This window comes from Archocentrus centrarchus, chromosome 5 (genome assembly GCF_007364275.1).
Source record: "Archocentrus centrarchus isolate MPI-CPG fArcCen1 chromosome 5, fArcCen1, whole genome shotgun sequence".
Taxonomy (NCBI): Eukaryota; Metazoa; Chordata; class Actinopteri; order Cichliformes; family Cichlidae; genus Archocentrus; species Archocentrus centrarchus.
Window position 1 is genome coordinate 20,962,642 of NC_044350.1, and position 72,089 is coordinate 21,034,730.

Consider the following 72,089-nt stretch of genomic DNA (forward strand, 5'->3'; position numbering starts at 1 on the left):
AGGTGACAAAAGGAGAAACCCTGACCTAGAACTGACCATGGAAATTCATAACATCTCCAACCTACCTGCCCATCCCTCACCCTCAATTTTTGGACTAAGTGTGATGGACTCCACCCTCCTATTTTGGGACCATGTGGACCGTTTCTTCTTTTTGTTCTTCTTCTTCTTTTAATATATATCTTATGGCTGGGCTTTGTATTGTTTTATCTCATGATGCATTTGTACAGAAGACGTGTGTCTGACTTGGCTGCCATTGCCTCGAGCATCATTAATATATATTACAAAACTAAGCTCCATAAGTATTGGTTTCAAAAATAAGCTGGAGCTCAGTTGTGAATTATACATTTTGTATCACTGCAGTTTGACCATCTGTGTTGTGTCCAAATGAAAGATGTATCAAAAGAGAAACATTTGTCTGTGCCAAGTTGAACAATTATTGCATAGTTACACTGATTAAGGGCCTCGTTGTACAGTATTTGGTGATGTTTCAGAATTTAAATACTGTAATAAATTACCTTAAATCACATTGTAGCTGAACTTACTCAACTTTAGTCACCAATTATGTTGCTATGTTGACAGTGAGTCCAGTTATAACTATTCAGAGTAATCAGACCGACAGGCGCACAACGTGTAAGCAAACCAGTGCTGTATACAGCTTATTAAATAGGTCAGAGTGCTGTTGTATGCAGGTTTTGGTACACTTAGTAGAATCCATTGCAGATGGCGTTAATGTTGAACAAATGTTTTATGACTAATAAATCATACTGCATAAAGAGTTGTTTGCATATTTATTTAATTACACAGTGATGGAACATGTAACTGCACAAGCAGCAATGTGGTACAAATAAAAGGTGAGGTACGGCAGTATTTTTTTCTCCAGTAGAAACTAACAGATTTCAGCACACTGCCGTATACCGCTATTACGAAAAGGTACCGAACACAGCCAATGAAATGGCGGAATGTGGCCTGTGTGATATTTTTGCCCAGAGTGTTGCCTGTCAGGCAGCGCTTCATACGCTACAGCATATTCCTCCCGGATTTATCCTTCCATCTATTTTCTTTTTTCTTTTCCAGTTCAGGGTCATTCGGGTGCTGGAGTCTATCCCAGTTTTCGTGACTTGAGAGGTGGGGTACATACTGTGTTGCAAGGCAAACACATAGAGACAGACAATCATTAATGCGTAGTCAATATAGATTCACCAATCACCAATGGGTAGGAGGTGGAGCGGGCCATCTACTAATCAGAATGTCGGTGGTTCCAACCCCGACTGCTCTAGTCTACATGTTTAAGTGTCCTTGGGTCTGTGACTGTTAGGTTTAAAGTCCTTAGGCATAGAAAGAGACATTTGCATGAATGTGTGTGGATGGATACGGTTTTCAGTAAGGAAGCATTTGGAGCATAAAGAGACATATTTACTGTGCCTCAAACTCCACAGAGTAAGGCTCCAGGCTGGATTCAAACCCAGGACCTTCATACTATGTGGCAGCAGTCCTCTGTCTGTAAAGGTTCATCTGTCCATTAACCACCAAACACTTTTTTGTTGTTGTTGTTGTTATGACAAACATAACAGTGACAACAAATACTTACGGACCGACGAGGAAATAAACAGGCTGGGACCGCTCGCTGCCTGTAAGACAAGCTCGGGGTGGACTTTTACACTGACCGTGATGCATCCGGGTAACACTGATGCATCTTGGGATAAAGAAGGTGCCATCGCGCATAAGTCCTTGAACGTGAGATGAATTTTCGTGGTCACAATTTTTTCAGTTATCGTTTTGAAAAGTAATAGTGCGGGGGAAAACATTATCAACAAAGTTACACTGGTGAGTTCCTTCGCATTGGAGTGCAAACTAAAGCTTCCCGCGGTCTCTTAGTACCGTTGATTTTGGCGTAAGCGACGTTAAATAAGTGTGGGTGCATGTTATGGTAAACAACAAGCATTTTGAGAATATTCGACTTTTAGAGGAATTGTAGTGTGTTTGTAAACAAGTAAAACCACAACATGTATTTTATAGCTCATTTTTCTGCTTTCTAGAGGCGTGTGAGTGCGGACGCTGTGAGAAAAATGGGGGCTGACAACAGGTGAGTAGCGCCATGGTAGGTGTGGCTTATAATGGCAGCATTGTGTTAATTTAAGCTCCGATATTTCGACTTCGGGAAATTGATAAGCCAAAGTGTATTGAAAAGTCGTGGTGAAACTAAAACAGCAACCGGGTCGTTTCTAGCAACGCCCCTAAAGGTGTAAAACCCGACAAGGAATTCCCTCTTAAACCAAAAAGTAATTGTAGTGATTCGTTGTTAATCATACTACAGGTAACAGTTTTTCTGGCAATCATATTCTCTCTTAATGAGTATAAACTATGATCGGCATCAGATGTTATGAACTTGACCTGATGAACAGGATGGGCATTTTAGATTAAGTTATATAAAAAAATAAATAATTGCACTGATAGACGCTATGCAGAATACAAACCATACACGCTTAGTATGCTCATAGCTAAACCCTACATTACCACTAATAAAACTAAAATGGAAAGAAACGGTTTGAAATTTTATACATGTTAAAGCCTTTCTGGTGTGCTTTTTTTTTTTTTTTTCTAAATCAGTTTTATTTGAATTATGTTTTAAAGGGATATCGGTTGTGCTGCAGTTTACTTTTCTCTTCACTGGCCTTCTAGGATTAGTCGAACAGAGCGTAGCGGTAGATATGGTTCCGACCAGTCCCGGATGAATCTGAGTGGCGTGACAGACGTGAGCGAGACCAAGATCGTGGTGATCACAACATGCGTCGCTGGGGTGAAGAGAGACGTGGTGATCGTTATGAAGGAGATCGTCGAGGATCGCGAGATAGCCCAGAGGTACTTATCTTAATATCCATAGACATCGAACTCTTTTGCAATAGTTTATTTTATAAAAAAAATACCTTGTGTGCTGACACGTTGTTGATTATTTTCTTTTAAAGCAAAGAGAGAGGAAGCGACGGAACAGTGATAGATCAGAAGATGGCTATCACTCAGATGGTGACTACCAAGAGCAGGACTACCGAAGGGAGCCAGGGGACGAGAAGAAGAGCAAGACCATCATGCTCGGGGGTCTATCTCCCCATGTTACTGAGGATGATGTAAGTATTCATTAATCCTGCTCATGCGCAGCCTTTTGTGCTTTTGCTTGGTTGTATTATAGAAGAGTACCTGATTAAAGGTGTTAACTTTTAAATCATGACATTAAAGTACACCTTTGTATGTCGCTGTTTAGATTCGTTTTGCCATAGACCAACTTGAGGGACCGCAGCCAGTGGATGTCAGACTGATGAAAAAGAGAACAGGTGAGAACAAGTCATGTGACGGACCCTGACCTTCCCCAAGTCTTTGACCATAGAGCCAATCTGCTTCCATTCAGACCCATTTTCCCATAGAAGTTAGGAGATAACTGTGTCAGAGTACTTGAAAAGGATGTCAGAATATTGATTCAAGGCTTATCTTGTACATTGTGGAACTCTTTTAAGGTAAGTAAGAGCAGCATTGATTGCTATGAGTAAGTCAGCTGGCAGACCCATTTTGTTGTTGTGTGGTTCAAACAGTGGTATTCTGCAGGATTACTTGCTATGGTAAAACTCCTAAGGAGTGGCCTATTGTGTACCAATCTGGCCCTGGGTCGGGAAGCAGTTTGTGGAAGAGTTTGAATAATATGCCCTTGGACTCTTAACTAACACGCCTCCCGTCTATATTTGAATGCTGTCTCTAGGTATAAGCCGTGGTTTCGCCTTCGTGGACTTTTATCACTTGCAAGATGCTACCCGATGGATGGAGACCAATCAGGTTGCTTCACAATCGCCAAGTCTAGTTTTAATCTTGGGGATCTGGAAAAATAACCCAAAAGGCAACCAGAATGTATTGAATACGTAGTGTGGAAACTGTATAGAAAAACTTATGGATTGAATGCAACAGAGCAAATATAGAGATGATTATATTGATTTAGAATTTCATGTATTAACAGATTATCTTTAGTTAATTCTATTGGCAAATAGGCTTCAAGCTGCAGATTTGACTGGTTTTGTTAAGTCATCTCCTTAAGGAATCTGCATTTAAAAATATGAACACACTATTTTTGCTTTGCAGATTATGGGTATGTTAGTTCTTTTCAGATTTCAGTGTAAACTCAGACTAGTCTTTTTTTTCTTTTTCTTTTTTTTCTAACCTTACCTCCCCCCCCAATGTATGGGAATTGCTATTTTTGTATTTTTGATTTTTTTAAAATCTTTTTAACAAAATTTCCTTCTTTAACATTTCTTGGGAAGCCCATGCATTTTTTTTTTCTTTTTAAAGCAGTCAGAAAAGTCTGTTAGGGTCACATTGTACACTCTGCTCCAGCTCAGCCTGGGCACGCGGGTCCCAAACACCAAAAGAACCCTCTTTACATCATGCTGACATACACATCATGTGCCTGTCTGTAACTCAAAGGCTATCTGTTGGGGGTCCCTCTCCCCCGTCCCCTCTCCCTTCCAAAAGTGCTTGCTCTTTTGATGAGTTGAATGCTCACCATGAACACTTGAATGATTTTGTTCTCCTCTTACAGAAACGTCTGACGATCCAAGGGAAAACCGTAGACATGCACTACAGTCACCCCAGAAACAAGTATGAAGACTGGCTCTGCAGCACTGTAAGTTGATGTCTCGGTTTTATGGTCTCATTGTCCAACATTTCTTCTAAAGAACACTGCACACACATGTGATAGGCCTGTGAGCTAAAACTTTTGCAGTCCTGTCATCTTATTTTGTTGTACACCTACATTTGGATAAGTGGTAAAGGTTAGGTTGTGTCTTGGGTAAGTATGGTATGCTGTACCAATATAGTTGCCTGTTCTCTGAGGCAGCACTGTTCAGGGCTTTAGTAGGTGTATAATCAAAATGATGTGAACGGTTACTTGCAGTGTGGCCTGTACAATTTCCGGAGGAGGCTGAAGTGCTTCAGGTGTGGAGCAGCCAAAGCTGGTAAGTAGTTAAATCAACAAGAGGCCACTGACTGCAGACATCTGGGCAGCCTGAGTCCACAGGGCTGGGATGCAACACCAAGTTTGTGTTTTTGTAGTTGTTGAGACCTAGGATGATGTGGATTGTCACTCTAATAAGTGTATAAATATTAATTGGCCTGAATAATATAAAACAAATAGTGAAACACACAATACACAGTGTAGTTCATGAAATAGAATCATAGTGTAAACACTTTCTTTAAGGAGAGCTTTTCCATACCACTTTACACCTCTTTTTTTTTCTTTCTTTTTTGCTGCAATCACACACTTCTGGTGGTTGTATTAATGCACTTTTTACTTCTGTCTTTCTCTCAACAGAAAGTGAAGCGAGCAATAACGCTGGAGTTTCTGAAACTCAACCCAGCGGAGATTTCTATGGCGATAGTAAGAGCTTATCCAGTACCGAAGCAATGTCATGCTTAGTTTGGAACAAAAATAACTCGATTCATAGTAGATTGTTCCTAAATATTATTTTGTTTTTTAATTCCTTACAGCAATCATCCTTAGAAATATTGCTCCTCTGACCACTGTGGAAGCCATCATGACTGCCCTTTCACCATATGCCAATTTATCATCCAACAACATTCGTCTCATTAAGGACAAGCAAACAGGCCAGAACAGAGGCTTTGCCTTTGTGCAGCTGTCCTCACCTTTGGTAATTCTTTTAATATATACATATGAAAAATTTCTCTTTGAAAAAATGTCTGTATATCACTTAATATTTATTGATCGTTTTAACAGGAAGCATCTCAGCTTCTAACCATCCTACAAGGACTGCAGCCGCCTTTAAAACTAGATGGAAAAACAATTGGGGTGGATTATGCCAAGAGTGCTAGAAAGTAAGTAGTCCTCGTTTCTTTTCTTTTTTTTTTGACTGCAGGAACTTCTCCAGTTGGACTTTTTCTGACAAAGAAACGTGAGCCATAAAAGTCAACACGGAAAATTGCAACAAAGCACAATCCCTGCTTCCTTAATCGTTGACATCATTTTGGTCTTACAGATTCAAGTTTGCATTCACTTGAGTTGTGTTGGTGCACTCAGAACTGTCGTAAAAAGATTTGACCACATTGCAAGCCTTGTGGTTCTTTACTAGACGGCTTGAAAGTGATGATTAGAGGCCTAGTTTTTGTAAACCTATGTGCCACCACAAGTTCCTGTGGTCAAAAGGCAGCTAGAATGTGTGTTTTAGCTCCATCTGTGACTGTTGCCCATGTTCATTCACAGTGAAAAGAGAGCCTCGCTAAGGTGGAAATCATTTTTTGCCCTTTTCTTTATTAGGGACCTTTTATTACCTGATGGAAATCGAGTCAGTGCCTTCTCTGTGGCCAGCACAGCTATTGCTGCAGCCCAGTGGTCCTCAAGTCAGGTAGGTCTATTTTATATCTGCATCCTCTTAGTTATCACCCTCAGTGTTGGCATCACAGGCTCATAGTCAGTGTTTCCTTTTCAGCCACAGCAGAGCTCAGAGGGAATGTCAGAGTACAGCTACCTGCAGGAAGGCTATACTCCCATGTCCCAGGTTAGTAAGAAGAAAATTATGCAAATATTAACAAGCGCTAGAAGATCATTTCTGATTTCTTTTGAATAGTGTACTTCGATAAAACAGCTCTGTATCATCACCTTATGTCAGCTATGTGAGACCACAGCAGCTTCCTGACCATTGTGTTACTGACAACAGCAATTCAGAGAAAACGTGGTTGTGTAATGACATTATAAAGCTACACATTATAAAAGACCAATCAATTTTGTCAACAGGACTACCAGGCATACTACCAGCAAGGAGCAGCAGTCAGCACCTCTCAGGGAAATGGAATTCTAGGAGGTGAATCACTTTTGAAATAATTAAGTCTTTGCTCAGTAACTGTTAACTGTATAATTTTTAGTATTTTAAAATGTATTTGCTTCTCAGCATTGCTACCAGCAGACAAGACTAGAAGATATTGTGACATTGGTTCACACTGAAGTTATAGTTTTTTGGGGTTCACTTGCTGATATGTTTGAGGGTTTTTCCATTTCTTTTTAAATCTGTGTCCTAATAGACATTTTGACATTAACATCATGTTAAGATTTTGGAGGCGTGCACAGCGCTCTGACCCTTTGTTCACTTTATAAGTGTATGTGCATCTTTAAAGTAGCACAAAAAACACAGCAATAATGAAGTTGCCTCTTTTTAGAAAGATGCTCAAATATATTTCCTCTGCTTTCTGAACAATGTAATAATTGGACTTTGTTTTCACAGTGATCTTGAGGGATTTTTTTTAAATGGTTTGCTTTTGAACTTGTAGCTGCCCCAGGTGTAAAGATTGTTCCAACTGCAGTTGGAGTTGTGATATCACAGAATGCGCAAGTCTACCAACCCCATATAATCGCACAGCCTGCTGTGCAGGTAGTGTACACATCTGTTAATACTGTAATAACGTTATTTTATAATATAAATTTATAATATAAATTACTAATGTAACAATCTCTAAATAATCTGTTTATTGATTGTAGGCATTGCCACTTGCCCAGCAGTTGGAGGCAAAACCCCAGACTGGACACCTTTCAGGAATTGAAGCTGCATCTGTGCCGGCTGCTACTGTAGCAGCTGCTACTGTCACTGCTGCGGGGACATTAACTGCCTCTGGACAGACGGCGGACACCGGTGTTGGTATGAGCACATAAGATCCCTTAAAACTGGCACAGCTGAACTGTGACATGCATAGAAACATCTCCCAAGGTCACTGTCATGTGTGTTGAAGTGTTTCTATGGATAGAGCTTGGCTAGAACTACAGTCTGCAGTCTCTAGTTTAAAAGGGAAGTTTCTTTTTTTTTTTCCTTTGATGTGCCTAAACAAATATGTAGGGCATAAGGTGACCTGATATTGTATTATTTCTTTAAAACCCATCATACAAGAGATGTCTGCCTGTTAACTTGCATCAGTAAACAAGCTTGGTAGAAATAAGGAATCAAAAACTAAAATACTCTTTTATTTATGTCTTTTTCTCATTTGCAGAGAAACATTTTTACTGCCATTGTTAATGCTGTTGTGTTCTATAATTGACAGCTGTTCCTGATACATCCACCTATCAATATGATGAATCTTCTGGCTATTATTATGATCCTCAGACTGGCCTCTACTATGACCCAAATACACATGTAAGTAGCACATATCCACCTCGTGTGAGTTGTGTGTTTTTGTGTCTGGTCTGTGAGTTGATCTTTATTTTTTTAATGTAAATTGGTGTTTCTCCTTTTCAGTATTACTACAATTCTCAGACTCAGCAGTTTCTTTACTGGGACAGTGAGAAGCAGACATACGTACCAGCCAACCCAACAAACACTGGACCAAATGATAGTAAAACAAGTGGTTCTGCAGCGACAGGCACTAAAGAACCGAAAGAGGGCAAGGAGAAAAAGGAGAAGCCCAAAAGCAAGACAGCTCAGCAGGTGTGTTTATAAATCCTGCATTACCATGTGTATGTTACAGGGTTTGTATGGGTGCTGGAAATCATTGAAAATGCTTAGATTTTAATATTGTGTTTTCAAGGTTTGAAAAGTGTTTGAATTTTGGATGTAGTGCTTGAAACGGCTTGAAATTGTAAATTTTATTTTTTCTTTAATGGAAAAAGAAGAAAACTGTCTGAATAGTTTGCTTATGAGATGGAGAAAAAGTGAAAGTCTAAAATGAAAATTTCTTCACCTGGCCTGCATGTGACCTGTCAGTCTGTTAATGACCTTTTGCCCCTATGGCAAGCCAAACACCTATGTTGCCTCAGGTTCACGCTCTCGTAAGGAAGCTTTACCTGTGCAGAGCTGAATTTTATGCACGTGAAGAAACTGACTTTTGACCGTTTAGGCGCAGCGTGGAGATGTTGGGTCGTAATTTTAGGGCTCCCTGTGTTTCAATTCCTGTATAAAATTTGATTAAAACCAAAGTTTTCAAAGAATCACTGGGATGAGCAGGTTCCAGTGCAGGCTGTTTATTAGACATACTGGTTACACAAAACGCAGACAAAAACCAAAACATAGATAGTAACAGAACTAAGACGAGAATACACACACACACACACACACACACACACACACACACAAAGACGGAGAAGAAGAGAGAAACAGAGACAGAGAAAGATGCAGAAACAGGAAGAGAAGAAGAAGACAGGAAAGGGAAGAGCAAAAGTAAGGGTGCGAGACAAAGAACAAGCACCTTATTTTATATCTTTAAAGATGGTAACTGCCCACTTGCCTGTGACCCCTCCTAATTTACATAAAGTGTTGTCCCCTAAAACCTGAACCAGACCAATCACCTTTGGGCTCCACTAATTCCACGTGAAACTACCACCCCAGAAATACTCCCACTGACAGCTGTTAAAACTCCCACTATAAAACACAAATGTAGGTGGGTCTTCAAACCCAAATTTCAAGGGCCCACTGTCCTAAGCAACTTGAACTTTATTAAAAAGGTGATACAGTGTTAACAAAAGGTTGTGCATTAGATAAAAGTGAAGCTTCTAAATATCGATGAGTGGTTTTAGCAGGAGCTAAAAGTGAGGCCCTGAGCATCTAAGGGACTGAATATAGCAGGCTTCAGTTTTATGCTACTGATCTAAAGCATGCAGTGTTCATTAATCCAGTGTGTGTGACTAATATAGGTACTAATAAATTATATAAATTTGTAGCAATAAAATACCAATATCAAAGTGATTAAAAATTCCCAACAGAGCCTAATGTGATTGGTCCCTTTGATGGATGGTTCAGGTTAAACCGGATTTGCTCACAATCTGGAGAATGAAGTTTCCCAAATTAACTATGAGTAGTTGTTTTCTGTCAAGTGACTTATTGCATAATACCATCTTTTTAATGTGATTAACCAATGTGAAATAATTTTGAGTATGCGTGTATGTACGTGTGTATGTATTTCTATAAATATGTATCCCAGTGTTAATGTGCTGGAAAATCTTGAAAATGGACCTTGAAAGTGCTTAAAAAATGCTTGAATTTGACCGTAGAAAAGGTGTATGAATCCCGATATTAATCCTGAAGCAGCTTTTTCAAATTTTCTGTTCAGTTTTCTTCATTTCTTCATATATTTTCAGCTATATATTTAAATCTGTTTTCCTGCAGATTGCTAAGGACATGGAACGGTGGGCTAAAAGTCTCAACAAGCAGAAGGAAAACTTTAAAAGTAGCTTTCAGCCTATTAGTCAAGAAGAAAGGAAGGAGGCAGCAGCTGCTGACGCTGGATACACTTTGTTTGAAAAGAAGGTATCTCATTAGCCTTCAATGTTAAAACTGCGTGTGTAATGCTTCTTTGTCCTCAGTGGATCTACTTTTCTTTTCCAGCAGGCAAGTCTGGACAGACTCATCCCAGAGATGCTGAGGGCCCCCGAAGAGGAGGCACCAACCACCTCAGTCACTTCATCAAAGGTGAGTATTTTCTACACCTCTCATTTTGGTTGGCTACATTCCTAGCAGTATGATGATGATTATTGGGAGATTTAAAATATATCCAAAAGTGTTAATCTTAGTAATACTCTGGTCTTACACATGCAAATAATTCTTATGCTTGTTTATCCATGGTGTGGTTAGTGTGGCCTTGTGGCAGCCTACAGTGGAGACAGTGATCCTGAGGAGGGAGGAGTCGAACCTGATGGTGGGGAGGGAGGCCAGGATAAGCTGACAGACTGGAAAAAGTTGGCTTGTTTGCTGTGTAGGAGACAGTTTCCCAATAAAGAGAGTCTAATCCGGCATCAGCAACTCTCTGACCTCCACAAGGTAACATTAAATGTATTGTCTTCAGACCTAACAATGAATATAGTAAAAAGAAACACGCTCATTATTCCATTGGTCTCTCCAAAGAAAAACCTGGAAGTTCTCCGGAGATCCAAAATGAGTGAAGCAGAGCTGGAAGAGTTGGAGAGAAAAGAGACCGAGGTACAGCTTAGTATAGAATTACTCACCTACTTCTGAGTCATTGTCTCTGCCTTTTTTAATATGGATGAATTTAAAATTCAATGTTTTTATTTTTCTGGTCTATAGATGAAATATAGAGACAGAGCAGCTGAGAGAAGAGAAAAATATGGCATCCCTGAACCCCCGGCACCTAAAAAGAAAAAATTTAGTCAACCAGCACCAGTTATGTAAGCAACTTTGTTTAATTTACTGATTTGTGTGAAATGTTGTTCCTCTAGTTTTGTTTGATTTTTGTCATTTAAAAAAAAAATGTTTCTCTTTCATGTACAGTAACTATGAACAGCCCACTAAAGATGGCCTTAACAGTGACAATATTGGGAACAAGATGCTGCAGGCCATGGGCTGGAAGGAGGGGAAAGGTCTTGGCCGCAACCAGCAGGGCATCACAGCACCAATTGAGGTATTTGCAACAATTATGGTGTCATAGTTAATCAGTAACAGCTCTACAAAGTACTCAACTCTGTATTTCCTCCTCAGGCACAGTTGAGAACGAAGGGAGCTGGACTCGGCACTAAAGGAACCAACTACACACTCTCTCCTTCAGACACATACAAAGACGCAGTCCGCAAAGCCATGTTTGCTCGCTTCACTGAGCTGGAATGAGTCATTAGTCTGAAGCTAAAATGATTTCTTGAAATAGTCTGCCAATGAGCTGTTGCTTTTTGATGTGGACCACCACTGTGTCTGCATCAAGGGACGCAAAAAGACGTTCCTAACAGTATGTCCATCTGTGATCCATAAGTTATACCTCTTTCTGTAAACCAGTAAGTGTAGAAAACAAACATGGTGTAGGCATACTGAAATAGTGAATAATATAATTTATAAATTGTACATTTGCACAGTGAATTTCCTGGTTTTCTGATTTCTTTTATATTTGTTCAGTGGTTTGATTTCTTTAGTCTGAGCATGTTTAAATAATTGTACAGTTTATACAAAATGTGGTTTATTTGTACAGAAATAAACTTGTAATGTTATTTGGTATGGTCTTTATTTGAGCAGCTTTTCTATCTATATCTCTATCTAGATAGAGATATATATATATATAATATTTTGCATGCTTTTATTTTGAAGGCGCAACATAGTCATGTTCACTGGTAACATTTGTGTATACACTGGTAACAATTATCTATGCATTTGTAACATTTGTCTGTGCATTGGTAACATAATATGGATAAGAAAATTACTCAAATAGGGCTATTAACTGCATACCAACTCTACTCCTCACAACACAACTGATGGTAAGAAATCCAAGAAATTAACCCTTAACATGGCACGAGTCTTTTATTTATTTATTTTTTTATTTAACAGTTACATAATGTGTGACATACCTTGGAAACATTTTATTCTTATCTCTTTCCAAGAATTGTTCCTGAAGACATTTGATTGAGACGGTGCTGTGGTTAGCACTGTTGCCTCACAGCAAGGAGGTCCTTGCTCTTTCTGTGTAGAGTTGGCATGTTCTTGTTAATGGGGTTAGGTTAACTGATGATCCTAAATTGCACATAGGTGTGAATGTAAGTGCGGATGGTTGTCTGTCTCTTTGTAGGCCCTGCAACAGATTGGCGACCTGTCTAGGGTGTACCCTGCCTCTTGGCCAATGGCAGCTAGGATAGCCCCCCCACCCCCATCTCCCTGCTGGGAGATCTTATGAAACACAATATATCTCTTGGATTGTTTCATGAATCTTATGGTGCCCCATCATTAGATATTTTCACTTCTTGCAGAGAAATGTCCTGAGCCTCAAACCCACCTTTGTTAGATTGCATATCTTACTCAGTGCTGTGTTCTTTGTGAAGTGTCTCACTACAGCCTAAAGCCACACCTAAAAAACCAGCTGGGCAATGGTAGAAATCAAGCATAAAATGTACACCAGCAAATATGTAGTGCTGTGCTGTCTTTAGCTCCCCTTGCATAATACCACTGCGCTAAAGTCATAGAGCTAAGCATTTGTTTTTACATTTCTGTAAAAAAAAAAAGAGAGGAAGGGAAAGAAAGAAAAGAAAGTTGTTTAATAAAACTGAACCGATTGAATGAAAAATTTAACATAGCTCAAACACATAGCACAAGTGCAACGAAAGAGTGATCTGTTAGCCAGCTTGTGTTAAAAAAAAATCAGTAGGTATTGTCTAATTCACTCATATGTGAAAAGGGTTAACGATGAACTCAAAGAGAATCATCACCCAAATCTGCAGCAGGGATCCGAGCTATCGCTCTGTCAGTGTGACAGAAGAAGGCAGCTGTGTTCAGGAAAAGGCTCTAAAAGTTCACCAAGCACCAAACTGCAATGTTAGCACCTACCTGATGAACAAATGTGAAGCATTTTGCAGCTGAACAGCTACAGGCATATAACAAATAAATGGAAAAATCAACATAAAATCTCGTAGTAATGTGTGGAGCCTTCATGTGCCACCAGAACAGCTTTCGTGCTCTTTGGCAATGAAACACTATTCTTCCAAGAGTTATTACTTTGTTTGTAGTAATGATTTAAGTGATGTTTCTGGGACATGGTTTGTTTGATTGACCAATAAGTCATGTGATCCCACATTTTCATCTAATTTATGTATTTCTCATCCTTTTTTTTTTTTTTTTTTATATACCTCATTCTGATACTGCTACAAATACTCATTAATTAGCAACAGCTCTAGTATCAAAAATATTTTCATGCATCAATCATGTCCATGGTCTTGTTTTACAAATTAAAACTCTTGAGTATCCATTTAATAACACAAGCAAGTCTACAGACTCAAAAATGTGCATCTTACACCTTAGAGTGCTAGATATTGGTGATCTGTGTTATTGTTTCAATCACTCCATTACATATTCAGTCATCTTGAAAAGTCAGGGGAACAGTGTGTATAAATATTGAGCTCTTTTAGTGTTGAAGGCTCATGGGGGAAGCCCCAGACAGTGAAATAGTAAAACAGCATAGGAGTTATAATACAGTATATGGTGCATATGAGGAAAAGAGGTCATACAGAGGTCAGAGGGTGTGTTGACACAGACATGAAACCTGAATTAGGGTAACACAGTGATGTAGTGTTTCACCTCACAGCATGAAGGTTCTTGGTTCAAATTCTGAGCTGGTGCCCTTTATGTAAGCACCTGCAATGTAATAAAATAATCTAAAAATAGACAAGTTAGAAAGAAATTATGTGAGAGGTTATAAAGGCACCCGAGATGTCATGTCAGTGAGTGTTGGAAACACATGCCACACTGCTGCTTTGAATACACAGAATAGTTTGCAAAAAAACAATTTATGTATTCTAATGCTGAATTAATATTGATTATTATCTATGGCAGTACCAGAATGTTCTTGCCATATTCACTTTCTATAAAACATATTTAAATCACTGTAGCTGTTGTGTCTTCAGGTCTTAGATATAAGAGGACATGATATTGTGTAATTATAGATTTTTTTCTTCAAAAAGAAGTGCTATAAAACCTAAAAAAAAAAAAAAAAGTTTTCCTGTTCTCTGAAACATTAATTAAGGATTAATCATCCATTTATTAGGCTGTTCATAATTCTAAATGGATCTGTAGTCCAAAATTTGGTATAGACAGTTATTATGAAGGAATTATTCACCTGTGTCAAAACTGACCAGGACCAGACTGTGACGGTATGAAATATGAACAGTATGTATGATTATGAATGTGTTTATGAAGGTGTAAATGAGCATTAAACACGCAATTATCATTATCAAACCTTCCTTCAGTCAGCATGACCTCTAGAGGACGCTCAAGTGTGTGTAGTCACACATTTACTTTAGGTTGTCTTTTGCTTAACAGCATTTTGATGTAGTGGCAACAGTGTAAACCTACATTTCATTTCTGCAGTGTAAGTAAGCCCTTATGATGTACTTATTATACGCTATGGTTCAGATAAATATTTTATCTAATCTTACAATTCTTGCTGCACACTTGGCTTGTTTAAATTTTTAACATTTTACCAACAAGTATACTAACTTTGTATTTCATTGTTTTACGGTTTTATTCTCCTCAGTTCTGATCTTTGTCTACATATGTGCAGTTATTTGCTGGTAATATTACAGCTGAACATATCCTAAACTTAAATAACTCATACTGTACCTGCAACATAGCCATCATCTGAAATGAATTCATAGATTTAGATTAAAGAAAGAAAGAAAGAAAGAAAGAAAGAAAGAAAGAAAGAAAGAAAACAACAAATGACCTTTTCACCTTTGCTTTAAGTACCCAGCAATTTTTTCTGCATGACCGAGCAGAGGAAACTCTACATTCCACGGAGCCGCTGGATCATACACAACATGCACACAATTTAAGAAAAAATAATGTAGCCAAATAATACAATTAATTCAGTGTGCTGACTCAAGCGTGCAAGTGAGTCGGAGGTGGACGCGTGTACTTCACACTTTGGGATTCTTAAATGCGCTCAGCCAAGTAAGCGAAACTTTAACTCATACCAATGTTTGTTATCAGACAGATCTAAAGAGCCGTGTGGTGAATTCCTTCTTTCCAAAAACACGAATAATCAATGCCTGTTAAAAGTCTGAGCTCGTTCTTGTATCCCATCATCCGCTCCAAGACTAAAGTGGTGAAAACTACACCAGAGCAGCGCACATATAGGCGGCGCGGGCGGCGGGGGTGTAAAGGAGGCGGACCTACTGCGACCCCCACAGTTGGAGCTTCAAATGGTTTTACAATACAGACCATTTCCCAAAGAGCATTTTGCAGCCGCTACCTTGGAGAGAGACATTCTGAATGTGCGTAAAAATTCACGAATATAGATAGATAGATAGATGAGCATCTCTCATCTCCACTGAGGAAAAGGAAGCTACACGCGAAACGCACGAAAGGAGACCGAGGTCATCAAATTATTCTCACTCACCAGCGGAATTAAACTGAAAGCTTCGTGACAAGAGCTTTTGGTAAGACTGCACAAATCTGGTGTCTTGTATGTGTAGCCTGTTTTAAGGGGAATGGATATGGAACTTGTATTGACTGACATATTTGCAGATTTATTTGGTTTCACTGAGAGGTGGAAGCTTGTAAAGTAGTACTTTAAACCTTTACAGCAGCCTCTAGATTTTAATCAACCGCACAGAAATATAGTAGCCAAAGGAGAAACGCAGTGAAAACAGGCAGCGGACATAAGAGGAATTGTAGCTTCACTACATGATCAAATGGCATACTCTTTGGGAACACAGCCCATAGCTTTGTTTCCTATAGGGGGGTGATCGATAAAGAAAGAATAGCATGCTTGGTCCCCGTGGAGTGTGCGCCAAGTCCTGATGTCACGACCATGTGTTTCATGAGGATCGGCAAGCTGCTGTCCATCTTTTCTTTGTATCACTTCTATTTCTGAACCTTAAAAATAAACTAGTGCTCCTGAAAGTTCTCGTTGAGCAGTCGCAACAGGTAAATCCAGTCTGGATGAATGCGTACGTGACCAGTATGTGACACACGGACAAAGAAACGTTTTGTATCGCTTACATGTTTCGTTTCCGAATTTAAGCTGTTTTTACAAGCAGATGTAAAAGTTTGGCACATTATGACGCCAGTGTCGTGGCATTCTTAAAGGTTGTGGAATACTTTTCAGCAGTTGAGGAATACTCAACCGACACGGTACCCGCCACATGGCATGGAGTAAGCGTTTTCCTTTTCCTGCTGTCGGAAACTAACATTTTTTTTTTTTTTTGGTGACGTAGTGCACCACAAGGTGATAACATCTAACTAGACGCGAGCAGCAACACCAGAAACACCCAAAAGCAGCCCTTTAAAGCCCTTTAAAAGTCTGCCTTTGTTAGTGTGGGCTAAAGATAGGCTTCTCCTGTGAAGGAAGACCAACCCGAGAGGGAAATTACTGATTATCACGCCTTACTAACTGGATCTGTTGGATAATGTGTTATTATTGTGTGCCTTATAATAATGGCTTTGGGTTACACGATTAACTTTTACATCATCTCAATGAAGTTTCTGGTATTTAAATTTTTTGTTTTTTGTTTTTTCGTTAGTCACTGGTTTCTATGCTTTTTTGACATAATTACTCTTTTTTCAAAAAAAAGAAAAAGAAAGCAGGCCTGTGTGTTGACCAATAAACATGTGATACCTCAGTAAAAAGGGAAAAAAGTAATCATATTTTTAATTAAAGATGCCCAGCATAGACTGGTTTCAGCTACTTGCCTGTGAGCATTTCCTAATTTTCTAAGGAACTAAAAACCAAATGATAGTAAAAAGTGAACAAAAAGAAGGGTTAAAGATTAGTTAAAGCCCTTTTTTGTCTTTCAATACAACATTCATTATAGGACTAAGCATATAATTAATGGTTTACAGGGTGCTATCTGTTTATGATAGAAAGTTGCTTTACTGTAAAGTGCTTTGCAGTAATAATAACAGTACTTACAGTTAAGGCATGTTTAACTTGTGGCCTTACAGAATTTGGGCATCATGAAGCTGCAGTTTTGCTTTGTTTTGCATTAGCATAACAGCTTGTGTTGACAGGGTGAAACTTAAATGCATTGCAGGCTGCTGGTTTAGATTTTTCTCTTGCTGGAAAAGTGGTGGGTGTGGAAATGCGAATATTTCTCTGGAACGGCTGTTAAGATCATTTGACCCCCAGCTGCTTAAATGCATGTGTTGACTGAATGTGTAGAACTGTGAACTATCGGGGGAGAAATATGTCAAGCTACTAAACACACTGAGGCTGAAAAATTTTAAAACGTTCACATATTGACCCAGAGAACATGTCTGTGTATTCCAGGTAGTGTGAGAGCGGGCATACGCTTTTGACTTTGGCCCCTATCTAAACCCATGTATGGGGTTTCATGCTGGGTTCATCATAGTGGAGAATGAGTAGCTAAGACTGACTGCGGTCAGTGACCTGAGCTAGTGCAGTGAACAAAGTGGCTGAGAGTTTGAGCAGGAGCCGGACAGGTGCACAGTGTGTGGAAGCCAATGTTTTATCCATGTGGGATGGAGCCAACTGTGCTCATGTGTCACATTAAAGAGGCCTGTGAATTTTTGTTTGAGTCAGCCTAACTGTCAAGTGTCAACCTCTCAATAGGTTATTATTATCTTTGTCATGGGGCTCATAATCTTTGTGGGATAAACCTCACTTCATCATGCTCTGTTGTCTATTTATATTGAAGTCATTAGAAAGTCATAGCTCTTTGCTGATATTGTTATATTGTATAGCAGAAAATACATTTTGTTCAACATTTTATGAGAAAGTTAAGACTAAAATGTTTTTATCTTAGATCTCTTTTTTTGTTCAAAGTCCTTTTTTTTCTTTTTACACTTGTATCCCACAAGTTTGTTTCCTGTGGATGAATCTGTGCCAAATATCTGCTCACAAGTTAATATATGATACCTGGAATATTCCACAATGAGCCATATATTTTGTATTTATATTTATTCCTAAAGAATTGCCTTGACCTTGTAATCTGAAGTTTTGTCCTGGGAAAACCATAGAACAAAATGTAATAATAATACAATTTTAGAGAGCAACCATTCAAATTTCAGTTTGTCATTTAGTTTTCAAATGCACAGCCTTAATGTTTTGGTTCAACACCCTCACGCCTCTCACAGCATCATTTTTGGCTGCAGCAGATATGTTTTCCAAGGGACGCTGAGTACAATCTCCTCAGCACCAAACATCAAACAAAGTTAGCGACTGCATGGAGAACATAAAAGAGTCAGATATTTCCCTCAGGAGAGGTCAAAGCAGGACTCTAAATAAGCAATAATGATAAATTCTGTGTCTGATGTACCAAAATAATACTCTGTGTGTACTGACCCATATGGGAAGGAAAATAGAGAATAACAAGGCATTCCCATTCCCTCCATTAGTAAATGTTTAGGTTTGAAGTCTATGTTTGAAAAGCCTCACACTATGATTTACTCATGAGTGGTCACTGCATTTTTCCTCATAAGACATAATATTACTGGATTCATACTTCCTTCTTATAATTTTTAGTGGAAAAACTTGAAAAGGGAAACTTTATTGTCTAAACCATAATATGGGCCATAAAGGCCTTTTGAGACACTGCATTAAAACAGACAATATAAAACATCTACTACATGTTCCTCTGTTTTTTCCATGTGGTGACAGTGAACCAAAACACTGTAACAAAACACAGTGAAAGTCAGGGTACATGATACAGTACTTCATCACTGTTGATTCTTTCATTAACTTCATAAGTATTTCTTTCATAGTTTTTAACAGTACAAACAAAATAACTTCTGTACTGTCAATATTTCATTTTCAACAGATGAAATATATATATATATATATATATATATATATATATATATATATATATATATATATATATATATATATATATATATATATATATATATATATATATATATATATATATATATATATATATATATATAATATGAAAGAAAATATAGACACTTTATTATTATTATTAATTGTTTTCTTATGCTGTGGCTAAATTTACCATGAGCTGGAATGATGCGCAGATGTTTCCCACAAAACAGGTGCACAGTTAACCAAATGTTATATTGTAACAACGAGTCAAAAATACAGTTTTGAAATGGCAAGATGCTTCACATTATACGTTTGAATGACTTGAAATTGGACCAACAAGTCCTTTATATCCTACCCCAAAATGCTTCTTGATGGATTTTTTTTAGGCAATATGCATAAAGAGAAAACAGTAAAATTACATCTACATTTTATATAATTCGAAAAAAGCATCCTGAGCTACCATAACGGATTTTGTGCTAATTTGCATAATATAAAACAAAGCCATCTATTTGCCAGGTTTTGGCCCAAAATTTCATATCAAGTCTTTCAGGTCTAAGTGACATAATTTTTACTACAAATGGTCAAGATCAGTTTGAAAAAACAACAACAAAAAGAAAAAAAAAAACATGGCTGCAACAAATAAAAACAATCTTCCCAAAGGACCGTGCTTAGCAAGACATCAGCAATAACTGAATCCTGATTAAATTCATTTGAGGCATCTTTCTTTAACTTCTTTACATGGTGACTTTATTCTGCTTTATCAAACCTGAAACCTGGTTATTGCTGCTTCTAGGGAGGTTGAGCAGATTGAAACCAAGGATTTTAACCCTGCACTTGTTGCTATTATTATTTTTTACATCTAACATTGATTATAAAGACCGTACAGAGCCCAAACTGGGAAAAAATTGCCTCAAGTATGTACTAACTCAAAAACCACTACTGTAATTACAAGGGTCTATACAGGTGTTTGTGCTCACTTCCTGTATTCCATCCGGTTAAGGATGTATTCAGTTAGCCTCATATTTTACAGCCTCATATTTTATGGTTGCCATATCTTAAAATATTAGATGATGGGAAATGCAACCTGCAACTTCACCTGATACCAGGGTGCACATTATCTGGACTGATGAAACTTGGGAAGACTGTTGAGCTGTTTGATATTGCTCTGCAAATCATCATTGATTTGACAACTGAGCCTAATGTTTTCAACTAAATCTTTGTGCAAACACAGGCTGTATTGTCTGCTTCCAATGTTGAATTATGTCCTTGTCTGCTTTCTAGTGGTGCTGCTTCATTTTACGACCCTTTAAATGATTTACCCAGCTTGTAAAGACTTAGATAAATAAAATGAGGATGTTTTATTGAATTTAATGACGACTCAACCTTACAGATAGAAAACAGTTACAAAACAGCAAGTTGCTCAAATAAATGTGTATCATGTTTGTTTATTTTTTATTTATACAGTTCAGTAAAATATGTATGGAAGCTTGTCTCCGCCACTGAAATTTTTTTTTTTTGCTATCCATAACTCAAAATTTCGACTTAATGAGTCAAAATTTTGAGTTAGCTCTGTGAATCATGAAGCTCTGTGAAAGAGGTCATTTCCTTGCTACTCAGAAGCAGATAACACCAATGGATGCACACTCAAAATCAGGTAGGGACAGTATCAGTTAGCTAGAAGTGTATAGCAAACATGAACAAACTGCCATCAAGTTTTTGACCTTTTGAACCTCTAGCGCATAAGAGCTGCATAAAAAGTATGGAATCAGTGCTTTTATGTTGGACAGCTGAGGCCTTCAGTCTCCTGCTTCCAGGTAACAAGGAAATGATGTACTTTCATGGTGCTTCCTGATTGCTTGAGCCAAATCAAAATTTCGAGTTAATAAGTCGAAAAAAGGTATTAACTTGAGATTTTGAGATGCTTAACTCAAAATTTCAAGAAAATTACTTGAAATTCCAAATTATTAACTTGAAATTCTGAGATTTCAAGTTATGGTTGGCAATTTTTTTTTTTTAGTGGTGGAAACAAACTTCTATAGTAAAAAGACATCAGAACTACTTGGGAAAAGTTAAAGCTAAAACCAGAAATGCTTTATATTTTATAACACTCCCTTTCTTTGTTCCTGCTGCTATTGTCTTTTTATATAGTCTTTAATGTCTCTCTTTAATTTAACATGCATTTGACTCAAGTTTCTGATAAATGCCTGTGTTAAAAAATCAGCTGAAACTTGAAAAACGTACAAATAAATATACATAACTTTAGTACATGTAAATACACATCTTCTACTTGGTGGGCATAAATAGCATTGCTTCTGTTATACATTTTGGTCCTATTTCTTAATGAAATTTTACACTTGCATTGCAACTATAGCGAAAAACTGTTGAATGTTGATAACCTTCGTAGAAAGCTGGAACTGTTCATTTATTATACTTTAACTGAATAATCATGGCATGCTTGGTGGGAACATAAAATATGGCTGATCAGTCTTGAGCTTTTTAATGGATTATGGATTGCATTTATAGCATTTTTTTTTTTAATGAAGTACCTCAATTTTCCTTCAGAATAAATAGTCAGTAAATAGAAATAAAAAATAAAGATAAATCATCTGTTCATTTTGACTATTAAAAGCTTTCATTTTAATATAAAGGTGTTAGTTCTTGAGAAACTTACCATAATAAATGGTACATTTAGAAAATATGTGATTCAGGTGCTGCCATGCAAGCCACGTGTTCCTCTGTCCCCTATAAGCACGTGGACTAGGATGAGCTGGTGCTGCCAGGCACTCTTGGCTGAACCTCGTGCCACATGGGCCTTTTCTCATCTACATGTGCTTGCCTGCCCCCCACTGTCCCCCACTTGTCCCGTGCATGCCATGATTTATGTCCATCTCTCACAGAATAGATGCTCTGAGTATTTTGATAAAAAAAAAAACAAAATAAAAAGCTGCTCTTACTTTAACCTTGAAAAAAAAATCAGCTAATCGTTCACCCTCCCACTTGTCTAAACATTTTAAATGTCAGATAAATTTAGCAGCTCAAAATGGAACCTTTCTGTTTTTTGTCACTTTATTGCCGAACTGTTACAAAACAGAACTCACTTCTACTAAAGCACACCTGGCCCGATACCTGTTGAGAACCAGCCCACATTTCAACAGGTTTCAGAGCCCAAAATCTTTGTAGGTGGGGTATTTTCTCTGGAAAGAAAATTACCTTTCATTACAACAATCTCTGGTTAAGTTTAAATTATGCATTCAGTTTTCTAGAAAATCTCAAATAGTTATAGTAGTGAATATCCCTAATTTTGATAGGACACAATGGGTATCCACTAATAAACACCTGGGTTTCTGGACTGATGACAAGCTAAGCTTTTAAAATCTAGTTATTGAACAAATCCATTAAAAGCAAAATTGGCATTTTCTATAGAAATCGTTTTGCTTCATTATGTGTCCTTGTGTTCTGTAGAAAAAATAAAATGGAAATCACTAGCAAATATTTTCTATATTTATAAAACTTCTCTTTTACAAGCTGCCTTGGTATGTTAAATGTATTTTTTACTGTTGATGACCTTTATACTAAGATATGTCTCAAGGCCTTATGATGTTAATGAAATAGCAGCTGTGGCTTTTATTATTATGCTCTGCAATTTTCAGAAACTTTAACATGCGTATTTCCATTTTTTAAAATAACTATTATCATCAGGGCATCCTTGTAATGTGTTCTTCCCTGTTTAAAGAAGAGCATTCCTAGACTGCATTACCTCCACTATAAATAAGTTCCTCCACAACATGCTTGAACTCTCTGGATATAGAAAGATATGTGGAGCTGGATTACTTTGTGATATTTCCTTGAGAACAACTTTCTTTAATTTTAATCTGACATGTATTTGTGTAGATAGGATGCAAAATGAATGATTTTGGCATGTCACACAATGATAAAATGCTCTCTGGATCTAGATCAGCTTCAAAAGTTGGACAGAGCCACATTTATGGTAAAATTTACATGCATGTGTCTAACATTTTGAGCAAAAGCTACAAAAAGCAGACAGATAAACTGAACCAGCCACATAACTTTAAAGGTTATATATGTAATCCACATATATTTCCATCTACAAATATGCATTTTGTTGCCAAAAGTATTCACTCACCCATCCAAATCAGAATTCAGGTGTTCCCATCCACAAAGTGGTAGGCCATGTAAAAGGACAAGAATGAGGTCAGTGGCGTATGGCACCAACTTTCTTGCTACAGACCTCCAAACTTCATGTGACCTTCGGATTAGCTGTGCGTAGAGAGCTTCATGGAATAGGTTTCCATGGCCTAGCTGCTGCATCCAAGCGTCACATCACCAAGTGCAATGCAAAGCATTAGATGCAGTGGTGTAAAGCACGCTGCCACTGGTCTCTGTAACAGTGGAGACGTGTTCTCTGGAGTGACGAATCACACCTCTCCATCTGGCAATCTGATGGATGATTCTGGGTTTGGCCTTGCCCAGAGAGCGGTACTTGTTTGACTGCATTGTGCCAAATGTAAAGTTTGATGGTGGGGGATTGTGGTGTGGGGTTGTTCTTCAGTAGTTGGGCTCGGCCTCTTTGTTCCAGTGAAAGGAACTCTTAATGCGTCACCATACTCAGACATTTTGGACAATTTTATGGTCCCAACTTTGTGGGAGCAGTTTGGGGACTGTGAGCCAGGGCTTCTCATCCAACATCAGTGTCTGAACTTCTTGTACTTCTTGAAGAATGGTCACAAATTCCCATAAACACATTCCTAAACTTTGCGGAAAAGCCTTCCCAGAAGAGCTGAAGCTGTTATAGCTACAAAGGGTGGACTGACATCATATTAAACTAACTGTCACTCGAGTTCATATGTGTGTGAAGACAGACAAGTGAATACTTTTGGCAATATAGTGTATGCGTACTTCTTGGTGATAGAATAGAATAGAATAGAGAATAGAATGCCTTTATTGTCATTATACAGGATGTACAATGAGATTGGAGGGCCACTCCTGTTCAGTGCCATGTAACAGAAAATCAAACTCTCTAAAATAAAAATATTATAATCTAGTATAATCAATATAATCAAGAGATATACAGAAATAAACAATGTGTAAAATATACAAAAAATAGAATGTATAAAAATATATACATACATTGGTGCATCTGTACATTGTAAGAATGTGATGTCAGTGGTTCCACCTCTGTGACCAGTAATTATATGGTGTCGCACCAGTGCCACTGTCAAAAAAACAGATAAAACATAACCAAAAAGTACCAGCCTTTTTTTTGGGTGGAAATACAGAATTTAAAGATAACATGCACATTCCATCTACAGTGTTATGCAAAAGTTTGGGCACCCTTGATAGTTTTCATGATTTTCCTTTATAAATCATTGGTTGTTCGGATCAGCAATTTCAGTTAAATATAGTAATATAGCAGACGAACACAGTGATATTTGAGAAGTGAAATGAAGTTTATAGGATTTACAGAAAGTATGCAATAATTATTTTTTAAAAATTAGTCAGGTGCCTAAATTTGGGCACCTTTGTCATTTTATTGATTTGAATACCTTTAGAACTAATTATTGGAACACAAAATTTATTTTGAAAGCTCATTGACCCTTGACCTACATACACAGGTGAATCCAATTATGAGAATGGGTTAAGGTGGCCAATTGCAAGTCTTTCCCCTCTTTGCATCTTCTCTGAAGAGTGGCAACATGGGAGCCTCAAAACAAACTATTGCATACCACTGTATTAACGTTGCAACTATTGTATTTAAACTTGCAGGATTATTTGCAAATGTAACAATTGTAGCTATTTATCTAAAAGAATAATATTTAGATCTTTACATCCAACCATAACTAACACTTTATACATTGCACCAGTTAAGTGTTTAACAAGGTATCTTGGATAATTTGGAAGGGCATGTTTATAGATACACATTACTATGATAAAATTACATGGCTGGATTAGTCGCAAGTGATGCATGTATTTAAAGTTCTAGCTCATCTCAGACACGGTGTACATATCATATATTTCTTCTTTATTTCTACTGAGTCGTTCTTGTTAGTGCTGTAGATTTATCTCAAAAATAGTTGCAAACTATAGACTGCAAAAGTTGGATGTAATCACTATGACTACCACCACTGGTTTGTTTTGAAGCCTTAAGTTTAGCATTTTAACCATCACTGTCACGGCTTTTTGGAGCCAGAAGTGGCATATTTGAACAAGAGTGCTAAGGTTTGAACTAACGCTGTCAAGTTTGGTTAGTGAGGTACATCATCATGCTCTTTGCACCTCTGGATGGTCTATTACCACAATTATGTGCACAACAAGCAGTACTTTTACTCATATACATCCATTAAAAATGCTCCAAATGTACCAGCAACACAAACACAGTCAATAGGATCCACTTCACCGACTCAGATTAGCTGAGATGAAGTCTAGCACAAAGCTAGAGCCCAGTTTCCACATCCAGCTGGCATTCAGAGTGGCCATGCAGCAACACAATTTAAATGGTAAAAACAAAATGCACACAACCTCTGCATGTCTTTGTTAGGATTGTTGAAATTAGCTGAAGACACAAAACCATTTTGACATTAAGCTTATAACAAGTTTATTTTTTCAGTGAAGTATTTTAACATGAATTAATTTTTCATCCCTGGATTAATTTAATCTAATTTTCTAATAGTTTATTGTCTCTTGAAAATAATCATGAAATGTGGTACAATTGTGAGTGGATACAATTAGGTATATCGTGGTCAGAACAACTCAATTTGAGCTCAGTAAAATATTTGCTTAATACATATATGTATTTTTTATGGAGACTTCATAGTCCCACATACAAGTACACTCCTATTAAATGTCACTTAAATGTAGAAAATTCTATCCCCTCTTAAAAACTGCACCGTTTCTGAGCTGAAGAGTAGTGTATGCATGCTGATGTAAAAATAAGTTCACTTTATATTCACTGTTATGAAATGACAGTACTCCTATTAGAAACCTAAAGCAACACATAGCAAGCATTACATATTTAAATACTGAAATTATAGATTGCACAAATTTCTAAAGACGTTTGTGGCTGATTTTCAGCTGCTCTTTAACAGAGGGGTTTTGTGGCTCAAAATTTCCCTTTTAAATATCCCATATATATTCTTTGGGATTCAAGTCATGACATATACAGATCAGAGCTTTCACTTTTTGATCTTTCATATAATCTTTCAGAGTGCTTGTTTTTTGCTGTTTTCATGCTGGAACATTTGTCTTCTGCCAAACATCTGAACAATGCAGGAATCATCTTTTCAGTCAATAGTTTGGTTAATCAGCTGGGATTTACGGTGCCATCTATAAATTATAAATGTCATGTCCCCACCCTCCCACCTTGTGCTCCAGTATCGAGACTCAGTGTGGTATTCCTGGCGAAGATCACATTAAACATGCTGATGCCAAATATATTTCTTGATGATATTTAGCAAAGTTTATTCTATCAGTTTTATACTGAAGAGCAAGCAAGTTAGTTTGGATGCCATCCACTGAGGTTGACATTATGATTGTCCTTCACATTGTCTAAGCTTTTGCAGAAACACTGATTTACATTGGTAATACACCCCCCCCACCCCGTGCCAAGTCCGAAGTGCTTGCCCTTTCTTTTCTTCACAGGTTTGTTATCTATGGTATCATGTTTGTATTACTGCCATTACGGCTCTGCTTAGTTGTATTTTGTCTCAATTTATACCCCCTAATTTCTGCTACAACTGCAGCCATGTTTTTACAGATTTTTAGTTGGTATCATTTTATAAAGTTTCATCAGACTTTTAATTCCCTCTGGCAGTTTTTTTTCCCATACTTTCAGATAGACAAAGCTCAGATCTATAACTGAGAACGTTACGGTGTTCACAGGTTGTTTTATTACAATGTTCACTCAAACTGGATTACAGAGGTGTGCTCAGTTTTGTTTCAGTAATTAATGTTACACACTTTGTTGCATTGAGTTTCTACATTGCAGCTCAGTCTCTGTAAATTATGATTTTAAGTGTTTGTAAGAGCAAATGTTACACCTGTAAAATTAGGAAAGAAGCAATCAGAGTATGTATGTATGTATATGTATGTATATTTGCGCTTACAAACACTTAAAATCATAATTTTAAGTGTTTGTAATTTTATTGTTAGTTCATGTGCAATATTGCTTTTGGTTTATTGTTACCTGTACATGACAGTAATAAACTAAACTAAACAGCCCTGCCTTCAGTCTCTGAAATATATGAGAATTATCAGGTTATCAATATTTACAGCACCACAAAAGAACAGTGGCTGCTGTATTTAGGTGTAAATGTGGCAAAGTCACGAGACTCAATAATGAGCCCCTTCTTGTATTTACTGTAACTTCAGTGATCTGGTGCTTTATGGTTGTTCATGAGCAAACACAACAACTGAATTGTAACTAAGAGGCACACACATTTGCATTTTTAAATTTGAATTGTTTTTTTCCTGTTTGTCATTGTTTTTTCATGCTCTCAATCTCCCTGTCAACCAATAATCATCAATTTTATCAGACAGTGTATTTCAACTTGAAACTGCCATTGATGTGACATTTTCTCCTCAGAATTACCCTAACTAGAAACTCTCACTCTCAAAGGCCAATGTTGCAACAGGAAGTGTTGACATCAGCAGCAGATAAAATGGTGAAAGCTATCAGTGATGCTAAGCTTTCTGTTTAAGTTTAAACAACAATTTAGATAATTATACTTTTGTATTCATGAAAGTTATTCATAAATTTAAAGGACCCAATACCTGATTATAATGTCAAGTAGCATGCAGTATTGCTTTGTTTTAGTCCCCTCAAGTTTCTTTTCTAGCTACAGTGGCATTGTATCAATGACACTCTTTAATTGTACACTATGAATAGCCACAGCAGTGATCTTCTGGCAGAGAGGACACTGTCAACACAATTGAGCTGCTGTACCCTGGTCACAGCGGAAACTATGAACAACACACCATTGTCTGTCTGAGTTCTCACTGAAATAGAGAAAGAATATTTATTTCTGCCACTAAGGCCATGACAACTTTTTAAGAGCTATTAATTAACGGCTTGCCAGTGATAAATGACAAATATTCAGACTTTCTCTTCTGGCTGTAACTGTGAATACAGCATCCCCCACACTCACCCACAGACATTGCTGTTAAAGTGTATAATTATAGTATCCCTGTAATAACTGTTTTGTAAACTGCTTTCTCTGTAATTACGGGCATGTTGTTGTGAGTGATTTGGCATCTTGTTTAATCATACTTATGTTTATATTCATCATAAAGGCCACAGTGTCATTGTGTGGGATATCAGCAGAAGCACTGAAAATCTGTGGATTTGCAATATAAAAGACAAGAGCAAATAAGAGTATAAAAAAGATACTCAAACAGACTGTGACCTTTGGCTATGTGATCCTGGCTTGTTTGCTTTGCTCCATTCTGAAGTTCTATAAAGCAGAAGCACATGCATCATCGTATTTCATCCTAACCTTTGATTAAATCCAGCACATTTATGCCAGTTTATATACTGCAGAGGTTTCGGAAAAAGAACGCACGGGTGAGGTCAGGTCTTGCTGTCAGGTGTGTCAACTCCGAGTCATTGCTGCATGTTCACAGTACAGAAATATTCTGGATAGAAGAATTCACAAAATCTGGTAATAGTAGAAATTTTGGAAGTCTGCTATGAAACTGCTAGAATCTATGCTAATACAATGGCAAAACTACACTTTTAAATTCATAGTTAAGACAATTAGCAGAAAAATAATAACTGAACAAGCAATACAACTGCAAGAAACAAGAAAAAAAAAATTACTTATTTTAAACTGGTGGAGCACTGCTGTAATTCACAGCACCTACAATGCCTAAAGCAGTACTGTGCTTTGTCAAGACTTAAAAACTCAAAAGCCAACCATTTGTTTGTGGGTTGATAAAAAAAAAGTTTTCAGTGACCTGGCACACACTAAAGTAACTCCACAGCATATTTCTGGGCCCTGTTTGAAAAGAAGGATTGGATATAAGCCTTTTCAACTCAGGTCCACCCACAAATCTCAAACAAATTGCAAAGATGTACATAAAGATATTTTTTCATATGAACTAGTTAAAATTCTTTAACTAGTTTTCTTTTACAGAAAAATTGTGTTTCAGAAGTGTTAAAATAGTGCATAGCTGCCTACATTAGGTTGTGCTATAATACCATGTTCTGAGGGCTATTAAGTGCATTGCGTTAATGAAATAGTGTATCTAAAACAAATAAACCCTGACTATATTATCTGACTTGTGCTTCCCCTCTCTGCTACAGGTATTCAAGTCAGTCAGAAGAACTGCTATAATTGAGCACATACAGACCAAACAGAACTTGAATTATGGAGCATTCTCAATCAGAGATGAATATATTATCCAATGGGAAAAGTCATGACCTCGGAGATGATGGGGGTGTGCCATTGAAAACAATGCTAGATGAGGATCAGTGAGTATTCTTTCCCTATGAATGGCTGTCTTTGTTTAACACAGCTTGTAGCAAGTATTTTTTACACTTTCCCTTTTGTCTTTCTGGAGTTGTACTTGTGTGAAAGCCACATCCTCGTAAAATCCAATGAACTAATCTTGTGTTAAATTCAAATGTCATTGAAAAGCTAAAAACAGGTCTTTGGAATTTTTGCTTACCTTTATAATTAACACATACAGTATAACTTATGCATAATATTTGCTTTTTTAAATGCATGTTTACCTTGTTTTTGTGCTCGCCTCAACTGGTGGATCGTTATACAGAAATGGCACTCAATCAGTCAGGTATGTTTGCAGAGATTTATGTCAAGGGTTTTCAGCTACTCATTTGCTTATTACATTATCTTCAGATGAATTAGGCACACGATTTACTAGAGTCTGCAGCAGATATTTGCACACTTTCTAAGGGGTGGCTAGAAATACCATCAATAAACAGCCATAAATTTGTCCCCCAGATATGAAGACCCTGATGATGGACTGGAGAATGAGGAATTTTTGCCTAATGCAGATGGAAAGAAACCCATACGTTTCACAGATGTAAGTGAGAAACTCTACAGTTACAGTCATATAAGAGGGGTAACAACAAGTTTTATGTTTTTTGGTATTTAAATTGGTATTTGAGATATGCTCTTGTTTCCTTATTTAAACTGTATTCACAGTTTGAAGGAAAGACTTCTTTTGGCATGTCTGTCTTCAACCTGGGCAATGCTATTATGGGCAGTGGAATCCTGGGATTGGCTTATGCCATGGCCAACACTGGGATACTTCTTTTTTGGTGAGTAAATTACAGAAAAAAGCCAAGTTATATGACAATTTTACAGTAACACGGAATGAAAAAGCTATCTGAATATTTCTTTAAACAGTTTCAGGGGAGGGCGTATTGGTACACCTTCCTGTCAATAGTTAGATTGATTTGGCCTTCATTTCTACCCTCTTAACATAACTTAGACTATATGGGAACAGTCTATTTTGGCTCTGTCAGAAGGAAATAATATCTCCCAATACATAGAAAGCTCTAGAGGAGGTGCATTCGGCTGCATATTTGATTTGGCATAGATTTTACACCGGATGCCCTTCCCGGCAAAAGCCCTCCCATTTATACTCCCACTAGGAGTCCACTAGTTTGTGATCTCCAGATGCTAAGTTTGTGCCTTCTCTTAATCTCAAACCAGAGATATTTTGCATGTTAAGCAAATGTATTAACCACTACACCATGGAGCTAGAATATAGAAAATGATCTGGGGACTAATTCCTGGAGCTATGTTATCATAGCAGTGTTACCAAGAAAGCAGTGAAGACTTCAGGAAGTCCCTTCACCTAGCAAATATATTCTCACACTGATACAAAACCGTTACATTGTAATAAGGGAATTACTCAAATTTAGGTTTTTTTTTCCCACTGCTCACAGTTTTTATACTTAGCTAAGCTAAGCTAACTGGAAAAGCTAACTTTTCCATTACATGTGAACAATTTCCTGACCTCAAGCTTTGCTATTCTACTGATATGCAGTAATTAAACTGAAAGGGGGTAAACTAAGTTGTGTCAGCTAAAGAAGCAAATGAGTCTGTTTTTGTGATGCATTTATAAATAGTACTAATTTATCATGTGTCGTAACAGCTTGTAACATATTATATGCTGTGGTATAGTCACTTCTATTCATACACCCCTCTCAGGCCCTCATCCTCTTTCCCACATAGGCCAGAGAGGCCACAGCTCAGAATAACTGAACCTCCAGACCCTGTGTGAGGCAACTAGTTTGGTCCATACAGACAGCTGCTGTCAGACCATGAGCCCACTTCTCGTGTTCATGCAGTTTATGTTTAAGTAACTGCAAAGTAAAGGGTCTGGAACAGAAAGTGGTCTCAGTGTTAGGAACAACTATGAAACCAGAAAGTCAGTTTAATAGTAGCAGAGTAGCTCTTATACTGAAAGAAGATATAGAATGTCTCTTATCAAATTCCTATAAGCACTCGCATCAATAGGTATTAGAATTGTATAGTGTATGATTAGTACAAAAAAGGACTGTGACTCAGTGCCTCACGTATGGATCCTGGAATGCTTAGAACTGTACAAGAGCAACAGGATCTAAGAGGCTTAATCATGAATTCAGTGGGGCTGTGGAGAAAAACACTACAGGCCAACTTCAAGCCAATTGCACAAGTCACCATCAAGTGTGGGATTTACCAAGGAGATGTTCTATCCACACTATTGTTCTGCATAGGCCTGAACTCAGCCAGATCATTAACAAGAATGGTTACATATATCAGCTACAGAGTAGAGTAAACATCAAGCACCACCTCTGCATGGATGCCATCAAGCTGTATGCAAAGAGTGAGCAAGACATTGATTCACTGATCCACACCACTAGGTCACATGGACTGGAGAAGTGTAGTCAGATGATAAAGAGAGGGAAGGTAGCCAGAACTGAAGGGATTGCACTACCAGAAGGCAACATTGCATTGCAGACATTGACGACAGCTATAAGTACCTTGGAATCCCACAGGCAAATGACCCCCAAATTGGGAGAGGAGTTCCAGCAGATTCCAGGAAATCTGAGATCTCTGTCCAGAAGAGCACACTCCTAGGAACCGCTAAGATACTGCACACAACCCTCAACCTCCCAGGCCTCTGGTGTGTGTGTGTGTGTTTATATATATATATATATATACACACACACACACAGTGTATCACAAAAGTGAGTACACCCCTCACATTTCTGCAGATATTTAAGTATATCTTTTCAAGGGACAACACTGACAAAATGACACTTTGACACAATGAAAAGTAGTCTGTGTGCAGCTTATATAACAGTCTTCATGTACAGCAACAATTCGTCTTTTAAGGTCCTCAGAGAGTTCTTTGCCATGAGGTGCCATGTTGGAACTTTCAGTGACCAGTATGAGAGAGTGTGAGAGCTGTACTACAAAATTGAACACACCTGCTCTCTATGCACACCTGAGACCCAGTAACACTAACGAGTCACATGACATTTTGAAGGGGAAATGACAAGCAGTGCTCAATTTGGACATTTACGGGTGTAGTCTCTTAGGGGTGTACTCACTTTTGTTGCCGCTGGTTTAGACATTAATGGCTGTATATTGGGTTATTTTGAGGGAAGAATAAGTTTACACTGTTATATAAGCTGCACACAGACTACTTTTCATTGTGTCAAAGTGTCATTTTGTCAGTGTTGTCCCATGAAAAGATATACTTAAATATCTGCAGAAATGTGAGGGGTGTACTCACTTTTGTGATACACTGTATATTGCTGTGGAACCTAGTGATGTGAATCAGTGAATCAATGTCTTGCTCACTCATGGTACTGTATATATAAAAACATAAATAACAAATAATGATATAATTGCAATCTTGCAATATCAAACAGCTCAAGATTGACAAGCTATATTTTATGACCCCACCTAATTTTTACAGACTGAACTGAAAGCTCTCTGCTGACTTGCTCATTGTTGTAGGAAACAGCATTTTTTCCATGTGTAGGACGATTGACCCATATCACTGCATTACATTTGAAGTTGTTTGCAAGATTTCCTGTTTCGTCGTTATTTGTTGCAACTGCTCGTTTGTTTCAATTATATTTGCCTGTAAGAAATCCCAGCTTTAGAAATACCATGCTTGCCCACTTGAGCACTACTAAAATAATAATAATAATGCATTAGACTTATATAGCGCTTTTCTAGACACTCAAAGACGCTTTACAATTTCATGCACTATTCATTCACACCTCAATCATACCTGAATCATACTACAATTCAACTTAAGCGCTTGAGGCGACAGTTTGTTGTGATTTGGCGCTATATAAATAAAATTGAATTTAATTGAATTGAACTTCTCATACATAATAGAAAGATTTTCATTTGTGAATGTGTTATTTTATATCAAAACAGAAATATGTGCACAAAACATCATGAATCAATGCATATGATTATGGTAATGCCAAAATCCCCAAATATCAGGATAATACGCCTAGAAGAAATAATGTGCTACATATAATGCAGCATAATGTTGAGATATACGGTTTTGTAACATGCAGACTTTTGTTGTGACACGTTTTTTTTTGTGCCACAGGTTTCTTCTGACTGCAGTAGCAGCTCTGTCATCTTACTCCATTCATCTGCTGCTCAAATCCTCAGGCGTTGTGGGTAAGGCTTATGTCACATCTTAGCCGTTTGTAAAGAAATGGTACAATAATGTTGTGCTCCCAAAAATATATATTGTATTGAAATTACATCAGCTTTGCTACTGCTGGTTTTAAAAAAGGCAGCTGATAAAGTTGAAAAGATCAAAAACATTTATAAAACTGAGCAAACATGCTTAAATTAGGTTATATTAACTGAAAAAATTTAAGTGAATAAAGACAAACTATATGAGAAAATTAGGCAATCGTAATTTAATTGTTTTATAAAATGCCAGTTTTGTATTGAATGATTTGGTTTCCAGTTGGCTTAATTTGTATAATGCCTCTGACTGATTAAATGAAAGAAATTTTTATTTAATTTCTTGTTCTGTAATTAGGAGTTTGGACAAGTTTAAACAGTCTATATAAATATTAAAACGGTAAAAAAAAAATCACAGTTTGCTCTCTCTCCGAATTGTGCAATCATTTTCATTTTTCTGCCATTTTGAAAGTGTATTGCCGTGTTCCTTGGACAGACATCTGATTGTTTGTAATCTGCTTACAGGAATTCGAGCTTATGAACAGCTGGGGTACAGGGCCTTTGGCAATCCTGGAAAAATGGCTGCTGGTATAGCAATCACCCTGCAAAATATTGGAGGTGAGGAAACAGTGTGACTTTGTGAGTAACATATTCGCACATGTGTTCTACAACCTGCTTGTAGCAATAAAGTGGATTAAATATATCTTTACACAGCTTACCTTTCTTACCCAGCCATGTAACCATATTCACCAAAACCATAAATATTACTTTAGCTTTTCGTCTTATGGGATATCATAGAGTATTAAGAGTGACAAATAAGAGACCTGTTTGTAAATAGCTGTGTTGTTTGTGGTGTTGGCATTAAAAAGATTTCCTCCAATCTTATGTGTTGCTGACCAAAGATTTATTGAGATAAGCTAGGTTATGCCTTCTTCCTTAAGCTGTAGGCCCCAAAGTTGACCTTGTTGATTTTAGACATACTAAAATCACTATTTTGTTGGAAAAAGGAATTTCCTTTAACAACGTAATCAATCATCAGCCTGGGATTTAGTGCGTCAGACTGGTTTAGATTGTAATTTTTAAACCAAACATATTCAGCCATCAGTAAGTTCCTGTGATCTATGGTGTTCCACAAGGCTCTGTCATTGTTTTCTAGTTATATGGTTCCATTATTTCATATTATCCACAAATATTAATTATCCTACTATACAGGTGACTCCTGATCTATGTCCAGTTAAAATATGTCCCCAAATTTCCTTCAATTAAATTAAATATAATACAGTGCTTAACAAATTTATTAGAATATACCACCCAAGGCAAAGTTTTTGCCACAGCTGTCCTAAATTAACAGTGTTGATAATTATCAAAATATATATATTTTCATATTTCTGTAATGGCTAATCCACCAGTATGCGCAAGCTCTTTAATCAAAATGACATTTTTAATGCTAAAATATAATCATTGTTATCCATGAATTTTGAAACGTACAGTTTTACAGAAAAAAAACTGAAAAAGAAATAGTAAAGCACATTATTATTTTCTCATTAAGATGCCAAATTACAGTTATTTGCCCAAACAGAAAAACAAGTTTTAGTGGTTGAATGTTGATTAATTTCTGAATTCACAGAGAAGTCCAGTGTGCTGTCTCAAATTTGGATATAAAAGCAGAAATTAATTATTTGCCTAATAAATAACAATATAATTTTATAATTTATTAAATATGTTTATTTGTCTTAAAAAGCTTCTTAAGTCCTAAGTCTAGAAATGTAGATAATCCCATACTGATATTAAAAGTGGTTTGCTGCTGCCTTTAGTAGTATTAACAGAAAATGTGTATCAAGATAAATAAAAAAGGGACATGCTGTAAATGCGTAAAGATGTCAGTGTAATCAGCTATACCACTTGTGAATGTGGTCAGATCTCATCAGATGTGAATGCAGTACTTCATTCTGAAAGGTCACATAATTCCACTTCCTTCTTCTAACCCAAACAATAACCAGTCACAGGTCTTTGTCATAGGTATAACAGTTATGTTTACCCTGCAAAGGGGGAAACAAAGAAGCTACTAGGAATTTTTTTTCATGAGGCATTATAATCTTAATACTTTTTCAACGCAGTCATGTAGACAGTAATTATTGAAAGTAGTAGGTTAGTAAAAAGTCTGACGTCCCAAAAGTACAAAGGACATGACTGCAGTGTTTCAGTAGTGGCTAGTGCTGTGTCACCTATGTAAACATGATGTGATAAGCGTTCTTGTGACATGGGTTTTCTGATCTCTGTTTGGTTAGTGCATGTATTTGCACTGTGGTTTGCTTCACCTTATGTTATATTTCCTCTGTCTTGTCTTGTTACAGCTATGTCCAGCTACCTTTACATTGTTAAGTCTGAGTTACCACTGGTTATCCAAGCTTTCCTGAAGGCTGAGCCTACCTCCGAGTGAGTATTGTCATTTATGTTCTTTTCTGTATTAACACCACTGGGCTAATGGCCGTACAAGCACATGAGTCTTGCCCGTTGTTGACCCAGAGCTGAGACACTGTGTGCAGGGTCATGGGGCCTGGCCAACTATGTGGGCAGCAAATATTTCAGTTTGTAGCATTTACTGATTCAGTCGTCGTGGGGGTGTAATGAGAATGGAAGCCTGGAATTGGCTGAGCAACAGAAGGGACATGATTGGGTATTTATTCAATACTAATGTACATGGCATTAGTCCTTGCTACTGTCAACTTGTAGAGGCAAGCACTGTCCACATCAGAGCTATGTCATAGACGTAGACAGCCTGCTTAAGGCCACGTGGACTGAAGTGGATTCCAGCTGTCTGTTTAAGTCTAAAAACAACCCTTGTGCTTGAAATGGATTGCAGCTGCAATGCTTATGTGCTGCAGCCTGTCCACATTCATCTCCAAGGACAGACATTCAATAACACACAATAGTCAGCGGAATTATTTACTTAGTTCAATTCAGTTTTTTTTATAGTGCCAAATACCAACATTATGCATGTCAGGGCAATTTACATAATAAGGTATAGGCCTTCCAAGTTTAATGAGCTTGACACAAGATATTCATCTAAGCATGGGGCTTGTTCTAATTTTCTTTTGTCTTATGGTTGCGTACTTTAGTGGAATTTTCTCTGTGTTTATTGCCGTAGTGTGACAGCCGGATGGCCGGCCTTTAAAACATGCAGGTTGAGGTTGTAGCAGTACGCACAGCTACAATACCTTTCAGAAAGAAAAAAAAAATCCTGACTGTCCTTCAGTTTGGATTAATTTTAGATTGGGAGTCATAATTATACCCTGTGACATACTGGCGTCCTTCCCAGGGCGTACCCTGCCTCTCACCCTATGGCACTCTGGATAAGGTCCAGCTCCCCCACAACCCAATAATGGATAAGTGGAAGAAAATGCATGAATGGATAATGCATGAATTCATAGTTACATAGTTACAAATTTATTAGGCCACCTGCCATAAAAACAATAAAATACTAATATTTTAGAAATCAGTCAAAAACGTGTTTAAAATTAAAAATTATATTGTTATTTATTAGACAAATAAACTGAATTCACATTTTTATACCCAAATTTGAGCCGGCCCATTAGGCTTGTTTGAGAAGTCAGAAATTAATCAAGTATAATATTCAGCCACTAAAATAATTTTTTTCTATTCAGGAATGCAAGTAAATAACTGTAATTTAGTATCTTAATCAAAATCTTAATCAAAAATAATAACGTCTTTGCAATTTTTTTATCCGCTTTTTTGTAAAACAGTACATTTGAAAAGTCATGGATAGCAACAATAATTATATTTTATCATTAAAATATCATTTTGATTAAAGAGCTTGGGCACACTGGGGGGATAATTGTTACAGAAACATAAACAAATTATTTTAGTAATTACCAGTACTGTTAATTTAGGGTAGCTGTGGCATAAAGCCTACATTCGATGATGGTCTAATAAATTTGTTAAGCACTAGACTTCAGATAGTTAAAGAATGACCTTCAGCAGAAGTCTTACAGCAGATGGCGTGGCAATCCACAATCCTGATCTCTGTATTTCTTAAGTTTAAGCTACTTGGAACAACCTACCATCCAACGAACTTAAAGGCTTATAGCTACAAATGAAATAAATGTATTAAGTGTTATGGCTGCTCTTTATGTCTCACACAAAGGCACACACAGATATACACACATGACAGCTGCAGGTGGTGTAAAATAGGGTGCCAAATTCTGTGGCTGAGCATAAGGATTGGTCAGCTCAGGGCCAGTTCTCAGCAACTGAGGTACACACTGTTCATTTCCATTCAATGATCCTTGTCCAAATTCATGGCGTCACAGAAACTAAGAGGAGTGAGGGGTGTGTAGTGGGGATGTGGCTTTATTTATGACTAGCAGCTCTTGAAATAGAAAGGAATTGTGTGGTGGAGAGGCAGCCAAGTGGTTTTCACTCTTTGCCTGAGTTTAAGTAGTTTTTAAGTAGGTTTGGTGTTGTTTTGTGTAGGGTATGTGAAATTTATCAGGTAAAATATAAAGGGTGCAGTGGAGTCTAGCATGCTTAGACATTTAAAAACAATAGCTAGTTTGCTATTTGGTTCTGGGCAGGCTCTGTGCAGCAAGAAGTCTTTTTGCTAAAAACAGCTATCTGCCTGTAATCACAAGATCCATTATTAATATGAGCTTAATGCAGAATAAGCAAGTATTGTTACCGTTAACACAACTTTGGATGCTAAATGTTAACATACTGTTACTATCAGAAAAAACACAATTTACTCATAAAGACTGTAGTATGACCTTGGTATTTGAACTCTAGACTTGAGTTGACATGATTTGTCCCAAGTGACTCACGTATGAAAGTTGATCTGATATGACCTACTGACCAAAAGGCCAAAGAAGACATGACCTGTCATTTGTGTAACTTCCCCTGCTTTCAAGGGACCACTCCAAGTTCACATGCATGCACGCGCATGCACACGTACACGCACGCACACACACGCGCGTGCGCAAACACTGCTAGTCTCATTGCTCACACAGTGTTTCAGCACGTAGGCCTATGGCAGACAGCCGATCCCACTGGTTATGTTTATTTCAGGGTTAAGAATAACAGGCTTAGCAGTGAAAAACGGGGTTTAGTGGACAAAGACTCTCCTGTGCACAGGATTTAAGAGACAGTAGGCTTTAAAGGTTTGATAATATCCTCTTTAAAGCTGCATGCTTGTGTGGTCCCTCTTGGGTCTACAGCTACTGACGTTTTAAATTTACTGTTATTGCCCTGAGAGTACATATACACTTCTGAGCAAGTCAGTTGAAATGACAACAAATCATGTCCACTAAAATCTAGAGTTCAAATACCAAAAGACAATTATTTTTTTAATTTAAATATCTAATGTCCATCCTTAACCACATGGCTAGATTACTGTGCCAAATCAACAATGAAAGCAATATTATAAAGTCAGATGCATGAATTGATGTGGAGCCAAAGCAAGTGGCTGATTCGGTTGTCAGCATTTACACCTGTGTGGGCGGCGTCAACAGCGACATCAGGTTACAGTGTAGGGTACAGCATAGGGTACAGTGTAAGGTACTGCATAGGGTACAGTGTACGTTATTATGTAGGATTTCAGGCAGGTTTGCAGTTATGACAGGCCTACAGTGTAGATTTAACACAGAAGTATGAATTGACTGTAACACTAAGACATGCCCACATGTCCTAAGAATAAACATATACAGCTAAGCTTGGCTATTTAAGAGGCACGACAGGCATTTTTACTGAAGCATTTTCACAGGATGTTTGTTCAGAGTCAGGACATGTGTGTGTACCTGAGGAGACCGTAATATTTGCTGACTTCTTCAGTGCTATGTTGTTTAGGCTCCATCATGTCTTCCTTTACTGCAACTGTGACCTGTCATATAAATAATCTGAGTTATGCAACACTCTATTCTAGTACTTCTGTCCAGAGCAACACAAGCAGACAGATTTTTTTCCACAATCTTGAGGCCAAGTGTGTTCCCAACAGGTTACTGTTGGTCTGACCAAATGGGGCACATGAACCATTTGGACCAGCAGATTTTTAACAGCCTTGTGTCATTTATATGACTGCTCTGACATTTCTTAAATTACAATATCAGCAAAAACAATACAACTAGATATACAGAATGAACACATTTGTTACCATCATACACTCTATTTTTGTCTTAGTCTCCTGTGTAGTGTGTAGTGAGTCTCAGCACGACTGTTTGAAATATTGAGCTTACCAAAGTAAACTACATTTTTCTCCAGTCTGTGGTACTTGAATGGAAACTACCTGGTCATCATGGTCTCTGCCAGTATCATCCTGCCTCTTGCTTTAATGAAACAGCTTGGTGAGTAAAATGTAAATGTCTTTTCTATTACTTTCTCTTTCAAATGGAGATAAGTCCATTTACCAAGGAGACCTGTTGGTCTATTGCAACTTGTGATATAATCTATACATTTGAACAGAATTTTTTTTTTTATGCACTTGAACTACCAACACGGGACACCTGATCCATGAAGGTACACAAGCATTTAAGTATGACAGAAATTAAAACACTCACAAAAGAAATGTACTCCATAATCTCAGGCCACTCAGACAACTTTAACCTTACTGCTGCAGCGGGTAACCAGTCACATACGGGTGACTCTACATTCTTGGTGGGTTACTTTGCAGACACACTGATCAAAGAGAAGCAAGAGGCTCACACAAGTTCCAGTACTGTACATGCATCCCCAGCTCCCTATATGCTCTAATATAAGCAATAATAGATTTGAATTCCTGAAAAACACACACACACACACACACACACACACACACACACACACACACACACACACACACACACACACACACACACACACACACACACACACACACACAAAACTAAGTTTAATATGATTTAAATTTGCATCTGTTAGATTGTTTTAAAATGGATCTCTTCAATAGTTGGGCAGTTCCTATCTACCTGCCTATCATTTCATTCAGGCGCCCTTTGGAACATAATTTTGTAGTTTTGCTCTTTTTTTACTATATTCCAGAGTATCTTAATTTTTTTGGGTTGTTTTCTTACAGTGCATTTATCTAACTCTGACTGCATTTGACAGTTTCTCTTCAAGAAAAATGTTCTATACTTAGAAGTTATTAATTAAGATTATTTCACATTAAGCAACTTACATAATTATTTTGAAGGACAAGGTATGTACATTGAAGTCAAGCAATTAGTGCGTTCTTGCCCTACCCCTCACAGTGGAAACAGCGGGTGCTCAATTAGACATCATTTTTCCTGACATAATCACTCTCTCAATTTTGACATAATCTGTTCGTTAACACACAGTATAAACATGTTTTTTTTCTGCCCTTACAGTGCTGTGAGGTCACTGCACATTTTCAGGATTTTTTTTTGTAGTAGCTTCATTTATAAGAATAAGTGGGAAATAATCTCTGTCTCCACTACAGTTAATAGTTGTCCCAGTCAACACATCTGGTCTGAAGAGCAGTTCTAAACGGTCTCATTCTCTTTATTTTCAGGTTACCTTGGCTACACCAGTGGGTTTTCTCTCAGCTGCATGGTGTTTTTTCTCACTGCAGTAAGTTGGTCCAACACGCACACAGTGGCACATCATCACAGTTGCTGTTCACACAGAGCCTCTTTTACTCTGGCATGTCTTCCTGGCACCCACTTTATGCTACTAACTTTCCCACTCTTGACTCTGTTTTCAGTGGAATGCGTCTGTTTGATAAGCCTAATATAAGAGCTACTTACAGACATCAAAGGTTCAAAGGAAAATCTGTGTATTTAGAGGCTGACTGACCCTCATCTTAGATTAAAATACTTTATCTAATTAGTTGTTGTTTACTGACTCTGACACATTACCTTATCCTTTTGTTGTTTTTTTGATTATAGCCCTAATGCTTCTCTCACATCTCCTTGCAGGTTATCTTTAAGAAGTTTCAGATTCCCTGTCCCTTTGAGGAGTTCTCAGTAAACAGTACTGCTTCCCACCACGGCCTAAACGATTCAAGCCACATCCATGAGCACAACAACGGTGTGGTTCACGAGGATGACGACTCCCACTGCACCCCACGCATGTTCACCATCAACTCACAGGTAGGCGGCTGAGGTGAAGAACTGTTTGCATCTCTGGGTCTGTATCACTTTTGAATGTTGAGGCCACAGATGCTGAGGTGTATAGATGTACTTGCTAGTTTGCACACTTTTTTTGGGAAGCTTAACAGCACTGCTAATAATAGAAAGTCATGTGTTTATGTGTCTCTTCACAGACAGCGTACACCATCCCAATCTTGGCTTTCGCATTTGTTTGCCATCCTGAGGTCCTGCCCATCTACACCGAGCTACGCAAGTGAGTCACCCATCTGTGACCTGCAATGTTTAATAGCATGTCAATGCAGAATGTGGCAATAATTTCCACTCTCTGATTTTAGTCCATCAAAGAAGAAGATGCAGAAGGTGTCCAACATCTCCATCTTTGTCATGTACAGCATGTACTTTCTGGCAGCTCTCTTTGGCTACCTGACTTTTTATGGTGAGGGCAGTTGTCCCTGACACTTCTTTTACACTTGATGTTTCAATACCAGTGGATGAATAGAAATGTCTCCGTCCAAATCAAGCATGCCAGAGCACTGCTAGATATTTGTTATTATTAAGTAAGGCAAAAGGAATGTTGTTCTAACTGGGACATAATAGAACAGGGAGATGATTTTTTTTTTTTTTTTGAAAAGAGAGGTAACTCACATACAAGAAAAAAAAATTGCCAAGATATTTCACAGATGTTGCAAAAGCATTTTTATTATTTTCCTTGCAAAGAAAATATTTTAGGCTCTCATTTTTGTCTTAAGCTAATGAGTGCCTTCATCCAGAAATTATATAATAACAATCCAATGCGGTTTCCATAAAAGCACAGTAATTTTTTCCATGGAAAAAAGTCATACTGATTTTCTAATCAGAGGTTGTTTTGATGTTTGTTCATAAAGAATCTTTTCTGCTTAAAAAAAAAAGCTGTGATCTTTTATGGAATTGCATGTACTGCATTACATGGAACCCAAGCTCCCTCTTGTGGTGACTGTGTGTCCACAGTTAACTAAACTGTTTTCTGTTTATATTCCCGCAGGCAATGTGGAGGCTGAACTGCTGCACACATACAGCCGGATTGATCCATATGACACTTTGATCCTGTGTGTGCGAGTGGCTGTCCTCACTGCTGTAACACTAACTGTCCCCATTGTGCTGTTCCCTGTAAGCTGTGACTTTTATTCAAGTCTTCTCTTAGCTACTAAATTAATATTGTAATATTATAGTGTTTCTAATGTGAATTTTCTGTCCGCAGGTGCGTAGAGCCATCCAGCAGATGTTATTCCCCACCAAATCTTTCAGCTGGTTACGTCACACTGCCATTGCTCTCATTCTTCTCACCTTAATCAACATGCTGGTGATATTTGCTCCAAACATTCTGGGAATCTTCGGCATCATCGGTGTGTATAGTACTGACTTTGACTTTGTTTTTGTCATGGTAACATTTTGGTGTTAAACACGCAAGGAAAGGCTTTATAATACCCTAAATCTGTAAGAAACACAGAGGGGACTAATAGGTTAACAATTCTTCCTGCTAATGTTTAAGCAAATATTTTAAGGAAGCCTGAGTAAGAAAACAAAACCTTGACATGTGAGAGCTGTAGGGAAAAAAACTTCATAAAAATATGAAAACTAACATTTATGTTTCCAAAATGTCTCTTTTTCAGCCACCTGGACTTTTGTGACTGTGGGTTGGGTGTTATGTCTTACTTATTCAGTTGCCATTTGTATATACACAACACGCACAAATAAATATTAAAACTAAAAAAAACGTGACCAGTGTCATGGACACACTGACAGCTTGAGTCAATATTTTTGTCACAGTTTGTTTTCAGACTGAGGTCATGTTTCATAGGTTAGATGTAAAATTCGAAAACATTAACTTTAGGGACCACCTGGTATTTCCTCAAAGTAATGATTTATGCTTTGACCAACATGTAACATTGGAGTATGTAAAGAGCTCACCTGTTTTTGCATCTATACACACAAACAAAAAAGCAAAACAAAATGAAATAAAGATAGATGAGCACTTCCATGTGTGCAAAACCGAGAGGCAGAGCCAACTGGAATGCCAAGGGAGGGATTAGGCATTTGTGTATGTTGTGTAAATAATACAAAAATCTGAATGAATATATATATAATATAAATTCCAAACAAAACTTGCAGAGACACTTATTTATGCACTCACAGGACAATGCACAAGAGAGCGCTTTGCATTTTCTATTCTTTTCATCTTCTTTTTGAGCTGTGCTCATAAACAAAAAGCCTCTCTATACTGAATAAAGAACTGGAAACTGTCATCTCTAGCATGCTTCAGATGTGTTTTAATCTCATAATAACATTACAGAAGTTATATAGACATAGCTGGCACGTGCAAAACATGTTGCCCAGTGATATGTCACAAGAATACAGTAAAAAAGAAAGTCATGACTATATAAACAAATAATATAAATGTCCTATTAAATATTTTCCAGTAAAATTTCACTTTTATGTATCAGTACTTAAAAAAAAAGTCAGCTCCCTGACAATTTTAGTATTTCTTCCTGTTTTTCTTAGTTTTGTCTGTGCTTTGATTAATCCTGCATTGTCGCTTAAAGAATATTTGCCACAATTCTCTCAGGCGACAGTACATTGCCATGGTCATGTTAATATTTCTTTGAAACTGGCTATGAGTACGACAACAAATTTTGAGATTGATTTATTCTGTATATAGGGCTACATAAACAAACTAAAATATTTAAGTGCAAGCAAACAGGAAGGGGAAAAAAAATAGCTATAACAGCTTCCACTGTTTCTTTCTGTAAGATTTTGGAGTCTTGTCTGCGGCAATTTATGTACATTCATCCAGAAGAGGATTTGTAAAATCAGATGCTGATGTTGAATCAGAGGGTCTGGCTCACATTCTCCATTCTTGTTCATCCCAAAGGTGTTTGATGGGGTTAACATCAGGGTTCTGTTCAGGCCGGTCAAGTTCTTCCACACCAAATTTATCCAACCATGACTTCATGAACTTTTCCTTGTGCACTGGGGCATAAACATGATAGAATGGAACAGCTCTTTTCCTAAACTGTTCCCACAAAGTTGGAAACATAGAACTGTCTTTGATAAGCTAAAGCAGTGGTTCCCAAATCCAGGCCTCGTGGCCCAGTGTCCTGCAGGTTTTAGATGTGTCCCTGATCCAACACACCTGAATCAAATGGCTGAATTACCATTCCTTGGTGGATGTTAAAAATCAACTTGAAAAATTATTTAGGAAAAAAAAAATAATAAAAAAATAATGATGAGCCTTGCATATGTGTCATCTAACTTTCATTACAGTATTTCTTTTACTCTTTTTTTATTATTCAGGCGCCACATCAGCTCCTTGCCTCATTTTCATCTTCCCTGCTGTCTTCTACATCCGGATTGTTCCCAAAGAAGATGAACCCATGAACTCTCCTTCTAAGATACTGGTGAGAATATGAAAATATTTGCCTACACTAATCTGATGATGCAGCCTTTCTCAACTTTGTTTACTGGAGTTCTTGATAATTAAGTCTGATGTGTTTTCCCCTCATTCTTAGGCTGCCTGTTTTGCTGCTTTGGGTTTCTCCTTCATGGTAATGAGTCTGAGCTTCATATTAATCGACTGGACAACGGGGGAAGGCCTCGCTGTTGGAGGACACTAGATACTGCTTCATTGTGTGTGGTCTTAGGAAAGGCTTGCCAACTGTAAAACGGTCAGTGTTTAGAGAATACTGTCACCTAAGGGAAACACACTACAGGGCTGCTCAGAACAGCTCCCAGGTTTCTAAATGTACACAATACCGAGTATAGCATGTGAGTAGGAAGGAATCATTTAAATTAACTTTTTGACTGTAACTTAACATACATCTGAACAAAATCCAGGCATATCAACATTTCATTATTTAAGTTAACAAAGAGTAAAAGAATGAGTTTATTTGAAGGATTAGGAATGAACTTTTTTGTTTTTGTTTGCTTCCCTGTGTTAGTGCGATTGTCCAGAGATGATGGTGAAATTGTCCTTTCCTGTTGCTTCCTCTTTATTTACACACAAACAGCTGCAGCTGGTACTGTACAAAAAAAGAAAGTATGATTGTCTTTTAGCAAGACAGGAAAACATTATAATTATACATTATAATATACGGTATAAATGAGATACAGCAAAATATCTTTAAACTTCGTTTTTATGTAATATTAGTTATTTTCCATGAAACGCACAATGGAAGACAGTCAGATGATCTCATCTTGCACCACCAGCAATCTGAACTGTTCATCATTATGTAATATTATATAGTGAGGTGTTTTAACGCCTTAGAGCATGGCTGACAGTTAGTTGTTATGTGTCTACAAGCTTTTGCTCCATATGCATAATTCAGCAAACATTCTTCAACACTTTCTTCACTTTCTTCTGGTGCCTTTAGCAAAAAACACACACACACACACACACACACACACACAGACATACAGTAAAAACAAGAGGGTATATTTATTTAGCTAACTAAATAGTGTTTTTAATTTCAAATGGAATATATTTAACTACAATGACGTTAATAACCACATTACACAGGTGTTACAGACTGATAATAGTTTACTTGTTTGTTAAAATGCAAAAAGTTTGATTTATAATGGTTTTTAGTCCATATATACCAAACTGTGACCTAGAGTATTAACAGTTCAAGTTTACTGCAACAGTTCGTAGAAGTTAATTTACCTCTATCGTCCTTTATTCCTTCTTTAAGGGTTTCAGAAATAGAACTTTTACTCTAACACATCGCAACAATTCACTGAAGTTGTATGTTGTTTGGATTGGGTAAAAATTATATAAAAACAAACAAACAAAAATCAGAGATGCCATTCTTTTCAAGGTTGCTCAATGCAAACATTATAATTATATCTAGTTTCCAGTTTTTTTGCTAAACAGCAGGTAGCTATACATTTAGCTTTATTGTAAGACATAAGAGTGGCACTGATCTCCCTGTTTAATTTTCAGTAGCATCAAAGAAAATATGCATCTCTCCAAAATGTCCAGCATTTCCCTTACTAATAACTAATCACTTGTGGTTAAAATTTAAAAAATGTATTTGTCCTGATTCCAAACACATCAATAAATGGTTAAATTGCCAAGTGAACAGTTTGTTTTTACACAGGTTTGAAAAGCCCTTTTATGGACAAAAGTATGTGGACCTGTGAGCAACATGCATATCTCAGTATATAAGCACACTAGAAGGGCACTCAGCAGAGCGCATACCTTGCCCACCACAAATTTTCTATGTGCCGATACTATGCTGCAATAGATACGACCGAGTGTTGTCATACTAAATCATAAATCATTTGAACAAAGTTTGTTATATGATTGAACTTAAAGTCATGTTGCGCCCTAATTCTTTTAAGACTTATCCTCATAAGGTCAAATGCAAATATGTGAATATTGTCCCTATCTCACATTGATAAAGAATCCTTTTACAAAATCCTGGATCCTGATCATGATTCAAATCACCACCAAAATTTAATAAAGTGTTCCTTGTACCACCTCTGACAACTCCAGAAATTTTAATCGAAATCCATTCATAATTTTCCGAGTTATCCTGCCAACAGACAGACAGACAGACAGACAGACAGACAGACAAGCACAACCGAAAACATAACCTCGCTCTGCCTATTGGGTAAAAAAACAAAAAACAAACAAAAAAAAAAAAGAAACTTTTGTGGATGGCTAATTACTGCTAAAAATAGGTAAACATGAAGAAAATGTGATTTGTAGTTATAATTCAATTTAAGTGATCACAATTTTTAAAATAGACCTCTGTGGTTCTGAACAACATCTAAGCATGCCTTTTTTTCTTCTTCTTCTTTTTTATTTTTAAGTTTGGCCTGCTGGTACTCTGACAGATTAAAATCTGTTAATTTGATGATGTAATGCTTTTGTGATTCAGTCGCATTATCATTGCTTCACTGGTTTATAGTATTTTGATCAGTCTTGTTGACCTTTAACTTGAGTTTAATGTTTTACATGATGTTAAACCTGTTCTGTATTTGGTATAGTGTTTACTAATAACTGTACATTTGGCATATTATAGTGAAGTGTATTGAAGTCCCAATCAGTTCTGTCTTACATGTTATGAAGCTTTCTTAAAAAATCTGACAGGAAATAATGTATCAGACATTACTGTCATTATACTCGGTCAATGAAGACAGTTAATTTTTTTTTTAAATTTATGTATCTTGAGGAATACTTAAAAAATTTTTACTTGCTCAAAGTGATATTGAGACCTATAAAAGCTATGACAAACTACGTATGAATCCACTTTCATGAACTGCGGGGGCTTTAATATTATTTACTATAAGAATATGAAACACCAGTTCACAGCTTTTAAACCAATGCAAGATTTTCTCATGGACAAAAATGATAAAATCTTATCACAAATACTTGCTGCTTGTACCCAAAGATGCTTTTATATTGTATTGCAGCTCTCGGGCTTTAGAAAAGTCAAGAGTAAATTCTCACTTTTTTCAATTTATTTATATGCTACTCTATGTTCCTTTTTTAGCAGTTCTGACTCGAGATTAAATTGTTTTTACAGACTAATTATAAGCAGAAGAAATATTCTGTATTCTCTTCCGTCCTTGCTTTTCTACATTTATTTTGCTGTGCTTGTTGTGGGGTCCATGAAGAGTTAGTCTTGTCAAGTTTAGTAACCAAAATGTGTCTTCATTTTAAGGGATCTTGCCAAAATAACAACTGACTACCTGCTGCTTTAAAATGTTTTTGCTTTTAAACAGGTGTCACCACATGATATCAAATGTTAATCTGTCACATATGTAAACAAATCTGTCTGATATTTTATTAGCGCTGTAGTTAAAGAAGTTGATTATAACATGGCTATAAGTAGATACAATGTCTATGGACTTTGGTGACTATATAAATAATGTATATAAATGTATGCATTTTATATTTGTGTTGCATATTTACAGTAGCTTGTAAAGTGTAAATAGCTGGGACAATTTTAGTTTGGCAATAAAATAATTGTAGATGTTTTTAGATTGTCTCTGTTGTCATCATTTACCCTTTGACTCAAATGAATTATTGTTTAGGGAGTGCATGTCTGCCTGCATGTTTTTCTTTTCTGTGTACTGCTCTTAATTTATAGACATTCTTTATATTTTCCTAGGAAAATGTGAAAGAGGTGCAGTGATTTATTGAAATATGTGCAAACATGCTTGGAAACAAGCTTGAAAGTCAATATTTGGTATGACCACCATTATTCTTCAACATAGCCTGAACTCTCTTAGGGGAGGCCAATCCATGAATAATAGTGTATGTTTTCCTGTCCAGTGCATTGCCAATCAGATGCTTTCTGCACAGTATTGCATGGTAGATCAAAATCTGGTGGTACTTTCTGCATTCATAATTACATCAACTTTGCCAAGATCCCCAACAGCTGTAATGCAGCCCCAAGCCAGAGCCTCGACCGTGTTTTCCAGATGACTGTAGACAATCACTGCTGTACATCTCTCCTGACCTCCTCTGTACATATTGACAATAATTAGAAGCAAAAATTTCAAATTTGGATTAATCACTCCATCAGACCTGTTGCCACTGATTTTCAGCCCAGTTCTTGTGTAATTTGGCATACCTCAGCATTTTTTCCAGTTCCCTTCCTAAAGAATGCCTTCTTGTCAGCCACCCCTTCCATCAGGACCATTTCTGATGAGTCTTTGGTGAACAGCAGATGATCACTTGAAAGGCCAGATGCATCTCTCAGGTCCCGTGCCAGGTCTTTGCTGGATTTCTTCCTATTCCTTTTAGACACCATTCATCTGCTGTAGACAGTTTTTTTTTAAACTTGCCACTTTTTTTTCCTGTCTTCCTTCTTTTATGCTTGAATGATTCCTAGGTCAGCGTTAAGTGGCTTATCAAACAAAATCAAACAAAAATATTACTCTGAAAATGGTCAGGTGCAAGGACTGAACTGAAAACGAGTGGAAAATCAACAAATGTCCAAAGATGAAACTTTGAAAGACTATTGCTCAAGATCACTTAAAAAAAAAAAAAAAAAAAAAAGTCTGGCATATTTAAAACAAAATATAAATGAGGGGGGGCTCAAAACTTTTGCACGGAACTGTAGAGCTTAGCAACGTGGGAACCTTGATTGCTGAACAGCCATTTTTGTACAGGGTTTTAAAGAGAAGTTTATCATTTTAACTGGTCAGTGTTCTTATCATGTCCCGCAAAGAGCAGCTGTGTAGCTGAGTTTGCGCACACACACAAAACAAGCAAAAGAAAACAAAAATCAAAACTAAGTCCAAACTGTTTGTTATCATGTTATCATGATTCATCACTGCTGACCATGCTATGTTAACATAGTATTGGTTTTTACCTTAACACGTCAGCACTGTTATTTAGACCTGCACGAGATTGTGTATGTCTGACAGCTCAGTTGAAAGTTCCTGCTACATTTAAGTACTAATATGGAAACAAATCTAACAGAACGTCACCTATAATGACTACGGTTAAATGGTACATATACCAATAAAACCTCTGATTTACTTTTTACAAAGGGGAAAAAGGCAAGACTGGTAATGCGACTGCAGTAAGACTACCGTGAGCCGGTGTAGCTCAAGATTAAATATTTAAAAATTGTTCCTTTCCTTTCTTATGCTGGGGGAATTGTTACACAGAGCAGTGTAGAAATACAAGCACAAACGGTGTTTCTCTCGCATCAACTAAATTAAAGTAACCGTGTTTCATTCTTAGATGAATTACTCTAATTAAGATAAGGGTGGCGGAAGTGATTATTTTAATGTTCTTTCATCTTATTTGATTTTGTTTTTACAGTTCATTGTGTAACCACCCCACTTAAATGTATTTTATTACCTAAGTTTTAGTATAATTTAACTCTTTTGTGTTTTGCTTTCTAAAGAACCCTGTGTTCAATCCCCTTTAAATTTCTGTATAAAGTTTACTCTGTCTTTAACGAGCAGATAAACAATGTAGCTATGCATGTCCACTGGATGGCGCTGCATGTCAGCTATTCTACTAGCCTCATTAGCTGCCAAGGTATTTCATAAACATGTGACGCAAAGACACATTAGCCAATTTAACAGCACACCGCGCACCCTTGACCAGAGCGGCCCCTGCATATTGCAGTCTGTGAGAACAGGCCGGACTGCTGTAGTCTTCATGTCACAGTCTGCATTCGCGGGAAATGCAGAGGAATGAAGCTGGCACAGCGCCTACTGCGGTCTGCACATCACACTCATAAAATCACGTCCCACTGGTTTGCACTGTAATTGGTTGCTCTCACACAAGCCACAGCGGAGAGCTCGCCGGACTATCGCGACAAGTTGCTCGAGTGACGTCGGTGCGACTCGTTGACTACTTGCAATTGTCACAAGATTATCTGAGGTTTTTCGCGCGATCCTAAATAAGCACAGAAAGAGACTGCAGCACTCTCGCCACCTCCAAGGGACGCGCTGCTTAACAGGCCAAGGCGCGGAGCAGCGAGCGCAGGCATTTCAGTCTGTTGATGGATGCAAGACAGAGGGGTTTGAGAGATTCGACATGGACCACATAACAATCTGATGTTTATTGTAAAACAATATTTTTAAAAAAAGAACAAATGCTCTGAATTCATCTGTTTCCCTTTTGTGCTTCTTGTTGACCAGAACAACGGGACCGCTGACTTTTTGCAGGTGGATAAACTGACTTTTTGCAGGTGGAATAGCCTGTTTTCTCCAGAAGGCAGTACTGAAATCAAAACCTGCTCCATTGTTATTCTTGGCATCGGTCGAGGCGCTGAAACCATCAGCACTCTGAAATCTGTTTTTTTTTTTTGTTTGTTGGTTTGTTTTCCCCTTGCGCAAGCGGTCGGTGCGCTCCTGCGTTTGGATCATGGGTTGTACAGTGAGCGCCGAGGATAAAGCTGCTGCCGAGAGGTCAAAGATGATTGACAAAAACCTCCGAGAGGACGGAGAGAAGGCAGCCAGAGAAGTGAAATTGCTTTTATTAGGTATGTAAGATCTGGAGTTGTCTCTTCAGGAAACTGAATGTCATGCTGTCTGTAAATAATTAGCCCCCAAACCATAAAATCACATCACAAACTACCACAAAGGAGAAAAGTTAAACCTCACTATATCCAAGACAGGGCAACATACACATAACATTAGCTACAGCACAGAAAAGGGGCCATTTCAGCGCTCATGTGTCTACCCGTCATGCTGAAACACATTCTGTATTATTAATTAGCCTACACAAGTACCCACACTGTATACTTGGAGATAAGTCAGACATCATCATGTCAACATGCTGCACAGCTTCGTAGAGGATTGAGCTGGCATTTTTCCCAGAAAGCTTAATTCAATATATTAAACCTGTGGACATTCACAGGATTACACTTCACCTCTGCTCTTATATTCACATTAATCTCCCTCAAAGGGATACAGCAGAAGAATTGCAATTTAACAGGTGACGACAGTTTATATTGAATAAATTCTGGATCTTGAAAGCCGGATCTTCCCTTCCTCCTTCTGCATTTCATTCCTCTGTGTGCACACGCACAGCCACACATATGCAAACAGGAAATACATCCTCCCACTCATTACCGCATTCTCACTTCCCCTCTTAACAGTTTCAGCTGTTCTTGTTTGACTTAATCATGCAGTTTGATTTGGCGGTCTGCGCATTCAAAAGGGCTCGCGCTTAATGTCAAGAGAAGAGTTCATGTGAATGCAACTTCAGAAGTGGACATTTTCATTTGGCCATGTCATTATCACGAGCTTATAAGTTACATTTGAAGGCAGCGCTTCAACCACTCTATGAATGACTGCATGGTCATAATTCAGTGATTTAAGATGATGTTTCACACCATAAAACTTAAGAGACTTCTGGGATTTCAACATCTACACTACTATTATAGCATTTAAAGGTTCACTGAATCTGTAGAACTCTCTGTACCCAAATGTTCTTGCTTATTTCATCAAGACAATACCAAACCACATTTGGCATGTATTCCTTCACCATGGCTTGTAGAGTCTGGGTGCTGAACAAGCAGCAGCCTCTGGGGCTGAAAAATAAAAAATGAAGCTAATGCAGAAAAACTGTATTTCATCTAGTGAAGTTGGCTCCAAAAGTGAATAAATCTCCTGAGACTTCCATGTTAAAATGACCAACTTTAAAGGTACAGTCAGTGATTTTTTTTTTTTTAGGTTATTTAATTATATATAAAAAAGCGATATTGTACTCATAAATTACAGATTAGTGTATAATCACATCTTCCAACAAATTATTACATTCTCATAAAATTATAATTAATCCATCAAAAATATTGGAATCTGCAATCTGCTGACATTTAGTGGTGAAAAATTTACACATTGTAACTTTAAAGCATTAACAAGCAAGTTAATGCTTTATATGCTATGGATAGTTTACCTCTTTCTAAATAAATAATGTGGTAGAACTGTGCGACGATGGGCAAAGGGATATTGAGATACCGATTATTTGTCAGGATTATTCATTGATTTTAGTGACAAAAATGTTATTGTACTGTCACATAAATAACAATGCTTTCACATCTGCTTTGTGCTACATTACTGCACATGTACAAATCTTTATGACAAAATAAAATTGGTCCTTATTTACCTAAGTTCAGTGCATTTCTTAGAAGAAAATTTAAATATAAATAAAAAAAATTGTATTAAAACGATACAAAAAGTCTTTCTCTTCAGTCATTGCACCTGTGTGATGGACACAAGTAAAACTCATAGCAAAACAGTCGACAGCTGTGAGATCGCTTTCTATTTCCTCTACACAGATATTGCCACTTTGGAAAAATAATTGTGCGAAGGGATAACGTATCTTTTGTCCTTTAATATGACCACTTTCCTGAAACATTTGTTGCCATGTTTAGTGAAAACTTATCTTTGGTCAAATGGAATTCGATTGTGTTGGCAATTACAGTCTTTGTGAGCTGGATAAATATGCTGACTCGCTGTACACACTTGATTTTATAGATATCTGAGTTGATGTTGGGAGGATTCACTTGAGCAAGCACTGCATTGTTTTTCTTGGCTTTTATGTGTTATGCTCACGTTTATGGTTTGTTTTCAGGCAAGTGAATATTGTGTTTGTGGTGCAAACACAATTCTACACCACTCTTTGTATGTAAGGTTCGGTTTTAATGAGTGAAATACTAGTATTATATTAGTCTGTTTCTTACCATTAATTGACAGATATGTGTATCTGTTGCAGCATATGGTTTATGAATGTAGCTTGCTACCCAAGCTTACTGATGATAGCTGATAACTTAGCAATCCAACCTCTCCTCCAAATATGGTAACTTCAGGTTCCAAAAGACTAACAGTGGCAGCAGCCAATATGCTAACATTGAGGCTTGAAAATGTGGAGTCCAAAACAAATAGGAGAGGTCACGGTGGCTGTGTCCATCTTTTATATACAGGCTGTGTTGTTGAATTGGTCTGCCTGCAGTCTGGGCCTGCCAACCACTGAAAACATTTGGTGCAATATGAAATGAAAAATGCAGCAAAAAAGTCCTGAATTACTGAGCACCTGAAGGCCTGGATACAGGAGCGAATTGGAAGTTGTTGTTTTTGTACTATTCCCAATTATATAATTTCCAAACTCCTGAATTATTATTTATACCCCCTTTTTTTTTTTACAACTAATAAAAGATATGCAGGCTTTTTTGTTTTCATTATTCAGACTCACTTTTTGATTAACAGCCTTAAGGGTCTCTGTTACTGTAGATTGATTGTGAGACAACAAAAAGGAATCAAGAGAAATCAAGCAGTGTTTGCTGTCTCAAGAAGAAGTCTTTTCTGTCACATATCCTCTCATTAAATGCAAGTGTCTGCTCTTTACTTAGACACGTTCTACTTAATAAAAAACCTCTTGTGCTTAAACTACTGATCCTTGTTTGACATCTCAAACGAGCCATTCACAGACTTCTCTTTGAGAGGTGTTGTGCCGCTCAATGATATTTATATGTATCTTTGAATCCTTGTGTGTAATATCAATGTAGTAGAACTGTCATTACTGAGAGGTAGTGAGAGGACAGTTGACTGACATGCACTCTTAAGTGAGCACAGTAAAATTGACAGCAACTAGTTCAGCATCATTTAAAAGTACAAGTACATTGCTTGGAGCTCACAGCAATTTGACATGCTGCAGTAAGATGGGCAGGAGTTCAGAAAAATAATGGTTGAATTTCAATTGCCTTCTTTGGTTTCAGAGCCCTGCACTGTGATTTTCCTAATATGAAAAGTCAAAATGTCTGCTGTAACAAGGGCATATATTGATTATGCAAAGTTTATCAAACATTATGTAATTGTAGTTTGTATTTCAAGAAAATCAGACTGATTCTTAGAAACAGATGCAAACAAGCTGCCTGTGTGTCTTAATGGTTTAGTTTACTTACAAATTGCTTAGTAACCACCAGGCATTTTTAATACCGTTCATTTTAACAGGGTAATTCATTGTTTACAGAGTAGGGCTGGGAACACATTTTAAATGATTGTTTATTGCTTTTCAACACAGTGGTTATTTATCATTCTACCCATTACTTTTGTCCAATATAATGTTGCATTGGAAAAATTAATTAAAAAAAAATTGGTTCTGAAAGTTTTTGCTTCATTTCAAACACTGCATACTTAGAACACCAGTTTTGTTACATTTGTGACTTTATGTACATTTCCAGATTTGTGATCTATTTTGTGTAACTGTATCACAAAACACCCTAACAAGTAATTTATTTTATGACAAAAAAGTTTAACAATTTGGTCTAAATTTTAGCATTCAGTGTGAGTTTTATCTTTTTTCTGCCTCAGGAATTGCTGTCCGTGCATTTTATCCTCTAAAATGATATTGTAGCAGTTTAAGTCCCCCTGTATTTTAAAATAAGAAATACTAGTCTTTCCACACTTGGGAAACTCCATTGTTATAGCAATTGAATAGTCATGTTCATAATCATAATAACAACAACAGTAAAATATCAGTAATAGTAGTGATAATTTAAGTAGTCAAATAGATAGCAATCAATTAACATTTAACAGTTATAGCAGCAATAATAGTGATCACTCTAATAAAATCTATAAAATTTTATTAATAAAACATATATGAATATAGTTAACAAATAAAATTAAATATTTCAAAATCAGCAAAGAAACACAGAATTTTAAAAGAAAATAAATGCCAAAGAAAGAGCCGATGACCTTTGCCAGTCTCAAATTATTATTATTATTATTATTATTATTATTATTATTATTATTATTATTATTACAGAGAATGACTGTACGAAAGATGTCCTGTATCTGTGCTTGTGGCAGCTGAGCTGACTCAGTCTGTTAGAGACTGAGAGACTGATTCTGCCTGTCCATTAAGTGGTGCAGAGGGTGGTCAGGATTATCCATGATGGATGACAGTTTGTTCAGTGACCTCTCCACCACAGTTTCATAAATGAAAAAAAAAAAATTCACAGAGCTGTCCTTCCTAATCAGTTTATTCAGTCTGTTGGTGTCACCAGGTCCGATGCTGACCCCCCAGCAGACCACAGCAAAGTACACTGTGCTTGCTACAACTACACTGGTAGAAAATCTCCATCATTTTGCTGCAGACACTGAAGGATATAAGCTTGCTTAGGAAACAGAGACTGCTCATCCCATTCTTGTATACAGCCTGTGTGTTGTTCTTCCAGTTCACCCTCTTGTCTATATGGATGCTCATGTACTTGTATTCCTCCACCACATCAACATCCTTTCCTAGAATAGACATGAGCCTGTTCCTTCTGAAGTCGATCGCCATCTATCTCTTATTTACATTCAGAGCAAGATGATTCCCAAACCACAAAATCATCCACTAGTGCTCTGGGCTCATCCTCCTGTCCATCACTAACACATCCAACCACTGCAAAGTATTTTTTCTAAGTGCCGTGACCCAGAGTTGTACTGAAAGTCTGAGGTGTACAAGCAAACAGGAATAGAGACAGAACAATCGTCTGTGGAGCTCCTGTACTGCACATCACCAAATCAGACAGACCACTACCCAGTCTCACATACTGTGGCATGTCTGTCAGAAAGTCAGCAATCCATGAGATGGTGGACATGTTTTCTGACATTTCATGTAGGTTCTCTCTTAGTAGCATTGGCTGGATTGTGCTTTATCACAATATTATGTATCTTTCTGATCCCATTTCTCCACATAACAGACATTAAATAGTTATGTGATCTGACAATGAATAAGATCACTGGTTTGATTAAATTTGCCTCATTTAAATAGTACCACACTGCTGCTGCATCATTGCTGAACGGTCTAACAGACCAGCAAAAAAAAAAGAGATTGAACAGAGATTAACAATATGCCAAAAAGAGAAAAAAAAAGAATTGCATTGGTGTATTTTAGTGCGTGAACACCACAGTTTAGCCTTTAGACATCATAAATATTTTACAAGGTGTCCAGAGGAATTATATCATACAGATTTCAATAAGTATACACGAATAAAGGGCTGTGTATGGTACTATTTCTTTCTTAGCTGAACGGCCTGCTGCTGTCAGGGGCTTGTTTTATGAGTGCCTTGAGGGAATTTCTTAAAATGGCACACATGTGACTACCAGAAATATGTTTTGTGAGGTACCTCAAGAATTCAGGTGCTAGTTATTACAGAATTTTATGCAAATAAATGAAATGATAAAATGATGAAACAATGACTACAACAGTTATTTTTCCCCAAAATGTCATAGATCAAATCTGGATAGCCCTTGAATACATAATTCTAGTTTTAAGGATAAATACAAGAAAATGAAACTAAAGTAAATTTTTACAACAGCCCCCCCACTGAGTATTTTGAGCAACATTCCATTTTTTACCTCATGATTTCACAAGGAGCCATCAGTTGACCCACACCATATAAACATTGTTTTGTAATGCTACACAGCCACACTAGTATTTACCCTTCATCGGGATATCAGTTCCTCAGGTTATCAACAGCATCACTACATTAAAATAATAAAACAACATACTCTTGAATGGCCATTTACTGAAAGCACTGAGAACATATAGGAGTTCGCTGCTATTTGACTTCTTGACTGAGGGCATGATGCAGTAAACATAATGTTTGTATTTGTCCATTTTGTGTTTAGAAAAATATCATCATCTTTTGGCAAAGAGAGGATGAGTCACTTGATAGCAATCACTGAATCATGAAGGAGTGTGTACCAAACTATCAGGTGAACTAAAAAGCCTGTTCTTTTTGTTGCACAATGAGTATCTTAATTCAGTTCCAGCAACCAGATGATTATATACAGTTCACTCACCTGACACTTTATTAGATACACCTTGCTAATACCGGGTTGGACCCCTGTTTGCCATCAGAACTGCCTTAATTCTTTGAGTCACAGATTCAGCAAGGTGCTGGAAACATTCCTCAGAGATTTTGATCCCTATTAACCTGATAGCATCACACAGTTGCTGCACATTTGTCGGCTACACATCCGTGATGGAAAGCTCCTGTTCCACTGCATCTCACAGGTGCTCTGTTGGATTGAGGTCTTGTGACTGTGGAGGCCATTTGAGTTAAGTGAACTTATTGTCATGTTCAAGAAACCAGTTTGAGACAGTTTGAGTTTTGTGACATGAGGCGTTATCCTGGTGGAAGCAGTTATCAGAACATGGGTATACTGTGGTCATAAAGTGAAGGCCATGGTCAGCAACTGGCTGTGGCTGTGGCATCTAAGCAATGCTCATTTGGTAATAAAATGCACCAAGATAACATCCCTCACACCATTACACCACCACCAGTAGCCTAAATGGTTGACACAAGACAGGATGGATCCATGCTTTCTTGTTGTTTACACCAAATTCTGACCCTGCCATGCAAAAGTTGCAGCAGAAAGCAGGAGTCATGAGACCAGGTGACACTTTTCCAGTCTTCTGTTATCCAGTTTTGGTGACCCGTTTGAATTATAGCCTCAGTTTCCTGTTCTTAGCTGACAGGAGTGGTCTTCTCCTGTAGCTCATCTGCTTCAAGGTTTGAGGTATTGTGCACTTAGAATACTCTTCTACATATCGTGATTATAGTGAATGAGAAAATTTCAGCAGATCAGCAGTTTCTGAACTACTAAGATCAGCCTGTCTGGCACCAACCACCATGTCATGTTCAAAGTCACTTAAATCACCTTTCTTTCCAGTTCTGATGCTCAGTTTGAACTTCATCAGGTTATCTTGACCTTGTCTACATGCCTAAATGTATTGAGTTGCTGATATGTGATTGGCTCATTAGAGTTACATTAATGGGCAGTTGAACAAGTGTACTTCACAAAGTGGCCGGTGAGTGTAGGTGTCAAAATAACAGTTAGTTTAAGGGAGAATGTGGGTTGGACATTCAGAAACAAATTATGTTAAGGAGAGCAAAGATCCCTTGCTCCCAAACACAAAGAGCTTACAAGTGTCCTTCAACTGGATGGCCTGAAAATGAGCAATAACACTGATTTCACCATGTTGCGCCGTGCCTGAGATGAACCAGGAACAAAAGCCAATATTGCATAATTATAAGACATCTTTTTACAAAATAAAGGTCATTACTACGTGACATGTATATCTTTTAGAAATATCATTGCAAAACACTGATAAACACTGAAACATATCTCTTATAGCTTTACCAGAGATGTTATGCTTAGTCGGTTTTAGGTATTTTTAACTATTTAAAATCGTCTTTGATATTTTAGAACAGTAACCAGTTTATTTCCAGGACTTTTTAAGGAAGTTCAAGAATAATTCATTTATCTCTATAGCTTGAGAGATAAAACCAATGTCCCATAAAGACCCACTGCAACAGGGAAAACATTTTTTCATATCTGAAATGCTGTTGAAATGCTTAGGGAGCAAATTAAACTGAAACTGCAAAAGTACAAGGGACTATGACAAGATTTTGAAAAGTAAGAAAGACATGCCATCACCATCAGAAATGACACCATTATTAGAGATAAGTAATATATGATTGCTGATTTTAATATGCAAGATACTCCCCAATCTAATAGGCACAGTCTGTTTCTCTGTTTCAAGGTTTCACCCAAAAATGTGAGACTATTTTTAACCGTCTTCGTTCACGTGAACCCCGTTGAAATCAGAATCCACTGCAGCTTATCTCTAATTCCCTCCCTCAGGAGACAGTAATAATAGTTCTTCACAGACATTACTCAATTTTCATGATGGAGAGAATAGCTCAGGGTGAGACTGTCCATCCAGAGATGACAACTTCACAATTACCCACATATTCAAAGAATATACTTAGTACTGTTAGTCATGTCTCCGGTGAACACCACTAAGTCCTCATTAAATAACTTTGAGTTTACCGTATGTGCTGATCGAGCAAGAAATAAATCCGTCCCGCAGTCACGCTTAGGATGCAGTTTTTACTTTGATGTAGATTTTGTACCAGGCAGTGATGATTGGTGAGTTTTTAAGTTTAAAGAAAACAAAACAAATCAAAAAATCTCCCTATTTTTTAAATTTAATTTAGTGTATTTTTTTAAAAAGATTATATTTTTTAAAATTATATATATTTATGTTTACATTTAGTAGAGGCACAACAGCTCCGAAATAAAAAAAGTATATAAAAAAAATTTAATCAGGTGATTTGGCTCAGCGTCATGGTGGACTAATGAGTAGGGGAACAGCACATGTATGTGCATGCTTGATTTTGGGCCCATGAATGAGATAATGTCTGAGACAGTTCATCCCTGTGTCTGCTTTGCTTGATAAAGTGAGAAGTGTGTTGTGGCTATTTCCTGAGGCAGGATGGTGATTTATGACACCTGTAAGAGTGTTCGGTGTCTGTGGGAGTGGGCATACCACTCATATTCAGGCTTGCACATGTTATGACTGTTGTCGCCTGACCAAACCTAAAAGCCACCTCTTAAAGTTACCCCCTCTTAATACATATTGTGCATTTATTTTGCAAATCAGTGATGCTTAAAGAATTTTGAGTCTGTGTTCATAGTAAAAAAACAAAAAACTCAAACATGACTGTGCAATAAAGCCATTCCCAGTGGCATGTGTTTTTATATGAGACAGTTGTTGCCTTCTTATTTAGGGTCACTACTGCCTGTTTCAGCATTATCTGAGTCAAAGGTCAGGGAACCTCCTGCCTATCACATGAATATTTTTCTCTACTTGTTTACTTAAAAGCTTACTTTATTTAAATCCATTTTTAGTGAATATGGGGTAGCTGGACATGAATATAAACTGACAAATGCACAACTTTGACATGTGATAACCTTATAAAATTTATATTGTTAAAGTGTTAAATGTATAAATCTGCATTTGAGGGGGTGCAGTATAGAGTACAGCTTTGTTATGCTGTAGGCTCTGAAGGAATGCTTCAACTTGTTAATGCACAACAATTATATATGAGTAAAATGTATTCATAAAGCACATTGTGCAAAGTATATTTACATCCACACATAAATATATGAAAGATTATAAGTGAACACATGAAATAAAGATGAAGAGACCTTGATCAGCAAGCAGACACATGCGAGCGACAACAAAAATACAGACATAGCAAACAAATAGGAGATTAGTGGGCTGGAAGGCCAGAGAATAAAGGTAGGTTTTGAGCCTAGACTTAAAAGCAGAGATGATGAGAGTGGGGACTATTTCCACAAATGATGAGCAGCGACTGCAAAGGCTCTAACATTTTTTTTTTTTTTTTGTCTGTGGCCTTGGGATGTGCAGGAGATCTTTGCAGATCAGACCTAAGGGGCTGAATGTAAACAAATGAGGTGATATATTTTGGGGACCTGCCCATTAAGAGCCTTCAAAACAGTTGATAAAATCTTAAATCAAGACTGGAAAAATGTGTTCATATTATGATTACGTCAAAGCCTTACAAGATGTTTGGCTTTGTTCAATAGCTAATTGCTAACTTTGCCTACCCATGGTGGTGGCTGTGCTCATCCAAAAAAAAGTCATATACATCCTTGTGTTCAGTAGTATTTGGTGCTGGATCCACCAAACAGAACAGCCAAGATAACAATTTTATTAGCTGTGTAAGGTTTTGAGCACAGGGCCATTGTCCAGTCTGAAAAAAAAAAAATGCTTGAAATGTTAAATAGCTAATTAAATCTTTATATGGTGGTGCTCATTTACACAGCACAGTACATGAAATTCAAAACCACCGCAATTATTTTGATGATTCTTTGAAGTAGCGAGCATGTTTATTAAGTGAGAGAGGAACTAAAATTATTTACTGGACCACTCTAGTGTAATAATAATAAAGCAAAATGTCCCGTCCAACATTATATGTCAATTATCTCCCCAGAAGAACTACTGTAAAACCCCAGAAGTTGTGCTCTCTCTAAAATGTATTTACAGTTCCCCAGCATTTTATTAGTCCAAAGTTGCAGTCCGCTTGCTGTGAGAGTTCTGCCATAAATTCAACTTTTATGTAACTATACAGTACCTGTTATTGTCACAGTTCCACTTCATTTTATTATTGGGGTAATTCCCTGCATTATAATGAAAGGCGTTTCTAATCTTTTTTTGCCCACTCATGTAAGTTTATGGCTTAGAGGGGAATATGAATAATGTTTGGAAAAGCAGAATTTAGAGCAAAGCTGCCATATTCAGTTGAAATATATTGTGCAGGCGTTCTTAATATAGCTTCATGCATGCTGATATTGAAAATCTCTCTTTTGTGGCTCATTTTAAAATGCTGCTTTTTGTGTAGTATCTGCAGAGGTGGATGCTTTGTAAATTCTCTCTGGTTTATTGTAATAATGCTGGATTGTGTTTAAGAAGGATAATAAATTAAGAAAAAGCCCTCAGACCTTTGTGTTATTTGAAAGTTATTTACCAAATGTTGTGTTGCCAGAGTTCAGATAAATCTATCTGGTGACTTTGTGAGACCTTTGGTTGTTATCCAGCAGTTTTCTTTAGTCTTTAAAGTCATTATGAGAAAAGAGCTATGTTAATTTCTATCACAGCACAAAAAAGCTTCGAAGGACATTCTTAATCTTCATTTTCTATTTGGTGTAGGTGACAAAGCAGATCCTTCCCCATATTTCATTTTTCAATCACATTTCTATTTTCAGCCCCATCCATAATTTAGGTAAGTTCTTTTATCGCTTTCACTCCTCATCTTTTCAGATTACACTCTCTCATACAGTAGGTGAAGAGTGCAAACATGCCTCAGCAAGATGCAAGACCTGCACATGTAGAACTGTTTTCTTGTATTTGCGCAGTATCTTTAAAATTAGAAACATCCTGTCTCAGAGTGTTGCTGAAGAGCTAGTTCTAGTTCATGCATCTATTACTTCTAGGCCAGACTACTGTAATTCATTACATTCATCAGGCTGTTCTCAAAGCTCTCTGAAAAGCCTTCAGCTGATTCAAAATGCTGCAGCGAGACTACAAAGAGAGCAAATTTCTCCCATATTGGCTTTTCCTCATTGACTCCTTGTTAAATCCAGAATTTAATTTAAAATCCTTCCTCTTAGATACAAGACCTTGAACAATCAGGCCCCAATCAAGACCTCATAGTACCATATTATACCAATAGAGCACTTTGCTCTCAGACTGCTGGCTTACTTTTGGTTCCTAAGGTATTTAAAAGTAAAATGGGAGGGAGAGTCTTCAGCTTTCAGGCCCCTCTTCTGTGGAACCAGCTCCCAGTCTGGATTCAGGAGACAAACACCCTCTCTATTATTAGGCCTAAAACTTTGCTTTTTGATCAAGCTTATAGTTAAGGCTGGATCAGGTGACCCTGAACACTCCCTTAGTTATGCACTGAGAGTTCCTTGTTCACTTAACTGTTTTCACTTTCCATGTGTTTATACACCACTCTAATTTAATCATAGGTTATTATTAAATCTTTGACTCTCTTCCACAGCATGTCCTTTATCCTGTCTCCCTCCCCTCATCCCCAACCGGTCGCAGCCCCTCTCTGAGCCTGGTTCTGCAGTTGAGGCTGAGTTGAGGTTTATTCCTGTTAAAAGGGAGTTTTTCCTTCTCACTGTTGCCAAGTGCTTGCTCATGAGGGGTTGTTTTGATTGTTGACGTTTTCTCTGTATTGTATAGTCCTTACCTTACAATATAAAGAGCCTTGAGATGACTGTTTAATTCAGTTGAATTAAAAGTCTTGGAATGACCAGAAATCACCAAAATCAGTTCTCTTCATCTTACACTAGACTCCAAAGACAGTTTGTTTAGGTAGTGCTGCACACAACTTGGTAGGACCTTGACCTTTTGCAGGAGCACTTAAAAACCTTGCTGGTTTGCTGGCAGATGAGAGGGAGTGATGGAAATAATGGCTGAGAGATAGAAATAACATAGACAGTTGAGGTAGAGAATAATAGAGGAACAAGGCTTTGCAATCATGACATAAAGGATGTGCAATCACATGGGAAACAAACAGGCCAAATCTGAATTAAAATATTTAAAGTTCTCTTTTATAATTCAGACTGAGAAGAGACTAATCTAATATTAAAAATGGATTTGATGTAGAACCTATTGTACATTAGGCAGAAAACGGTACCCATAATATGACTGTAAATATGGCAGCACTATGTACATTAACACAGAGATATGCAGCACAAAAAATTTATTTAATTTAGTTTTGGCCACCAATCTGTAGGTTAGACTATAAACTAGAAGAAAATATTGGATATGTCTATCACAGAGTCTCAAAATCTAACTATATCTATCTTCAGCTTGTTAAATCAGTGGAACTTCTGATTTTCACTTTTAACTGACTTGCTGATTAATGTCATTTCAGTAGGTCTGACATCACTGAAGACAATTCAGTAAAAACATATTTTGGATAGAGTATACTAACTTTATTGATATGACTATAGATATGCTTAAATGGACGCTGTAGAACTTGGGAAACAGTGCCTCTGCAGATTTTTTTTTTTTAATTGCTGTTCCTCCTGGAGATGATTTTCTGATCCACCCGTAAATAGATGAGAAAGTAATTGCAGTTGGAAAAGATGTAAGAACACTTTAAAGGCCAGTGGGCCACATGAAATATCAGTGTGATCAGATTTAATCTATGAAGTGCAGGCATCAGCAAAAGGAAAGTAATTGGTCAGTCGAACACTAAATGTGCAAGATGAGGTCATTAAGACAGAGCCTTATTTCAAATTCCTTCATTTCGCAGATGTAGTAGATTCAGATGAAACACTACTGATTATAGACTGTTGGATAGATGCAACCTGAAAACACCACTGCACAGGACAGGCCAACTTTGTTACTGAGGCATCAGCTCCAATTGTTCCACACTGGCAGCAGTGACATTGAGATGACAATGCAACACTGAAAAAGAACGAGAGTGGAGTGTGGGAGTAGATTCTGTGTTTCAGACAGTTCAGACATGTTATCCATCACTGTGTCAGTGACTAGGACCCTTAGATAGTGACAGTCACAACAGGCAGGTAGACCATATGTGCAGTAAAACAGTTAAGTTTATACATACCCGCAACTCACATCTGGCAGTGAGTCACATTGGGTAGTAACAGCATCTGGCATAAAAAATGGCAGATACAGAGATTTTTTTAACAAAGTGGTGAATAGGCTGGCAATGATGTAGCACTTTTTGTGTGTATATATATATATATATATATATATATATATATATATATATATATATATATATATATATATATATATATATATATATATATATATATATATATATATATATATATATATATATATATATATATATGTTTGTGGAAATTTGGGGTTCAGGTCACTTTCAAACTGGGAGAGCTGTTCCAATGTCATTGAGCGGTGGACAACACACACTAACTACACAGCCACAGGCCTTGAGATATTTCAAAATAAGCAAAGGTATTATGGAGAGACATGGAACATCTGTAAAAGAGTTTGAAGAATTTAATTAAAATCTTCAACAACAGCAAAATATGCAAGCAGGCATTTCTATTAGCAAAGGCCATAGTTAGGGCATGTAAGCTGTTCACAGATAACCACTGTAATAAATGTCTGGCCGCAGATTTGATTCACAACCCTTCTGCAATTCCCTCAGTAAGTCTGAATGCAACACATCCGGTCTAAATGTTAACCATCCATTTTGGAATATCATATGTGGATTTTTTTAATACAGTTGTTTGAGTAAAAGCCTGCTTAGTGTCCAGAAATCTGAACAGGATGCAATCGTTTTTCCTGTTACCAAGCCGAACCAAGCTTCAGCAGCTGCTGCGGAGTTTAGTGGAGGGCAACACTGTAGCTTTCCTGTGCAAATTGTCTGCTCAGCAGACTTCTAAATTCAGTATATTCAGCAGCATTTACAATCTGTAGGCCTGATATAGAGTCCATCAAGTTAAAGCTTTATATCAAAGTTCACTCATTGATCTGGCTGCCAGTTGATTCCTGGAATAGCCATCAGAAATCATCCCCACATAACATAAATTCATAAAATATACAAAAGTAGAAGCCAGAGCACTGACAAACAGAGAATTGTACAAAAAGCATAATAAAGGAGAAACCCAAAAGAATCCTGAATAGAAATCCACGGGAGACTGAAAGCCAAAGATTGTCGTTGTTTGACACATCCTACCGGATCCCCAGACATCCACTCAACTTCTTGATTACAGCCAAACAGGGAACCATATTCAGGTAATTGTGTTGTTGCCGTGACACAAACCGTGCAGTTAAATAAATGCTTGCCCAAAATTACTGCCTAGGTGTGTTACATAATGGCTATCAAGTAGAAGAGTATTATAGTCATAAGCAGTTTTATAGGTTAAAATGAAGTACTTAACTTTTCAAATACTCTGAAGTTAGAAAGGTAAATTTAATGGTTAATATTTGGAACAAATGAACACCATTTGAGGGCTGATACAATGTTAAACAGTTATACAGTCAGACTGTGCAGCATATAGAAGCTTAAAAGGGAAAGTCTAAGTGGAGTTTGTGATGATGCGTTAGTCTTCAGGATGGTAATATGAAATTTGTTCCTACCATAAGGTAATAATAGCATTTAAGGAGTAGCACTGAGGTGGTGAGATGATGCAAGCTGATGCGATCTGTAGAAACACAGGCAGTAACCATAATGAGGCATTATAGCCTAGTGCTTTTCCAAGGTAAAGATATTACAAATAAACTAAATAGTCACGGGCAGCTGAGAGCCCTGATATTTATGTTATGTAAACAATTCAAACGCTCAGTTTGCTAAAGATTTCTTTATGTGTTTATCTAAGGGGCAGACATTATGTCACTATGATATACTGAGTGAGTTGAATCTTGTGTCTGAATGAGGTTAAAATCATTCAAAAAAGCTCCGTGACTATAGGTCACAAAGATGAACCAGTCCGTTCCTCCTCGAGTTTTTGCCATGGTTGCATTCATAATTGATGATATACCTAATGCATTTTTATCCTCTTCATTCTGCAAGGATCAACATACTACTTGAATTTTACTGCTGAGACAGGTTTCTTCCATCTAGTTAACAGAAGAGACAATGCAAACCCTGCGGCTTTAGTACCTCCAATTAGCAGATAGATTGGAGCTTACTTTTACTAATATCTTTTTAAGTCATACCCGTGTGAGCTGTCTGAGCTCAACCTTAAACATGTGCAGGAGTGATGCTGATCATATAACACTAATGCGGAGCATTTTTCAGCAGAATAACTAATTTTACTTTTGATAGTTTATAAGAGTATGATAGTATATCAGGAAGGAGTGACAAAAGGTGAGGTCATTCAGGAAGCGTACACATTGCACTAAACAGGTTTGCACTGACTAATATTCTCTGCTTCTTCTCTGCTTCTTGGTGCTAACCCTGTCCTCCCTTTTTTTTTTAAATAAACATGCTAATCCCTGGTGTCTCAGATTGCCAAATTTTTCTGCTACTAAAGATGGTTGCTTCTTTCTACTGGTGTTATGTCCTATCTAATATGGGTATGCTTCAGACTTCTTTCAGGCCTATTTTGAAACACCAATATTTCCAAAGACCTTTACACTGCATTTTTAAAAAAACCTACTGCATGCAACTGTACAGTTGCTGAAACTCTACTTATATAGAGCATATGATGCATAAGTACAATACACAGAGGTTGTAGTTTTGCAACTACAGCTTTGCACAACTGTGATTGTCACTGCAGTAGTGGCTGGTGAGTTAGTGGAGTGTAAGTGTAAGCAGCTAAAGAGTCAGATATTGATATTACATGGTGAAGGGGTTGGTGAAGACCAGAAATAGGGCTAAAAGAGTGATTAGTTAGGTGCCCGGCAACAGCGAATCAGTTTTGGACAGATAATGATAGTAATGCAACACAAGATTACATGGTACAGTTTGTCTGTGGCAGTGTGCTCACATTACCCCCATGAACATTCTTCAGTCGAGTCTCCTAACAAATTATTGCATACACTGGGCAAAAATGTAAAACAGCGTGAAATTAACGAGATGATTTGAAATGCACCATTAATTAAGATGGCCTCAAAGCTGTTTCTGTTAAGAAGATAATGGTGAGTGATGAAGAGTGACATGAATGTTTATGCTTGTTTGTAATGTCAAATTTCTGTCTGATCACCGTATGCTACTACAAATAATAAACAGAAAGTTTACATTTTTCTTACAACAGTCAGTTACAATAGTAAGTCCAGCAAGTCCTGACAAAGATGACCAGGGATGGTTTGAAACATGATACTCTATGTGTATTATAATATTACTGTGTAAGATGAACTCTGATGTAAACTAGATGATGTGGAGAGAGAAAAAGGCAGAGACCTAATTTTTCTTCACTCAAGTCTAAATTAATGTGCCATTAATTTGGCAGTTACTCATTACTATGCAGCGTAGGAGTCAAACTGCAAAAGATCTCAATGTTATTAACAAGACATTCAAATGAACTATACTCGAAACTTGAACTACACCCACCTTGCCAAAGAAATTATAGATATAGATGTTATTTTAACAGCAAACGGGTCTCCTAAATGTATGGTGTATTGTTGACTTGTCATTGTCTCCTGTTGTTTTGACTGACATTATGAGGCTGCCATTCGCAATGACCCAACAACCCAGCTAATAGTTAACTGATCACCAATATTGAAGTTCTGAAATGATGCTGTACCATTATACCATATGTTATTTTTTACATATCACTAAATAATTGTTGCATGTCTGCACATAGCAGTTCAGAGGCTGACTAAAATCAGAAAATTCCACTACAGTCCTCTCTGTTGCCTTGTATGTGCAATGAATCTGTGGCCTAGTGAGTCTTTGCCTAAAAAAATATTTTCCTACCGTTGGAAAAAAGATATTTTCCACTTTCCAAACATGACAGCACGTGAATTTGTTGCTCATAATTTTGTTTTTGTAAGGAGAGTGTGGTGCTGTAACCGTGGCAACTAATGAAATGCCAGCACAAGCAGGGCGACCCATTATTCCATGGCCAGCTCTGCCAGGGCCGACATTTAGATGTGTTTTCCAGGCAGAGCTGGTATACTGTCTCATTTCTCTCAGCCATTGGGTCAACAGTAACGAAACAGTTGCTATAACATAAGCATCTTAGAGGCACATGGCAATATGAAAAATTATGTTTTTTTTTTAAGTCAGGAAATGATCTGTCAGGTGTGTGTAGTCTGTTTTTATACATAATGATATGCAGCGTGTCTGCAAATGAAGATGAGGAGGTAAAGCTGTGTGGAAATGGCATATTTTTTATTTTTTTTTGCACTACAGCTACCTTCCTGCACATTTTACATCTAGTTATCATAGCATCTTTATGCACAGCAGTTTTTTTTTTTTTTGCATTGTCAGAGTTTGTGTGCTCTCCGAAAAACTTCCTAAGAGGTGTCAGGGCACTTATATCTCTTCTGTGTGCCCTTACTTGTCCCGACAATCTGGTGTAACAGTAGAGTACTGCATGATTTTATGGTCCCTCAAAGAGTAAAACAGTTTCACTCCAGATGCCTCGTTTGTTTGCTGACATGTGTCTAAGTAAAGAGTATAAGCTGACAAAATGGTCTGGAGAAACACAGGGAGATGGTAGAGTAAGCAGAATGACTGCCAGGCAAACACAAGCTGTGGTGGTTTGTTATATGAGGAAGCTCTTTCCTGGTACAGCAGATTGATTAAGAGCAATGGAGGCAATAGTAAAGCTTTTTAGGGCCTGCTCTTTAAAAAAAAAAATCTGTGTTTTATACATCTCATTTATGGTGACATATATGGTTTGGTGCCATTTTTAACTGAATTGCACAAAATCTTTCTCCCTGCTAGGGTGTTTGAGCCAAGGATTTACATAATGACCAGATCAGTGTCAGAAAGCTCTCCAAGTATAAAGTCTTCCAACTATTTCCATATCAGATTGTCTTAGTAGCTCATTCTTATTCTCTCCAGCATGCAGAGTCATACATGAGGTATTAAAGGACTGACATTTGTGGGCCATCATCAGAAACTACCTAGATTATAGATTGTTTTGGAAATGCAAATGAATTTAACCTTGAGCTATTGTTAACAATAAATGGTAATATCTGGATTTTGTTTTAAGGCATTTTTTTTTTAGTACAAAGAAAAACTGCTGAAAGCATTTCAGTAATGGGTGATAATTTGAAGGTGAACAATATTTAATGGAAGAATTTGAGAAATGCATGTACTTTGACAACTAGACTCTGATGAAGTGTCATATTAGAGAGCGAAGGTAGGAAATAGGACGAGACCCCAGAGTCTGGATGCTGGTGCAAGAGCAGAGTTGGCAGATGTCTGATTGAGACCTTGAAAGAGATTCTCTGGACACTGGAAGAGATGAGATGAGAAGGAGTAGTGTTGCATGAACGATGGTCTGAAAGGCAGAACAGTGGGTTTTGAAAAACAGGGATCAAGAATTGGGTAATGTCACGGCCAGCGATGTGACGGGCAGGGATGGACCCAAATGCAGGACTCCAGAAACTGACTTAACTAAAAAGGTGTTTATTTGAAGGGACGAAAAAAAAAAAAACACAAAATCCTTCTGGGGTGAGACGAGGGGCAGACCATAAGGAAGACAGTAACACGCTGGCACAGCAACATCAACGACGCGACAAAGAACAAATGGAAACTGAGGGCTTAAATACACAATGGGTAATCAGGGTAAGAGGAAACAGCAGGGCACAGCAGGTGAGGCAAATGAAACTAATAACACAGGGGAAGTAAACTAAACACAAAGCACAGGGAAAACCAGACTGTCAAAATAAAACAGGAAGTGACTAACCAAGGTACATGCAGACAACATGGGGAACTGGCACACAGACTCAGGACAGAGACGCAGACCTTAGATACAGGGGAAGACAGGGACAAAGGGAACAAGAATCAAAACATACTGGGGAGACAAACTCAGAAAATATGAAACTGAACACAAAACGCTGGGCAAACGGCCCAGGACATGACAGGTAATACAAACTGGCAGTCAAGAAGATCAGTAGTAGAGTAGTGAAGATGAAATTAAGAAGGAAGTGAGCTGGAAAGCATTGGTAAGTGGAAGTGTAAAAAAGAATAGCAGAAGCAGAAATGAGGGAACAACCCATACAATATACATATTTTACACTGTATTTTAGAGAGCCTAACTAATATAGGATTTCTAAGACCAGCGGTATTACCGATATTTGGTGATCTAAAACTCTTGATATATCGGCCAATATTTTTTCTTTTAGATTTTCTTTGTAAGATTTTCCTAATATTTTCCTAATATTTGTTATGTGTAGTTATCAGTCCTTACTAAGATAATATGACACTGCACTTTAAAAATAAACTTGTTTTACTGTTGCAGCAAGTAGTTCATTCATTTACGCTCTGGCCGACTCCGCTCGGATCAGTTTGTTGTGCTTGTGGCATTCCAAACATGTTTCCAAAAGGGAAGTTGTAGTGCTCTCTGGTGGAAAAATCATGCAACATATTGAAACTCGAAACATGTTTGAAGTGTGTTTCTTCTATCCCTTCCTTACTTTTTGAATTTTTATTTATAAGCTATTTTAAATGTTGGTACCAATATATTGGCAAATAGCTAATATCGGCCGATAAGTTGGTTTAAATTCTAGTATTTTATCTTTTTA

At 37.3% G+C, this 72,089-nt stretch overlaps 4 protein-coding genes across 7 annotated transcripts in view; all 4 read left to right on the forward strand.

The window, feature by feature from the left end:
* Window positions 1–760, forward strand: part of brk1 (BRICK1 subunit of SCAR/WAVE actin nucleating complex) — a 1,589-nt gene extending 829 nt beyond the window's left edge. Inside the window, exon 3 of the mRNA XM_030729337.1 lies at window positions 3–760. Within this exon, the coding sequence (XP_030585197.1) occupies window positions 3–29 (27 nt within the window). The 3' untranslated portion in view covers window positions 30–760. The remainder of the gene's footprint in view (window positions 1–2) is intronic.
* A 1,923-nt stretch (window positions 761–2,683) lies between these two features.
* On the forward strand, window positions 2,684–11,956 carry rbm5 (RNA binding motif protein 5). Of its 3 annotated transcripts, none has more exons than XM_030728645.1 (23): window positions 2,684–2,859; window positions 2,964–3,122; window positions 3,257–3,326; window positions 3,746–3,819; window positions 4,577–4,660; window positions 4,931–4,991; window positions 5,348–5,413; window positions 5,524–5,684; window positions 5,771–5,868; window positions 6,308–6,395; window positions 6,480–6,548; window positions 6,785–6,851; window positions 7,315–7,415; window positions 7,523–7,679; window positions 8,077–8,168; window positions 8,271–8,459; window positions 10,134–10,274; window positions 10,353–10,436; window positions 10,599–10,784; window positions 10,869–10,943; window positions 11,049–11,149; window positions 11,253–11,382; window positions 11,460–11,956. In XM_030728645.1, the coding sequence occupies exons 1-23, from the start codon at window positions 2,785–2,787 to the stop codon at window positions 11,583–11,585; spliced, it is 2,454 nt and encodes an 817-aa protein (XP_030584505.1). In that variant the 5' UTR covers window positions 2,684–2,784; the 3' UTR covers window positions 11,586–11,956. The 3 variants fall into 3 exon arrangements, with proteins under 3 accessions (XP_030584505.1, XP_030584507.1, XP_030584508.1); XM_030728647.1 differs by having other exon boundaries at window positions 10,356–10,436; XM_030728648.1 differs by lacking the exons at window positions 2,684–2,859; window positions 3,746–3,819 and having other exon boundaries at window positions 3,053–3,122.
* A 3,743-nt stretch (window positions 11,957–15,699) lies between these two features.
* slc38a3b (solute carrier family 38 member 3b) lies at window positions 15,700–49,055 on the forward strand. 2 transcript variants are annotated; one of them, XM_030729856.1, is made up of 17 exons: window positions 15,700–15,886; window positions 29,555–29,722; window positions 30,025–30,045; window positions 30,216–30,297; window positions 30,420–30,535; window positions 33,847–33,920; window positions 34,461–34,553; window positions 36,290–36,371; window positions 40,206–40,288; window positions 41,470–41,528; window positions 41,876–42,049; window positions 42,223–42,302; window positions 42,385–42,485; window positions 43,071–43,195; window positions 43,287–43,431; window positions 45,380–45,483; window positions 45,595–49,055. In XM_030729856.1, exons 2-17 carry the CDS (start codon window positions 29,619–29,621, stop codon window positions 45,697–45,699), a joined length of 1,548 nt encoding a protein of 515 aa, XP_030585716.1. In that variant the 5' UTR covers window positions 15,700–15,886; window positions 29,555–29,618; the 3' UTR covers window positions 45,700–49,055. The 2 variants fall into 2 exon arrangements, with proteins under 2 accessions (XP_030585716.1, XP_030585717.1); XM_030729857.1 differs by lacking the exon at window positions 30,025–30,045.
* A 2,114-nt stretch (window positions 49,056–51,169) lies between these two features.
* Window positions 51,170–72,089, forward strand: part of gnai2b (guanine nucleotide binding protein (G protein), alpha inhibiting activity polypeptide 2b) — a 44,668-nt gene continuing 23,748 nt past the window's right edge. The window contains exon 1 of the mRNA XM_030729209.1: window positions 51,170–52,044. Within this exon, the coding sequence (XP_030585069.1) occupies window positions 51,927–52,044 (118 nt within the window). The 5' untranslated portion in view covers window positions 51,170–51,926. The remainder of the gene's footprint in view (window positions 52,045–72,089) is intronic.

Excerpts from the sequence above, each read along its gene's own strand:
- rbm5 (XM_030728645.1), top strand. The coding sequence starts at position 2,785 with ATGCGTCGCTGGGGTGAAGAGAGACGTGGTGATCGTTATGAAGGAGAT. Across the intron at positions 5,414-5,523 it reads CGGAGATTTCTATGGCGATA|CAATCATCCTTAGAAATATT; the intron begins GTAAGAGCTTAT and ends AATTCCTTACAG. Across the intron at positions 7,680-8,076 it reads GACGGCGGACACCGGTGTTG|CTGTTCCTGATACATCCACC; the intron begins GTATGAGCACAT and ends TATAATTGACAG.
- slc38a3b (XM_030729856.1), top strand. The coding sequence starts at position 29,619 with ATGGAGCATTCTCAATCAGAGATGAATATATTATCCAATGGGAAAAGT. Across the intron at positions 30,298-30,419 it reads AACCCATACGTTTCACAGAT|TTTGAAGGAAAGACTTCTTT; the intron begins GTAAGTGAGAAA and ends CTGTATTCACAG. Across the intron at positions 36,372-40,205 it reads AAGGCTGAGCCTACCTCCGA|TCTGTGGTACTTGAATGGAA; the intron begins GTGAGTATTGTC and ends ATTTTTCTCCAG.